The sequence below is a fragment of the Acomys minous genome (assembly GCF_964271855.1).
Source record: "Acomys minous genome assembly, chromosome: 19".
NCBI lineage: Eukaryota > Metazoa > Chordata > Mammalia > Rodentia > Muridae > Acomys > Acomys minous.
In genome coordinates, this window is record NC_140499.1 from 9648919 (window position 1) to 9714697 (window position 65779).

The 65779-nt window shown below is 43.7% G+C and overlaps 1 protein-coding gene and 1 long non-coding RNA gene across 4 annotated transcripts; one reads left to right on the plus strand and one right to left on the minus strand.

Annotated features, from left to right (window-relative positions):
* Positions 1-1280: 1280 nt before the first annotated feature.
* Positions 1281-26477, minus strand: SEC62 (SEC62 homolog, preprotein translocation factor). Of its 2 annotated transcripts, XM_084769384.1 has the most exons (9): positions 25677-26477; positions 18240-18348; positions 17117-17222; positions 11637-11841; positions 11138-11230; positions 8977-9037; positions 6796-6915; positions 2396-2832; positions 1281-1796 (listed from the first exon to the last, which is right to left on the minus strand). In XM_084769384.1, exons 1-9 carry the CDS (start codon positions 25710-25712, stop codon positions 1716-1718), a joined length of 1248 nt encoding a protein of 415 aa, XP_084625510.1. In that variant the 5' UTR covers positions 25713-26477; the 3' UTR covers positions 1281-1715. The 2 variants fall into 2 exon arrangements, with proteins under 2 accessions (XP_084625510.1, XP_084625509.1); XM_084769383.1 differs by having other exon boundaries at positions 1281-2832; positions 25677-25833.
* Positions 24765-60102, plus strand: LOC311590429. 2 transcript variants are annotated; one of them, XR_014776876.1, is made up of 4 exons: positions 24765-25023; positions 53698-53948; positions 54675-54788; positions 60020-60102. It is a non-coding gene; the product is annotated as an uncharacterized lncRNA (long non-coding RNA). The 2 variants fall into 2 exon arrangements; XR_014776877.1 differs by lacking the exon at positions 60020-60102 and having other exon boundaries at positions 54675-54873.
* Positions 60103-65779: the final 5677 nt, after the last annotated feature.

The following is a 65779-nucleotide window of genomic DNA, read 5'->3' on the forward strand; positions in this document are numbered from 1 at the left end:
CATTTTTTTTTCTAGGCAGAATCTAATTTATATTCATGATTAAAAAAAAAAAAACAAGAGGGAGAAAACACCAAAATCCACCACTACTGCATATTTCAATGTAATATATTAAAATTTATTACTTTCTGAATATTATTCATTGAAGTTATCAATTAACATTCTCTAGAAGGCCTTATAATTTAAAAATTAGAGAATCCAGTAGGAGGGAAAAGAAAAAGCACCCTATTTAATACGTTAATTTTGAGAACATCCACATATGCACTGTTTTTCCACCTGGACTCAGCCCTGGTTAGCTCAACCTTGCTTAGGCCAATGTACACACACTCCATAATAAATCCTACATTACTCAAAAGCTTTGTGCTTCTACTTACAGCAGCATTAAGAACTCACGTTTTAAGGATCGCCACTCCATTGGCTATTGTAAACAATTCTCCATGCTTGTACACAAGGATATTTAGTCAGCCAACAAAGACTTCTGAAGACTATCACAGAGGAAGAAGCATTTTGATTTTTGTATTTGTTTAAAGTGTTCAACCTTGAAAGCATACAATAGAAACTAAGCTGACATTTCTAGCTCATATTTAACTACGAGAATATACCCCCCAAAGGTCATTAATATTTATAAAAAAAATTTACTAGCATTCTGTAGAAATCCGCACATATCAGTAAGTGGACTTTGTAGCTAGTGCGCTTCAGTTTTTAGACTAGACACAGGATACGTGTTATAAAGAAACTTGCAGACCAATACTGGATACCTGGATACCACAGTAGTAAGATTTACCCAACAGTTTTATTGTTATAAAACATTCTGGCTCCTTTTCCACACACCACATAGGTAGTAATCACTGGTGACTAACAGGTTCATAAGCTGCAATCATCCTTTTCCTCACTGGAAATGAAGCAATGGAGCTCTACCAACTGGGTAGGAAGGGACACACCCAGGCCCTGCCGTCAGGGCAGCCCCTTGAGGAAAACCTTAAAAGACTATCAAGCCATATTTCATAAAAGGTCAATATACAGAGAATGTGCTTCCTCACAATTAAAGGTCATCTTGAGTCAAATACTAAGAAGGGAAACAGCCTAGAGAGATAAATACCTACACATCCAACCATCTCCTAACTACAAAGCAAAACCATTCCAACTGTGACTGAAAAAAAAATCAATGCTCACAATCAGTTTGTAAGAATGTGGCTCCAAGGAATGAGTGTACGTACACAAAATTTTTAAAAAAGGGTTTGTGATTAAAGCAAAACTAATTTGAAGCAATTAGAGTCCGATGGTTTTCTATGTTTTCTTTTATATCCTTTATTTTTAATTGGTATTTTAGAACAGCAAATTATCTTTCACAGCAGTGCCTTCTGGTCTGATAACATAGTCGCCATTTCTAAATGTAAAGATTTAAAATAAATCAAAATGAACATTAAGGCGTACAAACAGCTACTTTAAGTCTGTTCTTACTTAATAAGGATAATTTCACTCATTAAAATACATGGAATGTTGGCACACAACTGAAGCTGCTGTAAAAGATCCGATGTTCTGTGGGTTACTGAAATTGTCTAGAAACATACCTTACATGGTTTTTGTTTTACAAATTTAAGTATTGAGAAATGTCTAAATCATAAGGATTAAAATAAAATGCTTTATTTGAAAATTATGTACAGAATACATTTTATATTATGACAAGGAGACGGGGAAGAAGGAAGAGCCCTCGCCCTCTAATCAGAGCTCTTCACTTTCTGCTGGAGATGGCCACCTTTCTCTGGATTGAGTGTACAATTCAGTTTGGATTTCCTAAGCTGAAAAAGGAGAATTTGTAGCTGAATTAAAAGTGTTGCTGCATTGTTACTAGCTGGTTTGTTTCCACAAAATGTTCTTGATCCCTGCTAACTCAAAAACCTTAAAAAAGGAATTTTCTGGTATAATTTCATGACAAAAAAAGGCATAACTACCAAGAATGACGAGTTTAAGCATTTCATCCTAAAGAAACTGCAAAATGGCTATATACTTATGCATAATTGGAAATGCTGCAGTTTCTTTAGTGATTTCCATTAGTCTAACAGTAAAAAGCCATACAACTATCAAAAATGCCCTTAATCTAAATGTCACTGTGGACAATGTATCTCTGATGACTATCCAAATGAGGCCTACTTACTGTAAAATTATCAGATGGATAAAATTCATTAATGGCTTTTGACTGTACCAGTAATAGTACCAATGTTCTACAAAACAAAAGGCTGATGTAACTGAATGTCAAATACATGTCAGAAAATGAATTTAAAGGCTGCTACAAATGCCATGTGTACACTATGATGATCAGCACACAGAAAACCCAACCTGTTGCACTAGTCAGTCCCCAATAGTCAGATTATGATTTCTCATGTGCAGATTTAGGCATTTCTCCATCTTTGTCTTCATCTTCCTCGTCACAATCCCCATCTGTCTGCTGTTCCAGTTCCTCTTTTGTGATCATTTCAAAATCATTCCCGTTTCCACTACTGTGCTGTGACGGGTCGTCCTCCCTCCTGTCGCTGTCTGTGTCTGAGTGCCGCTCTCCCCCTGAGCCTTCTGTTCCATGACTGCCTGGTGCTGCTTTCCCGTCTTCGTCCTCCTTTTTCTCACTGTCTGACTTTTCTTCACTGTCAGACTTCTGTTGCTTTTTGGTTTCAGACTTGTCGTCTTTCTTTAAGTCTGCTTTTGGTCCTTTGTATTCATGTGTGTACAGGGGCCTGAAGGAGTCAATGAAGCCCACATCGGCAGTCAGATTTGGCAAGAACCAGAAGTGGTGCCTTCCTCCAGTCATCAGCCAAATGATGAGGAACAGAATACAACGAGCTGTGGGAACAAAAGTTTCTCCTGAATAAATGAATCAACTACAGGGAAACTTTGTCAACAAGAAACGGAGATAATATTTAGCCTTATTTGCATATTTTGTGCACCATAAAGAAGGATGTCTAAAGTCAGACTAGCTTAGGAGATGCGAGTATCTTAAAAGTACTCTGCCCTGAACTCAGGAACAAATGTTACTGCCACTCTCAAAACATTACTTCTATTTTTAAAAATCTGGGTGCTGTTTTGTGGTCACGCACTTAGGATCCATGCATTTTGAGACGTTGTACTTCATAAAGCAGCAGCCAGGTGGAAGTTGAAGCCTTCATAAGCTCATGGTGTAAGGAAAGAACTTGTGAGCAAGGGTTACACCAACTGTAAGAAAGCAGCTGGTGAAAAGGAAAATCAATCTAGTCTTACTTCCTAGTCCTTATGTACTTGTCTGGATTTAAAAAATTACTAAAACTACATTCAACATACAATACAGGATAAATGCAATTATAATGCTGAAAGAGTGTACACACAGAAACATATATATTATTATTTCTGATTTTAAAATAAATACAAACAATTCAGTGGGCCCTTATACGTATTGCGGATCTAAAGCATGTGCTAACTTGTCTAAAAGATAGCTCAGCCTTGAAAAAAGAATCCAGGCATTAGGAAATTTCTATCGTAGAACTGTTTTATTAATTAGGTAAATTATGCTTATTTAAGTACCAATTGCCTCAACATTAAGAAAAAGTTTGTGGACCTTAAATATAAATTAGGTATAGTGGTGCATGCCTGTAATCCTAGCACTTGGAGGCAAGGTCTGAGATACACATCAGAATCCTATTTCAAAATACTAAAAGGGGCTGGGTGTGGTGGTGCAGCTCTTTAATCCAGCACTCGGAGGCCGAGACAGGTGGCTCTCAAGGTCAGAGGCCAGCCTGGTCTACAGACTGAGTGCAGGACAGCCAGGACTGTTACATAGAGAAACCTTTTCTTGAAAACAAGAGAAAACACACAAAACAAAGCAAAACAACAGCAACAAAACTAAAAGAAATAAAAACCAATGAAATCCCACAATGCTAACACAGAAAGATTGCTCAAACACATGGCTTATGAGGTAACTCTTGGTTTTGTTTTTGTTGGTGGTTGGGCTGGAATCCATGGTGGCCTGTCCATTAGGCAACATAAACCTGTATTCCTAGCCTTTTACATCGTGGGATGGGCTAAATGTGAGATGGGCAAGCCTTAAGCTCTCCACCCTCTCGCCTTAGCCTTCCAAGTAGCTGGGATCACATATGTTTATGATCACACCTGGCTGAGATTACTCTTTGTACAGTATCACAAACTTTGGTTATTTCAGATGGTTTTCCATTAATTTACCAATATGTACAGATTAGTGATCTTTCTTTCCTGTTTCTGACACAGGGTTTCTGAGACAGGTAGCCCCATCTGGCTGTTCTGGAACCTGTTCTGTATGCCAGGCTGGCCTCAGTCAAGAGCTCTGCCCCCCTCTGCGTTGAGTGCTGGGACTACCCGCATGGGCAACCACACTGGTTTTATTTATTATGTTAAAAGTTCACAATGACTATTTATTCTGTTTTCCTTAAAATTATGTATAACTATTTTAAAAACAGCTTACAAAATAGAGGATCCATGCTTTTCTCCTTCGGATATACCAAAGGATATGGCTTTTATATATGCCGTAGTTTATAAAGCAGGATTTACAAATAATCTTACTTATAAAAAGGTCATAAATAAACAGAATTTCTTACCACATGTAAACTGGGCATAACAGAATTATAATTCCAGTTTTTCTCTATATGGCAAAAGATAAAAGGATGAACCACAGAAAAACTATGACATGTACCATCCTACCATTCTTACAGTAAAAGCTGCAATTTTAGAAAAGTGTCACAGCTTATTTTAAGTGGTGATATTAATCATGCATATTGAAAAACACCAAAAAAATTTGAATAATTCTATACCACAGTATTTATAAGTGGGATATAGATCAAAACTACTTGAAAAACAAAGTGGAGGGTGGGATGCAGCTCAGTTGGTGGATTGCTTGCCTAGCAGGCAGGAGGCGGCGTGGGTCTAATTCTTAGCACCACACAAGCCAGGCAAGGTGATGCATGCCTGTAATGCCAGCACTCGGGACATACAACAGGGCCATGAATTCAAGGTCATCCTCTGTTACACTGCAATTCTGATGCTAGCTGGGTTACACATGACCTTAAAATATTTATATATACAACACACACATGGTATATACTTGTGTTTACATGTTGGGTTTGCTTCTTTCTTTAATTTGTAGGACTATCCCTAATACTTATATGTATAAACCTGGAAAATTATTTTCAAAATTCAAAACAATATTTTTAAGGTCAAAATCTAGCATAAATTATAGTTAACACTGGCGTAATTAAAATATAGCAACTAGAATAATTCTATTCAGTAGAATTAACCCTTTGCTGAAAAGCTTCAAGAAACTTTTGTGAGTTTCACTAGTTTGTGAGGGTCAATCTTATTCTCTCTACTGGGAGTTCAAATGTATGGCTTTCCTCCCTGAGACAGGTACTGGACTGACACTGGTCACCTGTTTATATGGCTTTCCTCCCTGAGACAGGCACTGGACTGACACTGGTCACCTGTTTATATGGCTTTCCTCCTTGAGACAGGCATTGGACTGACACTAGGTACCTGTTAACAGGACTGGCTACTATTTCTTGGCCTACAAATGTGCTGTGCTGTCTGCAGAAGCAGTAAGAGGTTTTTCTCAAGGTGACTAAGCTAGAGGAAGAAAACAAATCAGAGTTAGGTGAAAAGGGCTCATTTAATGAGAGCACAGATGAAGCGGGAGGCCTGTTACCATGGTAGACTTAAAAATAGTGGGTAAACTCTTGGGTTCATGTGAATGGTGGCCAACTCAGGACTTATGGTGACCAGGAGGAAGGTGCTAGTAAACAAACTGTTTAGAGCTATACAAATAAAAATTAATTACCTACCAGAGAATAATATGCATCCAGTTTAGTTACTGTGGGCCAAAGTTCTGTCTTCTAATAGCAGAAGCTAGATCAATACTGGAGGCGATTTATTTTTCTATAAAGCAGTACCTGCTCTAGGCTGGGAATGGTGGCATGTGCTTTTAGTTCTAAGACTTAGAAAGGTAAAGATAAGTGGATTTCTTTGAGTTTGAGGCCAGCCAGAGTTATGTAGTAGGAGGATCCTGTCTTTAAAAAAATGTATAAAAGATCTCAATAATTCTGAATGTTAAAAACCATCCACTTTGTCTTCCTATTTGGTTTTTAGTTATTTAACTCCTGAGTTCAACTAGAATTTAGGTACCAAAGTGAACAGATGTAACTGTCCCCAAGCGGCAGACGAATTGTTTAGAATCATTTTAACTAAATATGTAAATAGAAAAATATTTAATACAAGTTATATTTACTTTACCTCAAATATCTCTAATGATTCACCACTGCAAAAATAAATCTCCACTATAGCTAATTTTAAAACACACCTACATGCAGATTAAAATATAGGAATGTATTAATATTAATTAAGATATAATAATATTTTATATATTTCAAAATAACAAAGAATAAACTTCAAGTGTATCACCATAAAAAATGATAGCTAACAAGGCAATGGATATTTTAACTTGATTTAATCATTCCACAATGCAAAAAAAAAAAAAAAAAAAAAAAAAAAAAAAAAAAAAACCCAAAACCATATATATATGCTTTATACTGTACAGAAAACATAGTATAAATAAAACATGAAAGTTTGAAAAGATATAGAAAATGCCAGATGAGAGCCAACGTAATGCGCTCTGTGCTCTGACTTACAACGCAGGCTCACACCCTTGCTGTCTATACTGATTTCGCTACTCAGCTTCTCTGGAGCTCCAGGGTGAAGTCTGAGTGCTCATACCCACCTTACACCAAGAGCCGCAGTATTAGAGACACTTACCAATAGCGAGGAGAAGAATGCTGGCTACAAAGCAGCCTGCGCCCACACTGAGGTAATACACACCTACTCTCATTTCTGCTGGCCAGAGAGGGAAGAGGGTGGCTGCAATTACTGCAATCACTGGAACAAGAAATAACAAAGTTACACAGTAACTTTTAGAAGAAATATTTTAATGGATCGATTACAATTAACAGTGATCATATTTGGTGGGCGGGGTGGGGCAGGACTGATAAATAGCTGAAGCAAAAAAAGCACCATCTATATAGGAATGATTATCAGCAACTTCATGTTATTTAACATAACATTTTATGCTGTTCTTAAATAGGTTAGCATTTTTCAAAAGTCTAGATTACATTAATAAGAATACCATCTAGAAATTAAAACTATTCTTTAAGTCAGCAACTATTGTCATTTTGAAGCTACTACTTTTTTTAAAAAAATAGGAATAGAGAAGATTAAACAAAACAAAACAACCAAACAACACCCACTCCCAAAACTTAAAAGACCCCACCTCCCAGCCTAGGGGAATCAGATTCACAGAGCGGAGGCTGTTGTCTTTTAATGGGCAGAGTGGTTAGATAAACTATATAAAAGCATCTCTAGGGTATTTTTTCTGCATTTATAGTAGGGCCTCTTGGAAAACTGTTAAGAAATGAGAAGCCTGGTTATTAAGTCTTTATCATTTTTTGTATTGTTTTGTTTTTAGAGACAGGGTTTTTCTGTGTTACAGCCCTGGGTGTCCTGGAACTCTCTTTGTGGGTCAGCCTGGCCTCAAACTCACAGAGATCTGCCTGCCTCTGCCTCCCGACTGCTGAGATTAAAAGCATGTATACCACCATGCCCGGCCTTTAAGTCTTTAACATTAAGAACAGAATTTGAGCACTATGCATAAGCTAGGTAGCCCTTCCAAAGCTAATTTACCTTATATTTGATAGACATGTTCTTATTGGAATGAGACATCAGAAGGCATTTATGACAAAGTGACTACTACACTATATGCAATCTATAGCTTTAGTCTTTTGGGCTTAAATATGTTTCAACTCTCACTATATGGTTCTCCAAACGGGATCCTATAATGTCTTACTGACCAATAATATTTTAGCTAGTATGGTTTTACTATTTGTTAAACTATTATTCCCTACCCATTTTGCCCCCAAACTTAAGAAAACTACATAAATAAGTTTCAAAGGCTATAGTGAAGATGAAATCTTCATCCAGTTTTTGTTCCACTGTTCAGTGGTAAACACTATTAAGCTTATCCTAGTCACAAAGATTGCTTATGTAAAATAAAACGTAGCTACAAATAACTTTTTCTAAATAAATGAACTTATGCAACTTTTCACTCTTTGGCAGTTTTCTTTTCATTGTTTAAAAGCTGCATGACATTCTATTACACAGGCATTATTTCACTCTTCTACTGAGGAACTTGCATGGTAAGAGACAATATGCATGATTGGGATTACATAACAAAGTGAATTCTAGGCTGGGGGTGTAGCTCAGTAAGTAGTGCTCGCCTAGCATGTGTAATACCCTGGGTTTGATCTTAGATACTGTAACAATAAACAAAAACTAACAACACTGAAAAATCATGGCAATGAATTTCTTTCAATGAACTGGTAGGCCAAAAGACACACACATTTAAAATGTGTAGGTTATTTGATAGATTGTTGTCTTCAAATGAAGTCTGAGGTATGTGGATTAACATAGCAAATGAGTAAGTGCATATACTTTGTTCAACTGTGTACACAAAAAGGAATGTAAGACAAATTCCTGCAAGAGTTACAGGGTCAATGCATTTGCATCTACAATTTGAAAGGTATTGCCAACCTGCCTGCAGTAAAGTAAAAAGAAATGTACCATCGATAGTTAGCGTGTTCCCTCCACCCCGGGACTTCCACTGTTAACTTTTGTAATCTTAGTATTTGTTACTTCACTCTGTATTAAGATTAAATCTTTATCATATTTTAGCCAGGTTGTTCTACCATGTTAATACCATAAATATCTTTGTTTTAGTTGTTGCAAATAATTTTAGCTTATTACTTAATCTTCTAACTTTATTTAAAGTATCCTCTTAAGCAGTTCTTACTTTATATTAAATTTAGAAATAATTTTTGGGAGTGCTGCACTCCACCCCCTAAGCTTTAGATTACACTAAAAAGCTACTTATATCCTCCTACTTACCAAGAATTAATCCCATGACAAATGTTTTAATGTGAACTGGGTCATAGATCCACACATAAACCTAGAAGAATCAAGAAACCTCAGTGCTTAAAAGTTCTAAGGTCACATGAGTAAGTAGTTTACTTCTGTACCGTAGCTCCTCAAATGCAGTCCCCACCCTCTGAACACACTAACAACTCTCCGACACAACTATACCCAATCATTACAACCCTAGTTTTAGCTGAGTTTCTGTAAATGACAGTGTTCTTCCACTTCCTAGTTCTATTTTGAACAAGACCCTTTATTGGTTTTTTTTTGCTTTGTTTTGTTTTCTGATTTATTTATATTTCTAACACTTGAGTTTCTGATTCAACCTCTACTTTATTATTTACATTTTCCTTAGGAATTGGGTTAAAAAACATTAGTTTCCCCCCAGCCCCCCCCCCCCCCCCCCCCCGCCCCCGAGACTGAGTTCCTCTGTATAACATAAATAGCCTCGGCTGTCCTGGAACTCGCTCTGTAACCAGGCTGGCCTGGAATTCACAGAGATCCACTTGCCTCTGCCCACTGGGCATTAAAGAGCTGGGATTGCAGGCGCGCACCACCACACCCATCTATTTTGTTTGTTTGTTTGTTTGTTTGTTTTTTTTGGTTTTTTGAGACAGGGATTCTCTGTGTAGCCTTGGCTGTCCTGGACTCACTTTGTAGACCAGGCTGGCCTCGAACTCACAGCGATCCGCCTGCCTCTGCCTCCCGAGTGCTGGGATTAAAGGCGTGCGCCACGATGCCCGGCTTATTTTTAAAAAAAGACATTTTCCAATGTGAAAAGCCTGGGCGCATGGTGATTCTCAGGTCTATGTGGACGACCTACCCTTTCCAAGGCGGCAGGCGTCCAGCTTTTGTCTACCTGCTTCCTTTCCTTGTACAACGGGCAATATGCCAGTCAGTTCTGAAGGCTCAAGTAAAACGCACATGGTCTCCAGACTCTGCTTATCCCTCCTAATTAAATTAAGCATACCTACATGGTGTGCTCACAGCATTAACACAGAGAGATGCGTAGGTGCCCATGGCTTTAACTGACTATAGAAGCTTCCTTGTAGAGAACTGCATTGTATTTTACAGTGTCATTTCCAGCACCCATGAAGTATCTGGTACACCCTGACATGCTTAACACTGAAGATGTTTGCACTCTTCCAATCGCAGAGTTTCAAACATTCAGCCCTAGGATCCACTGTTTTTTACATATCAGATAATTGGTATAAATGTATCAAGAAAGAATAAGAATATGTCTTGAAATTCCAACAAATCAGCAGCTAGTGGCTACTATTTTTGTGGCACTTAAGTGACTACTGCTATAACAGTCTTCATGCAAGGCCACATGCAAAGTATTAGTAATGTTGAAAACTTCACACTCTTCAAGAGATGTGTCAGCCAGGCATGGTGGTGCACACCTGTAATCCCAACACCTGGGAGGCAGAGGCAGGTGGATCCCTGTGAGTTCGAGGCCAGCTTGGTCTAAAGTGACTCCAAGACAGCCAAGGCTACACAGAGAAACCCTGTCTTGAAAAACTAGAAAACAAACAAATAAGAGATGTGTCTGATGAAAAGCCATAGATAATAGGGGATCCCCATGAACCACCCTGTTCTTTTTTCTCTTGATAATAATAGAAATTCTGTACTTTAACTGGGCAAATTAAATCCTCAATATAAAAAGTGCATTTTCAAGATGTTATCTCAGGTAAGCTTGACAACATAGTGAACCCAAGGGTAAGTGTCCATAAGATGATGGTTTGCTAAAATAGTTTTAAAGCCATCATAGACCATGAGGCACCTCAGCAAGAAGACTAAGAGAGGAAAAAAGGAGAAGCTTGTGCCTGCCTCAGAGCTTCACGCCTGTGCGCTCACCCCGAGCACACGCACGAGAAGGAAGAGTATCTGATTTGTACTAAGCTGCCGCAGTTTCAGGTCTCGTCTCATTCATACACAGTCAGATCCGATTCTAACTTTTCATAAAGCTAGGTTAGACAAGTGGGCTTTTTGAAAGTTATCTTTATGTACTTAAATGTATGATTAGATTTTTCTAAATTGTTTCTTTTTGTAGTGATGGCATCAAATATATTTTTCAGATTTTCTATGAAAACCTGGAGTTCTGTGATACTGAAAACCAATACTATAATCTCACCTCATTTCCATCCAGAAAAGCTTGATCATCATGGGGCTCAAGTTTGAATTTTTTCTTAGTTTCCTTCTTTTTTGGAGTTCCCGGAGTTTCCTCCTATAAAAGGACAGGTGAATAGAATAAAACACTCAAGACAAGAAAAAGTTGTGACCTCCATGAAGTGAAAAATTCTCTTTCTCACATTAGCAAAAATCCCTCAGATCAGTATTTACAAGCAATTGGACAACGTCTCATGTGACTGTTAAAGTGTTGTAATCAGAAGACAATGAAGATAAGATCCCATGAACATGATGGTTCAGTTTGTCATCATGTATGTAAGGCTTCTCCTGCACGCAGCGCTCTTAAGAAGGCCCGAGCTGTCCACGCCCTGCAGTTAGCGGGTATGAGCCTGCACGTGGGTGCTGAAAGCTGAACATGGGTCCCCAGTACAACAGCCTCCGAGCGGCCTCTCCAATCCCCACAGAGATTTCTGCATTTTAAATTTAACTTGAGGGAAACTTACCTTTTTGGAATCTTCTTTTTCACCATCTTTCTTTTTCTCTTTTTCCTTTTTTGTTTTTTCTTCTTTTATGCTTTCTTTCTTGCCCTTTTTATCTTCTTCTTTCCCACTTTCAGATTTTCCTTTATCTTTTTCTTTTTTTACATCTTTATCATATTTCATTTTCATTACTTTTAGGGCCCGATGATAAAACTGTTTCTTTAAAAGCCTTGGGGAAAGCGATAGTTCTAGTATTACAATCCCCATCAACTACAACGACACAGACTTCTCAAAAAAACAAAAATATTAAAGCCCAAATAAAATGAGCACAGAAAGATGTGAACTATCGACTTATAAGTTATAATCAGTAAACCTATGAAAAAAATTACAGTGAAATATAATAAGGATACCAAATAAAGAATTCCACAAAGGAAAAATAAAAAACAAAAACCCAATAGCCAATTTGACTATGTAAAAGCTGTCAAAACTGACTTTTGAGTAAAACGAGACTTATCCACATAGTTTCTCTCTAGATACACTGACAGTAACTAACACTATTTTACGGAACTTATTTCTCTACATGTGCTTTATCATTCAATCTACTGCTGTGATAAAGTATCAAGTAAGGATGAACAGTTACATATAGTACGTTGATGATGATTCTCACAAGAACAATCTAAAACGCATGCAATGTTTTAGGCCTAATACTGTACTCCTAGGTCAGTAGTCTCTCCCTAGACAAAGTAAAGCTGCCCCCTTACAGGGAATATTCTGCCTCAAAAACGGCCTGAGTTTTCATTTTCCTTTCTTCAAGTTTTCTCTGAGTTACACCCATACCTGCTTAAAATATGTCAGCCCACCTCACCCTCTTTCGGTTTCTGCTATTTTGTCAACAGCACTTACCTATTAACTTACATTACTATTTACTGTGCTAAAAGACAAAGACAGACCTCAATTATCTCATGAGTTCAGAAGCTTAGCTGATCCCTTATTAAGTCAGTCTCACTGGGTTGGCTTTTTGTTTAGTTTTTTCCTCTCTAGTCCTCCCACTGCTAGCTATGAGCCATCTCTTCACATCTCACGTTCTAGTTTCAAAGTTCCTGATATTCTTCTTCATTCTTACCTTGGTAACATATTACACACCGGCTACAGCACAGTGTAGAAGCTATATGTCACTAACACCCTCTGTCCCTAATGGTGACTATTCACTCTTCTGCCTACACCTCCCTGGTAGCCAACCGAGCATGCTCACTCTCACTTGTTTGCTAAGTCCTTTCCATATCTATTCAATATAGTACTTGAACTTCTGGCTAGAGCAATAAAACCACGGAAGGAGACCAAGCAGATAGAAACAGGAAGGGGAAAAGTCAAAGTATCCTTATTTGCAGGTGATGTAACAGCATACATAAATGGCCCTAAAAATCCCACCACCGGACTCCTACAGCTGATAAACACTTGTAACAAGTAGCTGGTTACAAAATTGACTTACAAAACCAGTAGCCCTCCTATAAACAAATGACAAGCAGACCGAGAAGAATCATGGAAACAACACCTTTCACAACAGCCTCAAATAATATAAAATATCTTGGGGATAATTTTGGCCAAGCAAAGGAAAAGATTTGTATGAGAAAAACTTTAAGACATTGAAAAAAGAAATTGAAGAAGATATCAGAATTTGGGAAAGTCTCCCATGCTCAGGAATAAGTAGGACTAATACAGTGAAGATAGCCATCCTACCAAAATCATCTACAGATTCAACTCAGTCCCCATGAAAATTCCAACACAATTCTTGAAAGGACAATTTTCAGCTTCATATGGAAACACACGCGCGCACACACACACACACACACACACGATAGAATAATCTTGAATAATAAAAGAACTGCTGGAGGTATCATCACTCCCAACCTCCAACTGTACTACATAATTATAGTAATGGAAATACCATGGTATTGGCACAAAAACAGACACGTCAGTCAATGGAGGACCAGGTAAATCTATACACTTACGGACAGCTGTGAAAACAACAAACAAACAATAAAAACCTACATGTAGAAGAATCCAAATAGGATCCATATTTATTACCCTGCCCAAAACTCAATTCCAAATGGGTCATGGACCTCAACACTGACTGCACTTAAAGAGGACCTGGGTTCAATTCCCATCACCCACATGGCAGCTTACAAGTGTAAGCTTACAGTTTAATAAATAAATTATTTTTTAAAAAGGACATCATGAAACTGAAAAGCTTTTCAGTTCATAAGGCAAAGGACACTGTCAATCAGACAAAGAGGCAGCCTACAGAATTGGAAAAGACTTCTACCAAATAAATAAATAAATAAATATATACATATAGCTAATAACCAAAATACATAAAGAACTTAAAAACCAGACATCAAGAAAACAAATAACATAAAAACAACAACAAAAACAAAACAAACAAAAAAGGGGTACTGATCTAATAGAATTTTCAAAACAAGAAACTTAAGTGACTGAGAAGCACTTAAAGAAATGTTCAACATACTTAGTCATCAAGGGAATGCAAATCAAAACTACTCTGAGATTTCATCTTACACCAAACATAATGGTCAAGATCAATAAAACAAAAGACAGCTCACACTGGAGATGTGGAATAAGGGGAACACTCCTCCACTGCTTGTGGAAGTGCAAACTTGTTCAGCCACTACAGAAATCAGTGTGGCTCAACTATGTTGATTGCTGCTCTAGTTACAATAGCCAGAAATTATAAACAATCTAGATATGCAGTAATAAAAGAATAGATAAAGAAAGGGGTATGTTTATACAAGGGAATATTACTCAGCTGTTAAAAAAAAAATGAAACCATGGGCTGGAGAGATGGCTCAGAGTTAAGAGCACTGGCTGCTCTTCCAAAGGTCCTGAGTTCAATTTCCAGCAACCATCTATAACAATCACAACCATATATAATAAATAACATCTGGTGCCCTCTACTGGCATGTAGGCAAACATGCAGGCAAAATACTGTATAAACAATAATCTTAAAAAAAAAAAAAAAAAAAGGAAAAAAGTAATTGTGAAATTCACAAATGGAAAGAACAAGAAAAACAAAACCATCCTGAGTGAGATATATTCCGGACCCAAAAAGACAAATATGGTATGTATTTCCTTATATGTGGATATTAGCTTTTAAGTCAATGATAACCAAGTTACAATCCATAGAACCACAGAGGTTAGGTGTGGAGTAAGGGACTTGGGGTGGGGACAGATAAATCTTGTTAGGAAAAGGAAATGAAATAGTTATGGAACGATGGGGTGGTCGGAACTGGGGGATCAAGTTGGGAGTGGGAGTGAGTTTCTTGTGTTTTTTCCATTGGTTTATTTTCTTGTTTGGTTGTTGGTCCTATTCCAGTTTGTTTATTTTTATTTATTGTATTTTATTATTACTCATTCAATGCCTGTTTTCTAGCAAGAGACAGAAAGAGTGTAGATCTGGATAGGAAGGAAAGTAGGGGACAAGTGGGTGGAGGAGGGGAAATCATAATCAGAATATACTGTGTGAGAAAAAAAAGTATGTAGTTAACACCCAGTCAAATTAGTGTTTTAAACTATTTTAGTTACAAACATTCAAATACTGCCTTTGCCACTTAACTAGGTAAGTTGATTTTTTAAAAAGATTTATCTATTTTTTATTATGTATTATATATATAGCATTCTGCCTGCATGTACACCCGCAAGCCAGAAGAGGGCATCCAATCACATTATAGATGGTTGTGAGCCACCATGAGGTTGCTGGGAATTGAACTCAGGACCTCTGGAAGAGCAGCCAGTGCTTTTAACTGCTGAGCCATCTCTCCAGCCCCAGTAAGTTGATTTTATGTAGTACTTATCATATACAATTTTTAGGATTAAATGAGAGGCATATAAATTGTTAGTGCTTAGCATACACACACTTTGTAAGTGACAGCTATTTTTGCTATGAGAAAATCTTCCATTTATAGTTCTGCAAACACAAGGTTCATAAATGATTATTCTATCTTATAGCAAGTAGAATCACTCACCTTCTCCTTGGTGAGTATTTAGAGAATGTCTATGCAGCTAATTCTGTGCCTACAAAGGTGATGTTGATTAACTGGCTTTGTCGATGTGCTACAGGATAAGTCATAAGTATACAGCGCTCAGTCATTTGCACAGAACTACTAATATGGCCCCATTTGAGTATGTTCTATGCTTCTTCCTGGGAATAAATGCCTTTCTCTTGTTTTTTTGGATAACCAATTATTTAAGTTCCAAATTTTGATTAAAACATTTCCTCAGCCGGGCGTGGTGACGCACGCCTTTAATCCCAGCACTTGGGAGGCAGAGGCAGGTGGATCGCTGTGAGTTCGAGGCCAGCCTGGTCTACAAGGCGAGTCCAGGATGGCCAAGACTACACAGAGAAACCCTGTCTCCAAAAACCAAAAACCAAAAAAAAAAAGAATAGCCTTGAATTCTTGATACATCCTGCCTCCAACTCTCCAATGGGGCATTATAAGCATGTACCATTAAACCTGATAGATGAAGTACACTTAAAAGTGTTACTAAGCACAGTCATTAAATGCTATATGTACTTCCCAAACAAACATGGAATTTAAAATCTTAAATATGTTTTTAAACTTTGGTACATCAAAGCAAAATTTAACTAATACAGATTAGTAAGTATGCTACTTAAGAATTAAACAGAAAGAAGAAAGTAATTTGTTTTTGTTTGTTTGTTTGTTTTTGTTTTTAGGTATAAATTAATGAACAAAAGCTTCTCTACAAAGAAAAAGTACCTAAATGAAAAACATGTGTATGTTACCAAGGTGCATGTACTTTATCTTGCAATCTTCAAGAAGAGACTATAAAGGCAATGTAGCTGTTTTGATTTTAAGAGAAACACTATATTAGCAATCACTGAAAACAGTAAGTTGGAGTTACAGACCAGGGCAAAGCCACTAAAAAGCAAAGGAAACAGAAGTAACCACCATCATCCCTGTAAAAAACTTGGGGAAAAAAAAAATCTCACTATTTCTACACAGAACTTGCCCACTGCAGACATGGTTATGCTTTTTTTCTCTTGATTCTTTCATTCAGTAGCTTGGGTGAATACACAAGAGTAAAAGACCAAAGCTATAAAACGCACACAATTGAAAATATAGTAAGATGGCTAGAGAGATGACTCTGCAGTTGAGAGCACTAGCTGCTCTTCCAGAGGTCCTGAGTTCAATTCCCAGTGACCACATGGTGGCTCGCAACCATCTGTAATGGGATTTGATGCTCTCTTCTAGTATTCATAAAGAGCACTCATGTGCATAAAATACATAAATAAATAAATAAATAAATGTCTTTTTAAAATACAGTAAGTCTAAGAACAAGCATCTTCATACCGATAAAATCCAGGTTACAATAAAAGCTCATTACATTTAGTAACAAGAACAGTTAAAAGGCTTCAGCACTATGGGAAAAGTTGGCATTATTGATTGTTATCCTTGACCAAGAAATACTACCTGTTGCAGTAGTCCACCACAGACTCCCTGTTGGTAAATAAAGCTTCCTCTCCTTTCTTGGCCTTTGCCCACTTTGAGTCCAAGAGGCAATCCACTGCTTTTGAAGCTACAGAAGAAATTTGTTATGTAAAATTTAGTACACACGACCTTATGTCCAATGAAATCATGTTATCAATGTCAACATTCTGACAATAGAAATAAGACAGGATAGAGTCTCAAATCTAATGACTATCATTAACGTTCTTTATAATGCCAACCTGTGAGATACATTGATAAACATCTGGACAGCAATGTTGGCAAGTAAATATTACTCAAAGCAAAATAAACTAATGGGGAAATATTTATAACAAAAAACCCTCTCAAAATTATTTGTATGTAACCATCAATCACTGAATAATCAAAATAAAAAATAACCCCAAACACTTCCTACTTCCCTCAATGGTAGTGAAAATTCAGAACAATCATGGAACAATCTACTGCTGTATTAGCAAATAAATACATTAGATTTAGAGATTAGCATGCCTATTTTTCTAAACTTTTAGTGCGTAGCAAAATCATTAATATCATAAAAAGAAGAAGTTTCTTCTATATATAGACATTCAAGTTTAGTTGGGTTTTTTGTTTTTTCTGAGACAGGGTTTCTCTGTGTAGTCTTGGCTGTCCTGGACTCGCTTTGTAGATCAGGCTGGCCTCAAACTCAGAGATTCACCTGCCTCTGCCTCCCGAATGCTGGGATTAAAGGTGTGTGCCACCATGCCCAGCATTCAAATTTAGTTATTGAGACAAAAAATACAACCATCACTTATAAGCGGTCGGGGACTATAATGGATAATATACGAAAATGTTCCTAATTAGCTCCATGTAATCATACTACCTGAACAAAAGGTAGTATTTTATAGCAAACACTGAAAATAAGTCTTATTTTTGAAATTTCCAATAAAACCAATTATAAAGCATTTATCCTTTTTTTTTTTCAACCATAAAAGGAAGACTAGGATAATCAACTGCCATATACCCATCACCCAGATTCAGTAACCACACACGGAAGCCCTTTAAAACTTGTACGTATCCAAGTGTAGGTAACCTCATAGGTACAGTAATAAGGCTGCAGTCGTGATCATACCAATAAAATAATCAACTCGATGACCCATCATATTGGTGGATTTTGTTGGACAGTTGAATCGAAGATACTTGGCTACAGCCTTCTCTTCTTTAGATGGTTCACCAACTTCCTGCAACAAAGGAACGCTAACTTAGTGTGGTTATGTATGAGAAATTCAAGCACTGAAGAGTAATTTGTAGATCTATTCTCTAAATCTTTTCAAGTGTTATACTGGGCTTGCTTCTTTCAGAGCTTCCTTGGAGCAAACTTGATAATGCATATGAAAGACAAAATGGACACACGTAATACTTTATAAATACAAATCCACAGGGCCACAGGCTGTCCTACATCTTGGCCCAAACTACAGAGCATTATTAAACTGTTTTTCCAGCATATTAACTATTTTGTATAGCTTTCCTTCAATTTTATGGCTTCTTTTAATATTCACCAAGCAATAACTTAAAAGATAAGATGTTGCCAATAATGACTGCCTAAATGTCAAAGCCAGTAGAAACAGGTGTCATAAAGAAATGTAATAACCATAGTCAAACATATGGATAACAGTTTATAAAGAGTTTGTTAAAAAATTAACCAAGGGTAGCAGCTCCAAGGTAGTAACCATAAGAACTGCGATGCTGGTGGCTCGCACTTAGCCCTTTGCTTTTTCCAAAGGATCACAGACGCTGTCTGGGACTCTCCCCAGTGGGGCTGTGGAAAGAGGTGTTCCTACTAATGGTAGTGCAGTAGCAAAGAGCTGTTCTGGAAAAACTGCTCTATCCTTTCATGTGTGTTTCCTTCTCTACTTATTGCTTCCCCACCTCCTTTTTTCTTTCTTTCTTTCTTTTCTTTTCTTTCTTTCTTTTTTTTTTTTTTTGAGACATGGTTTCTTGGTGTAGCCTTGGCTGTCCTGGACTCGCTTTGCAGACCAGGCTGGCCTCGAACTCAAAGCAATCCGCCTGCCTCTGCTTCCCGAGTGCTAGGATTAAAGGTGTGCACCACCAAGCCCAGTTCCCTTTTTTAAAATGACAAACTTGGCTACCACCAGCCATAATTATTTGAGGCAATAAAAATTAAAAGTCCAGCAGGGCATGACGGTGCACGCCTTTAATCCCAGATTCAGGATGCAGAGGCAGGCAAATCTCTGGGAGTTTGAGACCAATTTTATTTTATAATAACAACATATACTAACTGCTTTTTCCTCCTTCAATGTATCTGTTGTCAACTTTAAAGTTCATCTAACTGGTAACTTATCATTGCGATGAACTTGATTTCAAAGTGAAGGAAGCCTGATTAAAGAAGAAGTCTCAATAAATGTAAGTCATTCAATCACATACATACTTCCTGAGTATTTATCCTATCATCTTTGGATGCTACTATGTGTATTAGTAAGATAGGACACCTGCACTTTGTCACATAAATATGCTAAACAGCAATTGCTATTTTCTAAACAGGAAAAATAAATAAAAATATTTTAGAAGTACACAAAGTAGAAGTGAACAAGGGTAAGGAAAAGATGTCTGATTTTGAAAGGCAAGCTCTGAGTACACTCGAACGACCAGCATAAACAAGGAGGCTGAGAATGAACACTCAACTCTCATAGAGATCTGTTTTAATGTACTGGGATGTTAAATTTGTACAAAGAGAATAAAAATAAATTTTAACTTTATTCCATCAGGAGCGAAAAAAATGACTGGTTTTAATAGAACAGAAAAAGGAAAGTAACTTAAATATTATTTTTATGATTGTAGGGAAGATGAATGGGGAAAACATGCAAAGCAGGAAAGTAGTTAGAAGACTACTGCACAGTCAAGTAAATGTGGGAAGGATAGGAAGGAAATGTATATATCTGAAACATTTCAAATGTAGAGTCCAAAGGATTAACGTAAAGAATAAATGCAATGTGGAGATACAAGCTATGTTAACCAATAAGAAGGATGCACAAAGTTGGGTGGGCAGAGATGTAGGAATGGCTCTGGGATGACCTGGAGTGAATATGCTCAAAATATTATTTTTAAAAAGGATAGTTTTCAATAACAAGAAATGTGTAAGGAAGGAATGGGTAAGGATTATAGAGACCATCATTTGGGCATGGTGTGTCAATACTTATACAAATCTTCAATTAAACCATTTAAAGATCGCAGAGAAATGTGCTAAGTTCCTAAATGCTGATCAAGGTATCACATATAAAATTTGGTAAATATTAAGATATAAAAACTCAAAAAAGTCAATTATGTAACAGTTAAGTCAGACACTATTAAGCATCTTTTTTTATTTCACTTTAATAATTAAGTTAATCACCTTTTCCCTCAACTCTTTATTTTCCTTGGTAAGGACACTACTAAACAACAACAGACAAAAAAAAAAAACTCCACAAAAGAGACATCTGAGTAATTTTTCCAAGAGGACACAGCATTCAGTTGTCTACTAGTCCTCTCCTAAGTGACTGCTACTAGTTAATGACAATGTAATGTTTGTAGTACCTGTGGGGTTTAGTACCAGGAAGACTACTGTGAAAGAGTAGCACCAGCAAGGACAGCACAAGCTGCTTACACAGGAGATGCTGGGTGACTTCCGCCCTGCTACAGCCTAAACAGGGCATAAAGTGTGGTCTTAACCTTGCTTACAAATTAGACTATAGTACACACTCTCCTATTTGTTCCCTTTTACTGTGAACAGAATACTTGGCTAACTTTTGTGCTAGACTTCTAACAAGAAGCGAAAGCCAGCCGGGCGTGGTGGTGCACGCCTTTAATCCCAGCACTCGGGAGGCAGAGGCAGGCGGATCCCTGTGAGTTCGAGGCCAGCCTGGTCTACAAAGCGAGTCCAGGACAGCCAAGGCTACACAGAGAGACCCTGTCTTGAAAAACAAAAAAACAAAAACAAAAAAAAGAAGCGAAAGCCTTTTGAGAGTATTTATGAATGCTTACAAAACATACAAAACCTAGCTCATCAACTCAAACGAAAAGAACCTTTTAACTCCTTGACTTCTAACAACTGTCTTTGAATGAAGATACCAACAAGTTCAAGCTAGATTGCCTTTTCTTTGCATCAATACCAACCTGCTGGCTACTATTAATCACAACCTAAAATTACTTAACCAGGAAGTCTGGTAATATTTGTAGTCTTCTGAAGGAAGAAAGAAAGAAAGAAGCAAAATATCAAGAGCAAGCCATGGGCTTTACTCTTACAGAATTCCAAACAATTTACAACTGAATAGAAATAAACTTATTAGTCTGTCAATAATAAGATGAATGGAAGAAAACGGTCTTAGCTTTTGCATGCAAGTACAAAAAAGTAGTATAAATGTTTATGAAAATGCACATGGTAGGTTAATAGAAAATACTCTGAAAGCTAGAGGGGTTCTTAGATTGTTTGCTGAAAGTCACACAGCTCTGTAACCTAACAGTAGCACCTACAATTGCTTCTGTGGCATCTCCTGCGGCAAAAGGTTTGCTATGTAACTGCAAAATTCTGTTCAGCCCGGTATTCTGGGATGAGGTAGTGGGTAGGAGGAGGAACTTTCAGACTTAGGGATTTTTTGATTCTTTTTCTTTCCTTCAGACGGTCCCAAGAAGTGAGACCTGTAGTCTGGTTGAACAGTCCCAAAGATTTTTCTTCTCTTTCCTGAAATGAGGCATACAAGCCCATGTCTATGTCAGGAGTTTACTTCCAGGGAGACAGATGGGTCCAACAAACATAACTGATGGAGGCTATACCAGTCTTAAGATACAGAAGCCACCTCAAGATTTCAAACTGAACTAGACTCACACACAAGCTAACACTTTATGGAATGATTCTCTGAGCAGGAATAAGTCACACTAAATCTTTTTTAAATGAAATTTTATACTCAGAATTTGGGGAGCTAGAACAATAGCTCAGTGGTTAAGAGTACACACTGCCCTTGGAGAGGACCCAGCACTTACGTCGGATGGCCAACCACTGTCTGTAACTGTAACTACCTATATGTGATATACACATGTAATATATATAAATTTGGGGTTAAAGTAATTCAAAACTTATTTTTCCAGTCAATGATGATGAGGTGGAAAGAGTACTGCACTGTGAATCAGATGACTAGTCTAAATCTAACTTTATTAACTTAAAAGACAAGCCTAGTTCAAGTCAGGTGACCTCACTGGACATCAGTCTATCAGTAAAATGAGGGCAAGATCTATAAGCTCCAAGCCTACCACTGTTTCTATATGGCTGAACATTTTGTTGGTGGTGGTGTTTTTTGTTTTTTGTTTAACCGCACGCATGCGTGTGAATGTGTGCATGTAGAGGTCAGGACAATTCTAGAGGTCAGTTTTCTCCTGCCACCTTGTGAAATGAAACACAACCCACCAGGCAAGTGTTTTTGCCTTCTGAGCCATCTCACCTCCTGAGACTGAACATAGATAGAGGACTCTAAATACGTTCTATCAGGTTCTTTTCCATTTGTAAACTCTAAGATATAAGAACTCTAAGTCAATGCTTCTAGTGCCTAGTTAATCTACAAAGTCACCATATTTCCTGAAAATACTTAATTGCTGCTCTTAAATCAGACTTAAGCATTTCACTAGTTTTGACTACGTCATTCTGGCCTAAGAGTCTTAGTTATTAAGATGTGACAACATGAAGCCAATGAACCTGTGGGCTCACTGTGAGGTTCCAGTGACCTAATCTGAGTCCAAGAAAGAACGTGATCGAGGTCCCAGATTCTAAAACTATTCTGTTCTTGAAAAAAAACAAATGAGTTGGCTCCAAGACCAAAATAGAACTCTCAACTTAATTGTTTGTATCAAACATCCCTCCCCTTCCAAAACAGCCACTGTAATTCAAAGTCAACCAAATCTGACTTAAAAATCTTTTCTAAACAAAAACATCAAGTCACAACAGGAAACTCAACAGATAGCTTTAAAAGTCTTTGAATAGATTTTTTTTCTGTTACAATCTCTGAACTTTGTCATTACATTTGCTCTTTTTTATCTCAAGTGATGCCAGTATCAGAGTTTTTGATTCTTGACAGGAATAAAAGAAGTGAGAAAATCCCTAGGATAGCTGGAAGAGGTTGAATAAATGTCTCCGTGGTTAAGTACTGCTTTCCAAAAGTCCTCAGTTGGATGCTAGCACCCACTGTCAAGGAGCCTTAACTCCAGCTCCAGGGAGCTGCCACTCTTTCCCACCTCCACAGGTACCCGCACCCAAGCACACATAACTACACGTAGAAGACACACAACCAAAAAATAAACAGTAAAAACTTGTTGGGCTATATAAAAGTAGTACTGTAAGATGTTCCACGAACATTCTATACCGCCATATAAAAACTTATTTAGAGGATGGGGAAAATTAATTTTATGATACCAAGCTGACTTTTAATCACTAGACTCTGAAAAAAACAAAAAGTAAATAGCAACATTACATATAACTTACATCCTAATGGTTAATTTACTAGATAGATGGGTATTAATTATTTTTAAACTTATTAAGGAGTACTTATCAAAAACCAATAAAACCTAACCTATTTTCTTTATTTTGTGGAGGAGGGAAAGAAGGAAGTTATGCATCAAACATTTTTGTTGGTTGGTTGGTTGGTTAGTTTGGAGACAGGGTTTCTCTGTGTTGCCTTGGCTGTCCTGGAGGCATCAAGCATTTTAAATAACCTTTAGTAAGCCTTTAGTAAGTAAAACTTACTGGTCTCATACCAACTCTATAACCCTAAAAAGTTTTCTTTTCTTTTCTTTTTTTTTTTTTTTTAAGGTAAGCAGTCCTTACAAATGAAAAAGCTGAAGTTTAAAAAAGCAAACAGCCGGGCATGGTGGCGCAGGCCTTTAATCCCAGCGCTTGGGAGGCAGAGGCAGGCGGATCGCTGTGAGTTTGAGGCCAGCCTGGTCTACAAAGTGAGTCCAGGACAGCCAAGGCCACACAGAGAAACCTTGTCTCGAAAAACCAAAACAAACAAAACCCACCAAAACTCAAAGTCCTTGCTAATTCGCGGAGCTAAAGTACAAGCAGGCAAAAGATAACTAAGCTGTAGCTCTTGGCCAATACCCTTGCTGTAGCATGGAACCCTCTTTACCTACAGTTGCTTAACATAAACTCATAACTAAAATATGAACAGCCATTTAAAATGTACATTATATCATCTTCATGAAAATATTGAAGATCAGATAAAACTGGAAAATAACGTGCACTGAAGAACAAAAACGCACAAATTTGTATTGCCGAGGGTGAGCACATGGAGTACAGGAGGTAGAAATTTAACAACCTCAACACAAATTGTAATAAACTAACTACAATTTAACACAATTTAACAACTCAACACAAATTGTAATAAACTAACTATCCATGTTCAGCAGTAACACGAAATCTCAAAAGCGTAGGCATAGCATAATTAGAAAATTGTATTGTCTCGACACCCTAGTTTAAATAAAAGGCTTTGTGAACTTGGACCCTGCCTCTAATTCCCTTCTGTACCTTCTTCAAAATTACTTTGTAAAACCTGCCAAATTCCAAACGTACTGAACACTGGTGTCTCTCCCTAAGTATTTAAAAAGTTTTCACCTATAACTTAAAAACACGGTCCAAAGGGGCCTGGAGGCCGATAAACAGGTAAGCCTTTCAAAATGGATATAAAGCGAACACCGGAAGTCATCCCGAGTGAGGACCACACCGACAAGAACGAGCGTAACAACTTATGATTGACACAGGAACAACTTAGGCCGTTGGGTTTCTTCTGCGTCAGCTGCTTCTGGCGCTCGCCTCCAACCTTGAACAACACAAAGAGCGCGCAGCTGGGAGCAAACTGCGGGGACGGGATGCACAGGTGACATTCGTGTGGGGCGAGGGCGGCATGCTATGTAGGGCATGAGGCTGGCGAGGCTGGCACACGGGGAAGGTTTCTGGGTGCCACCGGCTCATAGCAGCACCGACCGGGCAGGGTTTGTTTACATCGCGTCGCCTGGAGGAAAGCCTGCCAAGCTTCAAGTACTCCGCTCGATTAAAAGAACTACGCGGGGGGGAGGGGGGGGCGGGGAGACAGCCGCCCCTGCACATCTGGAAGAGGAGCCCGCAGGCCGGACCGTCTGGAAGCACAAAGAACCGGCTGCGGCGCCCCAGGTCTCCCCCACCGCTTCCCCCCCCCCACCCCCAGTTACCGTGGCCTTAATTTCGGGAGCGCCATCGTCCGCGCTCCCGAGGGGAGGACGAGCCCCCCCCTGGCCGGCCGCCGCGGGATTCCGAGTGCCGCGCCTCCTTCCTCCTTGCCCACCCCCCCCCCGCCGCCCCGCAGACCCCGCGAGCGAGCGAGCGAGCGGCCGCCAGCACCGCCCCGCCTCAGGCCCATCAGGGCGCCGCGACCCCCACGGAGACACCCTCCCGCCCGGGGCCTTCCCCTTCCCCCCCCCAATCCCCCGCGCCACCTCTGCCTCCTCTTCCCAGCGCGCCCAGGGCCCCGGCCCCACGGCTCCGCCGAGCTACCTGGATCCGCTTCTTGTGTCGCCTGCGTTCCGCCATGTTGGCCGCTCCGCCCGGTTCCTTCTGACGTGGAGCGAGAAGGGGGTGGGGGTGTGGGGGAGAGGTAGAGGGGAGGGCGGCGGGATAAATCTCGCGAGAGCGCGGCGGCTCGCGGCCCGTTATGTAACCCGCCGCGGGCTGGGGGCTGGAGGCGGCGGCCGCGCTGTTGGGGCAATGGGTCTCCTGCGCGCGGCTGGGACGAGGCGGCGGCTCCCAGGCTGACTGAACGTCGGAGTCATTGGAATGGCTTCTAAAGTACAGACTCCCGGGCCGCGCCCCTCAGAGTCACCGTCGCCGCCGGGGCGAGGCCTTGCCTCAGGAGGACGACACCTGGGCCGCGGGGGCCGCAGGCTCACCTGTGGCGGCGCTTCCTGCCGCAGCCACCCCGTCGCGCCTCCGTGAAATTCCGCTTAAAAAGACACGAGAAACAACCTCAGAGGCAGAGATGGAGAGACTCCTCCAAAGAGTGTGAGGGGTTGCTAGGCTTCATGGCCCAAAGCTTGGAATGGCTGCTCCGCGCCTCACGAGACGCCTCATAACTCATCTTTAGAATCCACAAGTCAGGAAGAGCCCAGGGAAGTTAAGGTGGAAAGGAGCCAGACTAGTTGGGATGAAGTAGACCGTAGGCCACGCATACTATGGCGGCTACTTACTGTATGACTATGGTTATTTTAGAGCCTTCTAGACCAATGAGATTGGGAGGTGAGGGCTTAGATGCAAGTTCCAGTGACATTGTGGGAATATCAAACCATTGTAGCTGTAGGTAGTTGGGAAAATACAGATGAGATAGAGACAATAAAGTTGAATTCTACCAATCAGATCTGTTAATTATTTTAATTTTGCCATTTATTCCCACTTTGTGTATACTCGGGATGCGTGTATGTTTAATTTATCCATTTTTTTCTATCCCCAAATATTCATTGAAACATAATTTCAAAATCCTTCATGTTTTCTATTTCATACATCTGACATAATATGTAATTCAGACAAATTGCAGCAACTCGATGCCTGATCTTTTTATAAAGTAAAATAGCTGAAGGTCTTTAAAAAAACAAACAAACAGCTGGGCGTGGTAGCGCACACCTTTAATCCCAGCACTCGGGAGGCAGAGGCAGGTGGATCATTGTGAGTTCCAGGCCAGCCTGGTCTACAAAGCGAGTCCAGGACGGCCAAGATAACATAGAGAAACCCTGTCTCAAAAAACAAACCAAACAACTAAGCAGTTCCACTCTCAAGGGAGAACTAATTGTTAACAATTAACCCAAACCTTGGGACAAACTATCTTCTGTTTCTCTAGTCCTTCCTACCCAAATGATGGTTCTGTTGCGTACTGTTTTATTTGGAAAACTCTGAACTGCTCTGGTTTTTGGGACAGTGTTTTTCTGTGTTATAGCCCTGACTGCCCTGGAGCTCAGGTCTGTTGACCAGGCTGATCTTGAACTCACAGATACCCTCCCTTTGCCTCCTGGTGCTAAGGTATGTACCATCACTGCTAACACTGGACTGGTTTTTTGTTGTTGTTGTTGTTGTTTTTATAGGACAGTTAATCTGTAAATGAAAACACTATTTTATTTAGTAGAGATTGGGGGCTTACTAAATTCAAAAGGTTAGGTTAGTACAGTATGTGTTGAGGAAAGGAACTTACTTTGTGGCTCTACATTGGTCAGGGTTCTCTGGAGCACCAGATCAGTTGAATATATATTAAGAGAGGATTTTATTATATTAGGTAACAATACTGTCTGGGTTGTCGAACAATGGCTGTCTCACACTGGAGAGGATGAGAACCTTGGTAGTTGCTCTGTCAGCGAGGCTGAGTAGCTAAGCATATAGCATTCTGGGGCTGAAGGCCTGGAGGATTCCTCGAGGTGTATTGGTAAGTCTTGGAACCTGGAGGAATCTGCACCCTGATATCAGTGAAGGAATGCTAAGGCAGCCGGAGCGTCAATCAGGCAGATGAGCCTCCCAATGGTAGTGAAAGAAAGCACGCAAAAGTAAAAGCTTCCTTCTACCTTGTTTGTAAAGGTTGCTGTCCCGGCCTGAGGGACAAATCGAGCCAGGGTTCACCTGAAAGAGGGGGTGCAGATTGAAAGTGGGGACAGAGATGGGAGAAAATTGAGTCAAGTCTGGAAATTTCTGATCAAGGCTCCCTTTAATGCAGACAAAGACTTTATACAGCAAGGTCAACAGGATCTGTTCTAATCCCTCTTTCCCTAGCCCCCAGGCAAGAATGCAATCGCCTGAATAGAACTTCCTTAATCCTCTGGGTAGTTCCCTGTAAGAACTTCCTTATTTCTCTGGGTAGACAATCCAAAGATAGCCTAGAACACAAGACCTCCTTCAGCAAGGGTCAACAACTCAAAGGTCAAAGGTCACAGCGTGCAGCCTAAGCACAGGATTTCTTTCTTTCTTTTTTTTTTTTTTTTTTTTTTTTCCCCCCGAGATAGGGTTTCTCTGTGTAGCCTTGGCCATCCTGGACTCACTTTGTAGACTAGGCTGGCCTCGAACTCACAGAGATCTGCCTGCCTCTGCCTCCTGAGTGCTGGGATTAAAGGCGTGGGCCACCACGCCCTGCAAGCACAGGATTTCTAACATGGCTAGATTTAGCATGGCTCCCCACAAGTTGCCACAAAAAAAAGTACCACCAACATTTAGAGTGGGTCTTCCCATCTCAACCTGACGAAGAGAATCCCTCACAGATGTGTTCAGTGGCTCTTTTTAGTCACCTCCAGGTTCAGCCTAGTAGAATACCAAGACTAACCACTATAAGCGCCCCTCAAACTAAAGCTTTTTTTTAATCTTCAGAAGAGAATTAATGATTTAATTGGCTGTCCTCATGTTCTTCTTGCTATTCATGCTAGACCACAATTTGGTTCCCTCCTCCCCCCTCTCTCCCTCTCCCCTCTCCCTCTCTCTCCCTCTCCTCCCACCCTCTCTCCAGTCCATAATATTTCATTTCTCAAGTTCAGTATCTTCCTTCTGCTAGCATCATATTTGGCATTTGACGTTATTGATCATTCACATCGTCTCCCTCCTGGAGTTTATGATACAATATATGTCTTTAATCCATTCTTCCCCCCCTTTTTGTTATTTATTTTACAAAGATTTATCTCTATATACAAGTGTTCTGTCTTCTTGTATATCTGCATGACAGAAGAGGGCATCAGATCCCATTATAGCCGGTCATGAGCCACCATGAGGTTACTAGGAATTGAACTTAGGCCCTCTAGAAGAATAACCAGTCCTCTTAACCACTTAGCCATCTCTCCAGCATCATCCCCTCCTTTTTTTCTAACCAAATCTTGGTTCAAAGACTTCTTCAGGCAACAGTACTGTCTTTGAAAAGTGATACTTATATTTCAGTTGTAGTAGTAATAAAAAAAAACATTTAAAGGGTTAATTTAGATGAAACAAAGAATACAAGGACTATGTGTATAGAGAAAATTTGTGAAGGCAAAGTATAGATGATAGAAGTGTGAACCCTTCATTTTACTAGGGGTCTGAAGAAAGGGCTCCTCACCCACCCATCTAGACCTATCTCCCTTATGAAACATCCTATGTTGTTTGCCTTTAACATTTCTTGAAGTTAGGCAGATACCTCCTAAGATGAGAGAGCCAAGGGAAATTTCACAGAGGTCCCAGATCTTTTGCCTAGTCTACTTTCCAGTCCTGTGTTCTGTGAGATAGACACACTGGGTTTGTGTACCAAGATGGTGTTGGAATTTCAAGCTTGCCATCCTTAATCCCAAAATCCAAAATGCTTTGAAATCTCAAATAATTTGAAAAAGAACATATCTGACTTTAAGAATGAGTTGGAGGAAAAATGCAAGCACACTAAAAATATTGTATAGAATTAATTTCTAGTTATGAGTACCAGATGTAATTGAAACTAACATAGCTCATGTATATACAAAGATTCAATTTTCCCATTAAAATCCAGAATTTGAGACAATTATTTTCATAAGAATTTTGGATAAGGAGCTTTCAACCTATAGAGATTTCTTCCTTATTCTTTTTGGCTTCTCTTTCCTCTTTGCATATTCTGGAGACTCTCAGGCACCCTTTCAGCTTAATGCTAACATACTACATGAATATGCATTTACAGCTTTCTTCTGGGCGTCTGCACTGGGTATTGAACTAGAAATCTCCATTTCCCCAGCAGCACCTTTACCCTTCACTACGTATCTTTAATGGTATTTGCTGCTCTGTTTGCTCAGTCATGCTGGAAACCTCAAAAGGCGCCCAGCCATGCCTTTCTGTCCACCACTCAGCAACCTGCTCATCTGAGGACACCTGAGATGTTTGGAATTCTTCCCCTCCGTATCATTGTCTCCATCAGGCTTTGGTTACTGGATGAACAATTACTGTGACAGCCTCCTAATTGTCCTCAATTACCCTTTCTGCACACTGTGCCACCCTTTATACTCTTGATAACTAGCCCCCCAATGGCTCCCTATGTGTAAAGCAAACATGAATACTGGCCAATATTTCCACAAATAACCTAAGAGTTTAAGTTCTAGATCTCCTCTTTCATTTGTTACTCACACAAAATAGCTCGGCACCTGTTCATGCCATTGATGGTGGTCACGAAGAATTCCTCTGAGCCATTTCTTGTCCTGACCTTGCAATCCCATTCGTGTTTGGCTGTCATTCCTCTCTCAAATGAATAGCATTTCTTTCCTTTTAATTTTTTCCCCTAAAACAAAACTATAAGAGACTTTACTGCAAGTTTTTTTTAGAAGAGATTTATTCAGTGTTCGTTAAGGGATTGCTGCTAGTGTTTCCCTAGGCGCCGAGGAATATAATAGTGACTCAGGGATGACTATTCCTGGCCTCATAGAACTTATATTTTAGGAAGAAGGACAGATAAATACAGGAAGCAAGTTTTTGTTTGTTTTTGTTTTTTCCAGACAAGGTTTCTCTGTGTAGCCTTGGCTGTCCTGGACTCACTTTGTAGACCAGGCTGGCCTTGAACTCACAGCAATCCGCCTGCCTCTCCCTCCCGAGTGCTGGGATTAAAGGCATGCGCCACCACACCTGGCGAGGTTGTGAAGTTTCTTAAAAGCCTTACAGAAAAAATTCGGAAACATGAAAGAACTGTTTGCAGGTGGAAGGGGGGTACAGTGCTGTTGCAGGATATTTGGTCCCGTTGTGAGCCCTGGGATTGTGAACTGTAAAAGCCTGATCCTAATGGTGGTATGCCTCAGGCTTTGATCCCAGAGCTTTCTATTTACTGTGAACAAGTACATGTGGTGTAGCTCAGCCCCAGCACATACCTTTAATCCAAGAGCTCTCTGTAAACAGCATTAAATAAAGCTAGTCCTAGGTCAAGAGGCATAGCAACCAGGTTGACAAGAAGTGAAGGTAGGAAAAAAAAAACATAGAGAGCAAAAGGAAGTCTGGAGGACAGATAAAAAGACACACAGGAAATAGAAAGGAGGGACACTGAGTTGAAGGAGCCGACTGGGACATGAGCTGAGTAGGAAAGGCTTTTTCCTTCTGGGATGTTGGTGGAGTAGGAAAGTCAGCCGGGGGCTTTCTCTGACTCTTGGAGCTAGCGGGTTTTTATCCCAGCATCTGGCTCCTGAGTCTTCATTGGTAAAATCAAGTGATTGGGGTTTCCTTTCTTTCTAAGAGCACAGTGTAACTGAAAGGGCAGTCCTACTGTGTCCTTGAGCAGATCAACACATGAAAGAGTAAAGCCAGTGAGTGTCTGAGGAAGCTACAACCAGAGGCAGAATGAACAATACTTATAAAAACCTACAAGTACTCAGTGGAAGAATGGATAAAGAAACTGTGGTACATTTACACTATGGAATACTACTCAGCTGTTAAAAACAAGGAATTCCTGAAATTTGTGGACAAATGGATTGAACTAGAAATGATCATAATGAGTGAGTTAACCCAGAAGCAGAAAGACTCAAATGGTATATACTCACTTATATCTGTACACTAACTAGCCCAAGGGGCATGTCTCATGAAAGTCTTCGCTTACAGGAAAGTGGGTCAGAGGGGAGGACATCCTATTGGGACTTTAGGTGAGAGAAGCATGGGAGAATGGGGAAATAGAGGGATCCAGAGGGTCCTAGAAAGAACATTATGATGGGCAGATCTGGGCCCAGGGGTCCTGCTCAAACTATGGCACCAGCCAAGGACAATACGTGCAGTAAATTTCAAACCCCTACCCAGATCTAGCAGGACATTCTCCACAGTTGAGTGGGGAGTGGGGTCTGACTTTCACACGAACCCTCATATTTGACCACGTCCCTTGGATGGGGAGGCCTGGTGGCACTCAGAGGAAGGATAACAGGTCACCAAGAAGGGATTTGATACCCTATGAACATATACAGGGGGAGGAGGTCCCCTCAGTCACAGTCATAGGGGAGGAGAGTAGGTAGAAAGTGGGAGGGAGGGAGGAATGGGAGGATACAAGGATGGGCTAACAATTGAGATGTAATATGAATAAATTAATAAAATATTTTAAAAAACAAAACAAACAAACAAACAAATCCTACAAGTAGCAGAGTCGGGCTGTATTTGAACGATGATAAGGAAATAGGGGGCTGGAGTAGATCCAAAAGAAGAGTGGATCAGGGGTCAAGGTTGAAAGAGATGGAGTTGGATTGCACAGGATTTTGAAGACAACTTTAGTGATCTTGGGTTTTACTCTAATGGGATATTAGTGGGTTCGTCACTGTGAATTAGGGTGGAGGGGTGATACGGTGTGCATAGGAAGGAGAGCGTGGGAGCAGATGCAGGATTGAAGGAAGGAACCTCTACCATGGAAGAGGTGAGGGCTTACGTTGTGTGGTTGCTGTCGATGTGGTAGAAAATGCTGTGTTCTAGGCTCTGATCCTGAGGGGGCAGGGGGGGAAGACGAAGAAGAAGAAGAAGAAGAATCAAAATGATTGTAAAGTGTCACAACTTTTAGAGTGTAGCCAGCAGCTTTTCTGACCTATGCTAGAATAACCTTCCTCTGTGTAAAACACACAGCTCAGGTGTCTGGCTTGGTTTTGAAGAATGAGCTTTCGACTCACTAGGGTGAGAGAGATAAGCCTGGAAGAGGGTTTCCTGCGGGAAGGCTGGGAATGGGGCGTTTGGTGTTGAGAGTGTGGTGCTGCTGTCGGGAAGTCTAGTGGAGACCTGAGTGGGTATGTGGGTGGCCGGCTAGCTATATGAGAAATGGGGAGTGGATCAATGGTACCATATTGGTATATTGAGTGTTTTGACCTGAAAGAGTTGTAAAAAAAAAAAAAAAAGCGCAGACACTGGAAAGCTTCTCTGCCCTTCTATTATCCACATGTAAGATCAGGGCATGCATGTTCTTTGGTGGCCCCTCCTTCCCTTGCCCTGTACAGGGAAGGGAAGCATCCCTCAGCTGACTGGCGATGAGTCTACATAAGCAATTCTTAGTGAGGACTATCTAAACCCACAAGTATTTACCTCCCACCGTTGTCTTGACCCTTTTCGGCCAATCCCCATAATTTTGTCATTCATTATTAAAAGGATAAATAAAATCTCCAAGTGTAATTACTTCTTGATTTTCCATCTTTTGGGTGAGGGGAGTGCTGGGAACTGAATGGCGATGCTTTCACTTCTTTTCATGATTGATCGGGATTTTCTTCTGCTAATCTAGTTTTTTTGTTTTTGTTTTTTGTTTTTTGTTTTTTTTTTTAATCAAAGGCCCTCATCATAGAATCTAAGAGGGCAAGAAGAATTTGCTTCTGTGGTTCTACAGGATAACAAGAGTGTACATGCTACTGAAACTCAAGAACAAGAACACAAGGGAGCTTCCTTTCCTCAGGACTCTTCACGGCCTTCTGCTTTTCTTTCTACCGCTCTAATCATTTCTTTTCAATTTTTCCTTCCTGGGTTTCCTCTCCTGCTCCCCCTTCCAGTGTTGGAGAGCCCACAGTAGGTCTAATTAGCCAGGTCTGCCCACAGTAGGTCTAATTAGCCAGGTCTGCCCACAGTAGATCTTCTTAGCCAGGTCTGGCCACAGTAGGTCTTCTTAGCCAGGTCTGGCCACAGTAGGTCTTCTTAGCCAGGACTCTCCTGGCCATCCCTGTTGACCCTCCTCCTCATCACCCTTGCCCCCTTGCTCTTTACTCACTTTCTCCAGGACGTTTCTCATCTGGAGCGATTTCCTCTTTGTGTCTCTGGAGCCTGTTACTTCATATAGGATTTCCTGTCACTTCGTTATGAGACTTCCTCTAAAACTGAGAGCTTCCCCAGCCTTCACAGAACAGAGACGTTTCATTTTTTTCAGACTTGATTTTGGTTAAAAATGCTTTTGAATGTTAAACATCTCTTTACCATGCTCTGATAAACAGAGTTCTAGTAGAATCTAGAACTCTCCAGTCTAAATCTCTTTTCTGGATGACTGAAGAATAGAGGGGAAGCTGGAAAGCTCTGGTTCCGAGGGTATACCATTTCAGTACGCCGAAGCGAGTAATACAGGGTCGTGCTCCCATTGATGGGTTTATACCATCTGCAAAGTGATAATACTCAGTTTTAAATACTTTCGCTGGGACTATTTTAGGTGGTTAGCAAATATGGATGAGACCTAATGTAAACAATGGCCAGTCCCTTTTTGCCTTTGAAAGACAAAACATGCTGGTTCTTTTTTTTTTTTTTTTTTTTTTTTTGTCAACTTGACACAACCTGGGAAGAGGTACCCTCAAGTGAGGGACTGCCTCCATCAGATTGGCCAGTGGGCCTGTCTGAGGGTCATTTTCTTGATTAGTGGTTGATGGGGGGAGAGCCCAGCCAATTGAGGGCAGTGCCATTCCTGGGCAGGTGGTCCTGGGATATAAAAGCAAGCAAGCTGATAGGGTGTGGTGGCGTCAGGACTCCGCTTGAGAAGCTGTGATCCACTTAGCAGGGAGCCAAGTCTGGAAATTTGCTTCCAGCACCTTCGAGGTTGCTCTTTCTCCCACAAAGATAAGAAAGTGGACCCCTCCTCATTTGTGAGTAATCTTCTGATTTTTATCAGATCTATAAGTATAAAGGCAGCCTGGGAAGTAGAGGGAGGCTTTCCACATTCTGCCAAGTGCCACGTCACTGTACCCAATGCCACAATTTCTTTCTTAAAGCGGCCCCACCCCCACCTACCTTTCTTCTCTCCTAGGGATACATTTAAAGTCTTGGATCCTTTTGCAATGTGCACTTTCATGACCATGCAATTCTGATATTTTCCTTTTCCCTTCCTACTTGTCATCTGGCTCAGCTAAATGAGTATTGGTGGGAGAATTAAAAAAAAAATGATAAAAATATCCTCTGGCACTTCAGTCAATTTTTTTTCCCCTTAGAAAACAGAAATCATTCTTTTGGGATACCTTCAATATTATCCAAGGCTCTGTGGTCTGTGGGACCCTTCGTGGAATTTAGAAAGAACCATCTTAAGAGGCTAAAGAAATATTTCACTGTGCAAAAATCCTGGAGCCTGGGAACCAGTCATTTTTGCTTGACTTCCTGCAGTCTAAACTTACCTGAGAGTGGAGACCTGTGGGGAGATCCAACTACCAGCCTGCTTCCTACCCAGGAACTTGAGAGGAGAGGCAAGGTCTGAAGATCTTAAATCACGAGTATCTTTGAAAAAAAAAAGCCAGCTGACCCTCATAGGTTAGTAGAATCTAGAACTTGTCTTCTGTGCAAACTAAACATCTACAATAATATGGCGAGACAGATGGGAGATGGTCAACTGGCACAGAGTTCTTAGAAGTTGTGGGGACCAAGAAAACCAGTAGGTCTAGACCTGGACATCAAGTGAAGATTGGCATTGTCACCTTTCATCGTTCTTACATGAGTCCCTGACTTCTGCCCAAGTGCTGATGTTCACTTGGCATACAGTATACAGTAATGTCATATCTCAGGAGTGGAGGGCAGTAGGACAGGAAACCACACAGGTGGGACATTTTCCCTAGTTACCTAAATAATTAGTAATTATTAAACAACCCTCAAATTAAGTTATTAGTTATTCATGTGGTTCCATTGAGGGTCTATTTAGGAAAATCTTAAACTAGAACGCCTTATATTCTTTTATTTAGGATTTATTTTTATGTGCATGGGTGTTTAGCCTGCATGCATGTCTCTGCACCACGAGTGTGCCTGGGACCTGTGAAGGCCGGAAGGGAGGATGAGATCCCTTGAAACTGGAGTCACAGACAGTTGTGATAGGAAATGCCAGTCATGTCTCAGTCAGTCTCAGCGCTGGTCCCATGTAGCAGGATTGATGCATACTCTACCTGTCTTGTTCTTTCTCTTGGTTTCCTTTTTCCTGTCTGTAGCCAAGACCTCCAGGAGTCTCCCCCAGTCAAATCTGAATTCCAACTATTTGGATGGGATGCATAGTTTATGGTTTTCTCTTATGGCAAGAAATGCAAAATCTCCTTCCCAACGCTCAACACATTTCTGTTCTGAGGGTATCACGTGTATGTGCCGACCTAAGTCATCAGTTCTACGTTCCAGCGTAATTCAGCAGCTGTGCTACTTGTCGCATTGATACTTAAAACATTTAAAGTCAATAAAGCATCATTTACTCAGTCCCTGGGAGATCCCGTATCCTCTTTCTGTTCTTTAACAGCATTTTTTCCTTAAAGCCTGTTAGAGTTCTCCATAATTGCTTGTCCTGGAAAAATCATAAGATATATTTGTAACATTATTTTTAATGCCAAATGTTGGTTGTATTCTAATGGATACCTACGTTGAAGCATCACCAGCTTTGATCTGTAAAGGCATCTCCAAGATAGCCATCATCTCCAGAGTCAGCCTCCTCAGAATCCAAGGCAAACTCCCAGTGGAACTCTGAATATGCATCAACAGCGTGACGCATCGACATATGTGCATATCTTAATTCTCCGAGCTCTACGAAATGAAACGCATAATCTGTGGCGTGCCACTGCTCTAAGGTAGCATTGATGAGCGGATCCTAGACTCTCAGCTCAGAATATCGCATCTCTGTGGCTTGCCTCTCCAACTCCTCAAGGCTTTGTGGTTTCTCCCCTCCAGACCTACCCCCTTGGTGCTATTGTTAAGTCTCAGGCTGGATTCCTCTGAAGGGTCCCTGTTTTGATTCACAGAATCCGCCAACATCTGTCCTATGGCTTCCAATTCAGCACCCAATGTCTCTTCTTTCTCCAAGTCAGCCTTATTCTAATCTCTCCTAAAAAGGATATGCAAACTTGTAATCGTTACTGAAAAAACTATTTGTATGCTAAGAAACAAGATCATAGAATCCAGATACATTGTGCCATTGTTTTCCCCCATTTTTGACATAGGGAAATATATATATCTCAAAATCTCTCCCTAAAGACTTTATTATATTTAAGCCAAACACTTCTTCCTATAATTTTTTCCCCTCCGAGACAGGGTTTCTCCCTGTTATCCTTGGCTGTCCTGGACTCATTTTGTATACCAGGCTGGCCTCGAGCCGCCTGCTCTGCTTCCCGAGTGCTGGGATTAAAGGTGTGCGCCACCACACCATGCTGATTTTTTTTTTTAAACACCTAGTTTCCTTTTTCTTTTATTGCTTTCCAAACTCATTGCTTTACCAGTTCAGATGCTTGGGGTTTCCCAGTTTGTATCTTGCGAAGCTGTTAGCCCCGCCCCAGCCATTTGGCTAGTTTTCAGGTGGGCTGCTGGCCCCGCCCCAATTCTTCCGCTCTCTAGGAAGAGAGGGCAGGGGCTGGCTGTTCCTGCAGCTCCAGGCCCAGGAACGTCGCTGGATGCCCCACCCCTGCTGAGTGGCAGGCACAGCTTCTGTTTTGGCAAAAACCTGAGAGAAAAGGCCAAGCACCTTTGGAACCTGCCCGCTGAGTTAGCTCTCCAAGCAAGGTGGCTAAAGCCAGCTGCTGCCTCCCCTCTGCAAATCCTCAGTCTCTCTGACTCTGATGTGGGCCACAGTGAGCTTCTGTGTTCCTCTGGCCAGCTGTGGAGCCTTTGCTCAGAGCTGTAGTTCTGGAAAAGTTCTCGCCCCCGGGGCGTGCCTGAGGTTCCAGTCTGCTTTTGCTCTCTTTTAATGAGATCAGGCCTCCTGTCTGGCTGGCAAATTGCATCAGCCTCCAGTCTCTCTTTCTACAGGATGCTTACCTGCCTCCGCCTCCCCCAGCAGTACTTCTTGTTTGTGTTTTGTGTTTCGAGACAGGGTTTCTTTGTGTAGCCGTGTGCTGTCCTGGACTCCTTTGTAGACCAGGCTGGCCTCAAATTCATAGCAGTCCACCTGCCTCTGCCTCCCTGAGTGCTGGGGTTACGGGTGTGAGCCACCATACCCGGTTTAGCAGGGGCCATGCCTGGCTTTCTGGTCTGGCTTCTGTGTCCAGAATTCTTGGCTTAATGCCTGAATCTAGTGTCCTAATCTTGGATTATGTACCCAGTGGTGGAAACCATACGTTGAAGGCGGTTTTCTGTTACTGGTGTTTCTTGCTCACGGCCTTGTTCCCAGAAACAATGACTCCTATACTTTATGAATAAATGCCTAGGCCATATAGCTAGGCATGTTCCCTGACTAGCCCATAACTAATATCCTATTTATTCTAAAGTCTGCCACATGGTTGGTTACCTCCACTCAGGTTTCATGCATCTGTCCTCCTCAGTGTCCTGGGGTAAGTTCACTAAGCACTTGACTCTCTTCCAGCATTCACTCTCCATTGGAACTCCTCCCTCTTATTTCTTGCCTCGGCTATAGGCCAATCAGCTGTGTATTGACAGGTAAATAATCCATATAGTACCCAAGAGATTATACCTACAGTGTCTTATAGTCTTCCAAGCAGGTCAGGGTTCTGCTTCCTGTTGCTCCGTTTGTGTTTGCAGCTGTCCCACACATTGCCTCTTGGTTGCACTTGTTTTCCCTGTCCTCTGGTAAGTGAAAACGCAATGCGTTGGAAACGTTACACCTCAGGGGAAACAGAAGTGTAAGTAACAGCTACTTTTTAAGGCCATTACTTCTAATTATGTGTGTATGAGGGTGAGTACATGTGCCCCTGGAGGCCAGAAAAGGACATCAGATGCCCTGGCTCTGCAGTTACAGGCAGTTGTGAGCCACCCAGAGGTGCTGGGAACCAAAGCTTAGGTCCTCTGCAGAAGCAATACATGCTCTTAACGGATGAGCCATTTCTCCAGCCCCTTGCTTTTCTGTAACTCTTTAAAAAAGGGACTTGAGATCTTGAGGTTTGTATCAGCTAAATGACAGAGTCTCTCCCCTGTATACCTTCTTCCCGGGAATTGACAATTTGAAAGATGCTATGCTTAGTACACAGCAGTCACGCGAGGGATCCACTCACATGGCCACAAGACACCAGGGTTGCTAAAGTACTTTCACATATAGTTGCTGTCTTGGCCTCTCAATATTTTTGTAATAAAAGCTGAAAGTCCAGAATATGCTTTTTAAAATGTCCATATAACTTAACGTGTGATTAATCAAAGCAAATGATTACCTGTCTATTCTAAGTACAGACTTCCCAAGGAGGGAAGCAACCAGCAGTCCTACCCAGCTGTGATGCTTGTGAACCACAGTGACCAGGAGGACACAGTAACGCTAACGGTGCAGTACTGGTTGTCACCAAGCGGGAAATGGTGGCTGGCACTGGAAACCCAGACAGCTATCTAGGGCTGGGGTAGCGATGGCCCTTGGAGGAGAACCTACAACTATCGCTTTACTACACCAGAAAAATCCCTGACAAGTGCAGCCCTCACCCTTTGTTGAGGAAACCACCACCCATCAAAGTAAGGATTTGTGGATCCTGTTTCCCGGGTTGGATCTGCAGTACACCTCCCATACCTAAGGTTTAGGGATCATCAGGAAAGAGGGAAAGGTTGCAAGGGTTGGAGGAGTTTGGGATGAGGCTGTATCCCCGAGGAATGCCAGAAGCTTACACCCATAAAACCTCACCAACATGGCTGCCTGGGCCGAGCAAGGGCGACAGCAGCGGGCATGGAAAAGTGAGTAGGGGAAAGCCCTCCATGCCTCAGCCCAACCCAAAGACCCAGAGACAACTAAGGAGCGCTGGTTGAGCTGGAGAAATAGTCTTCCCCAGGGGAAAGCACACCAGCTGGTTGTCCAACACAAAACGTTTAACTCTGAAAACATGTGTATAAATAATATTATACAGACTGAGGTATATATATGTATGTATACACACACACACACACACACACACACACACACACACACAGCAACAATGAAAAGAGAGGCCATGAACTTGGAGGGGTTTGTGGGAATATTTGGGGAGAGGACAAGGAAAGGGGAAAAGGCATAATTATATTAGAATCTCAAAAATAAATAACTAAAATGTTTTTAAAGAGTAAAGATATTTATTTTAATTAATATGTATTTAAACTCTATATAAAGTAATATGGTAGCAAGTGAATTTTGTTCAGCTGTACTTTTTCACTCCCTCCTTCCCCTTCCTCCTTCCTCCCTTGTTTTCTTCCTTCCTTCTTTCTTTCCTTCCTTCCTTCCTTTCTGTCCTTCCTCCCTTTTTTGAGGGTCTCACTTTGTAGAGCTGTCTGACCTGCAACTCTCTATGTTGACGAAGCTGGCTTCCAGCTCACAGAGATCCCCAATAGTAGGATTAAAGGTGTTCGCCACCACATCTGGTTCAGCTGCAATGTTTTAAATTAAAATTTAATCATTTCCAATTTTCCCACTTTAAATACTTTTAGACTTATTTAGAATGTGAGAAAGTTGCAAAAATTTTTTAAAAGTGTGATGAATTCCCATATGCGCCTTAGGGTTTGAAAACCTGGATTCTACAGATAGATTCCAATAGCTTATACCATTTCTTTTTTTTTTTTTTTTTTTTTTTTTTTTTTGGTTTTTTGAGACAGGGTTTCTCTGTGGAGCCTTGGCCATCCTGGACTCACTTTGTAGACCAGCAGGCTGGCCTCGAACTCACAGCGATCCGCCTGCCTCTGCCTCCCGAGTGCTGGGATTAAAGGCGTGCGCCACCACGCCCGGCCGCTTATACCATTTCAAAATGAGAAATTATCCTCGCCACAGTTTATTAACTAATCCATGCACCTCAGTCAGGCTTGGCCAGTTGTTCTAGTGAGGCCCTTGCAGAATTCGGAGCTCCGAAGCTGCGTGTAGACGTGTTGGACCTTTGATCTCCATTTCCTGGGATGGTTCTTCAGTTTGCCTTTCTCTCTCATGACTTTGACTCTTAGAGAGGGTCCAGCTGTTATTTTCTAGAATGCTGCTCAGTTTGGATTTCCTGGCGTTTCCTTATGATTAAATTCAGGTTATATGATTCAGGAAGGACGTTGTGCTTCCCACGTTAGGGGGATACAGCCGGTCACCTAGTGCAGTTGGCATTGTCCTGGACTTATCACTGTTCAGTTCTTTTTGGATTGACTAAGCATCTTATGAGGGGATATTCTGGATTGATGGAAATATTCAGCTTTTCATCATTTGTCTTTTACTAAATCTAGCATCTTTAATCATTGTCGGGAATCATCCTTCCTGTGGGTTTTGCCAAATGCTGATCTTCTATGTTAATGTTAATTTTACAAAACAGTGTTTGTTTCCTAGTTTCTCTCTTAGCCTGGCTATCACACAAATAATTGAGACTCTCTTATATTATTTTAATAAGCTCCCCAACACAATAACTGAGTAGTTACTTCTCTAATTTTGTTTTGTTTTTTGTTTTTTGAGACAGGGTTTCTCTGTGTAACCTTGACTGTCCTGGACTCACTTTGTAGACCAGGCTGACCTTGAACTCACAGAGATCCACCTGCCTCTGTGTCCCGAGTGCTGGGATTAAAGTCATGTGCCACCATCGCCCGGCTACTTCTCTGTTTTTTAACTCTCCAAACTAATCTGGTTTTCTCCCAGCATACATCCCAGAGACACTTTCACTTTGTAGCTTTCCTTGCTCCCTTCTTGGACTTCTCCCATGGCGGAATCCCCTACTTCCTCCTCTAACTCCTCCTCTCCTGGCTGGCAGGAAGTCCAGACATATTCTCTCCCCTGCTCAGTGATTGGCTGTAAGCTGTTTTATTGACATATCAGGGAACAAATGGGGAGCAGTATTTACATAACATAGACAGGAGATTCTCAGAACAAGGATTGCAAACAAATATGGGGTACAGAAATCAGCATTTGAATTGTGTAATAACCGCATGCCTACAATTTTATTTCTATCACCTTTTTATATTTAGTAATTTGAGACACTACAGTAGGGAAAAGTATATTCATTTATTTTATTATCAGACTTCATTTTGTCTTAATCTAGAGATGGTCACTTGGGAGCAGTTCATGAGTGAGAATCCACACGGCCACCTTTGTACTGAACTTCTCACCTCACCCAGCTGGCACTGTCCCCTTTGGTGACGTCTCTGCAGGGGTGTCTTTTGTCCCTGTTTTGGGTGGGCCCTGGAAAAGAGCTTGCACGTTTTTGTGGAGAGAACGTAGAAAGCCTCACCATGCATCAATCTAATGTATTTTTTTTTACAATGTATTGACACTGTAGGTGTCTATCCATGCCCAAACTGCACCACGTGTGACATGGACATGGAAGCGAGAATCATTTTACCTCAGCATAGATCTCTGGCAGTTTATATGTCCCTCAGTTGAAAGAATGAATGCTTTAGTAGTTTAGGTCCAAGCATCCCTGAGGTGGGGCTCTGCGCTACTGCAGGTAGGTGCACACCACAAGTGTTCTCTTCTCGCTTTGACTGGCCTCCAGGTCAGCACTCTGGGCCACTTCCACTAGCACAGCAGCAAAGGTTAGTCCCTGTTGATTCGGTACCCAGAGGGGACCATGGACACTGGGCAGCTTCAGTTCTGACGTATTTCTCTGTGAGACTGACTGGCTTTGAGGTTGGAGAGGTCCGGGCAGCTCCCAGACAAGCAGACAATGACCATGACTGTAAGCATCTGTAAGTACATGTCCAGAAATAGGGACCATGATAAAAACCAAAACCAAAACCAACCAGCCAAACAGGAAGAAAACATAGCTGACCTTTTATATATAGTTGAGTAAGGGGAATGGAATACTATGGAGATTTGAACATCAACACCAAGCAAAATTTTTTTAAAAGCAGGGAGGCCCTAAAAAACAAAGGCCTGGGTGGTAGGGAGCACAGGAGGCAGAGTCAGATGGATCTCTGAGTTTGAGGCTGGCCTGGGAGAGAGAGAGAGACAGAGAGAGACAGAGAGACAGAGACAGACAGACAGACAGACAGACACACACACACACTGTAAGACCCCCTCCCCTGTGCACCCGGCATAGCAAGCATAGCAGCAGTAACGTTATCTTGCAAGGCAAGACTAGAATAATGGGTTCCCGAGATAAGATGAGGCCTGGAGCTCAGAGGAGAAAGATAAAAGCGTGCTTGTCCTTGTCAAACAAAATATTTATGGTCGGCCATCTGGCCCAGGGAGTGGGCAAACTCCCCTGTTCCCATCCGATGGCCGGGCCATAACCTCGCTCCATGTCAAACAAGATATTTATGGATGGCCACCTGGCCCAGAGAACGGGTAAACTCCCCTGCTCCCAGAGCCCACCTAATGACCGGACTATAACCTCGCCTCATTTAAATTTACCAATCAGAGCCCTGTAACTATGCTTTTCGCTTCTGTAATCGAGCTTCCCGCCAAACTCCCTATAAAGGACCCCCTAAAGACTCGCCCGGCGCGCCAGCCTCTTGGGAGACTGAAACGCCCGGGTACCCGTCCCCTTAATAATAAAGCCTCTTGCTTGTTGCAGCCGAAGCCTTGGTCTCGTTGGTTCTTGGTGGGGGTCTCCGCGTTAAGACCGCCGTGTCGGGGGTCTTACATTTGGAGGCCCCAGCGAGATCGAGACCCCCGCCTGGGGACCATCGACCCAAATTCGGGAGGTAAGCCTTTGTCTTTGCGCCGGCCGGCTTTGTCGTTGTTGATCGTTGTTAATCGTTACGTGTCTCGGTGTTTGCGCAAACTCTCTGAATCTGGCAAGGGCGGGGGAAGCTGACGGGCTTGTACTCCCCCCTTGTGGCCCGGGGAGACGTCCCTGTGGAATTCTGTACTAGAACCCTGTCTCCTCCAGGGTTATTTGGGGCTCCGGCCCATCTGAGAGGCTATTCGCCTCATCTGGAAGGCGGGGGGTACGGATCCCCTGCGGCGGCCGAGCCGCCGCCTGCAACCGCCGCTTTATTTTTGCTTTGGCGCAAGCGTCCCGCGCAGGCTGTGTCTGGTCTTCTGTGTGTAGTGTTTCTCTGTTGTGTTTCGTTCTATATTTTCGGCACCATGGGTCAGACTCTTGTCACCCCACTAACCCTTACTTTGCAGCACTTCAAAGAGGTCCGTGCCACAGCGCACAATTTGTCAGTAGAAGTTCGCAAGGGCAGATGGAAAACTCTTTGTTCCGCTGAATGGCCTACGCTTTATACCGGGTGGCCACAAGATGGCACTTTTAACCTTTCTCTCATTCTACAGATCAAGTCCAAAATTATAGACCCTGGACCACACGGTCATCCGGACCAGGTCCCCTACATAATGACTTGGGAATCTCTCGTTCGTGACCCCCCTCCATGGGTCAGACCTTTCCTCATTCAGCCCCACTCCGCGACTCCCGCCGGGGCCGGGCCCCACTCCGCGACTCCCGCCGGGGCCGGGCCCCACTCCGCGACTCCCGCCGGGGCCGGGCCCCACTCCGCGACTCCCGCCGCAACACCCCAGCCGGCGCCTTCTGCTCTGGCGGGTTCCGCTGGGACCGGGCTCCCTCCCGCAATGCCCCTGCCTGTAGTTTCTGCTCTGGCGGGTTCCGCTGGGACCGGGCTCCCTCCCGCAATGCCCCTGCCTGTAGTTTCTGCTCTGGCGGGTTCCGCTGGGACCGGGCTCCCTCCCGCAATGCCCCTGCCTGTAGTTTCTGCTCTGGCGGGTTCAGCTGGGACCGGGCTTCCCCTCGCTCCGCCCCAGCCAGTGTCCCCTGCCATGGCAGATTCAGCTGGGACCGGGCTTCACTCCGCTCCGCCCCCCGCTGGGACAGGTCTCTATCCCGCCATTGTCCGTCCAGCCCAGAAGGTCTTGCCGCCAGATGAGGGTCCCCTCCTGGATCTCCTGACTGAAGAACCACCCCCCTACCGGGCCCTAGTGGTTCCAGGTCCAGCCTCATCGGCCGGACCTCCGACTCCCTCGGCTCCTCCCCCGCCGGGGACACCTGGGGATATCATGCCCCGCCCTGAAGATATTGCTCCTACCGCAGCACCCGAGGCCTCACCGATGGCCGGCCGACTCCGTAGCCGGCGCGAAGTTCCACCTCAGACCTCTCAGGCCTTCCCTCTTCGGGCTGGCACGGGTGGCCAGATGCAATATTGGCCGTTTTCCGCCTCAGATCTTTATAATTGGAAAAATAATAACCCTTCTTTTTCTAAGGACCCCTCCCGGCTAACCTCCCTTATTGAGTCCATTCTAGTCACCCATCAACCCACTTGGGATGATTGTCAACAGCTTCTACAGACGCTCCTTACCTCTGAGGAAAAGCAGCGCGTCCTTCTGGAGGCACGCAAGAGCGTCCCAGGAGCTAATGGGCGGCCTACCCAGCTGCCAAATGAGATAGCCAGTGCCTTCCCCTTGGAACGACCCGACTGGGACTTCAATACTGAGGAAGGTAGGGCCCACCTACGCCTTTATCGTCAGCTGCTTATAGCGGGTCTCCAAAAAGCCGCCAGGCGGCCCACCAATTTGGCCCAGGTTAAGATGGTTACTCAAAAAGCAGATGAGACGCCGTCAGCTTTCCTTGAGCGTCTAAAAGAGGCTTATAGGGTCTATACTCCATATGATCCGGAGGACCCCCTCCTGGCCACCACCCTGGCCATGGCTTTTATCTGGCAGTCTGCCCCAGATATCAGACGCAAATTGGAGAAATTGGAGGAACTTAAAGAGAGTACAGTTCAGGATCTTTTAAAGGAGGCAGAGAAAGTTTATAATAAGAGAGAGACGCCGGAAGAGAGAGAAGAAAGGCTTAGGAAAGAGTCTGAAGAAAGGGAAGAGAGATTGAGAAAAGAAGCGGAAGAAAGGGAAAATGCTAGAGATAAGAAGAGACATAGGGAAATGAGTAGACTTTTGGCCACCGTAGTTTCAGGGCGCCAGGATAGTCAGGGCCAGGGAGAACGGAGAAAAACCCCTGTGGATAAGGACCAATGTGCCTATTGTAAGGAGAGAGGTCACTGGGTACGGGACTGTCCCAGGCGTCCCAAAGGGCCCCGTAGAACCCCCCCCTCCGCGGCTCTCCTCAACCTGGAAGACTGAAGAAGTCAGGGTCAGGAGCCTCCCCCTGAACCCCGGCTAACTCTAAATGTGGGGGGGCAACCCGTCACCTTCTTGGTGGATACGGGAGCTCAGCACTCCGTCCTTACCACCGCACCGGGGCCCCTGACAACAAAGACTGTCTGGGTGCAAGGAGCGACTGGCGGGAAGCCTTACCGCTGGACCACCGAGAGAAAAGTACATCTTGCCACCGGTAAGGTCTCACATTCCTTTCTTCATGTCCCGGACTGCCCATATCCCCTCCTGGGAAGAGACTTATTAACCAAACTCAAGGCCCAAATTCACTTCGAAGAAGGGCACACTCGTGTGACAGGACCACAAGGGCGGCCTATTCAGACTTTGGTATTAAATTTAGAGGATGAATACAGATTGTATGAGACTGACCCCCCTGGGAGCGATACCCCTAGCCCAGACTGGCAAGCCCTGTATCCATCATCATGGGCCGAAACTGGGGGAATGGGCCTAGCTCACCAACAGCCCCCCATATTAGTACACCTTAAGGCTTCTGCCACCCCAGTCTCTATCCGGCAGTACCCTATGTCACAGGCAGCCTACCTGGGAATACGGCCTCATATTCGGAGACTCCTGGACCAAGGCATACTGACTCCTTGTCAGTCTCCCTGGAACACCCCCTTGCTTCCTGTTAAAAAGCCCGGAACGGGGGATTATCGGCCGGTCCAAGACTTAAGAGAAGTCAACAAACGGGTTGAAGACATACATCCTACTGTCCCCAACCCTTACAACCTATTGACGGGGCTATCCCCAGACCATGTCTGGTACACTGTGCTGGACTTAAAGGATGCTTTCTTCTGCCTAAGACTGCATCCCTCCAGCCAGCCTCTCTTTGCATTCGAATGGAAGGACCCCGACTTGGGGATTTCGGGGCAACTAACATGGACACGGCTGCCACAGGGATTTAAAAATAGTCCCACTCTGTTCGATGAGGCCTTACACCGTGATTTGGCCGACTTCAGGGTACGATACCCAGACCTCATATTGCTCCAATATGTGGACGATCTCCTCCTGGCAGCCCCCTCTAAGGAGAGCTGCCGACGGGGAACCCACGCCCTCCTACAAGTCCTAGGACGGCTGGGGTATCGAGCCTCTTTCAAGAAGGCACAAATTTGCCAGACTGAAGTAACCTACCTAGGTTACTCCATCAAGGATGGACAGAGGTGGCTCACTCCGGCTAGGAAACAAACTGTCCTCCAAATCCCGCCACCGCGGTCCCCCCGTCAGCTCAGAGAATTTTTAGGAACAGCGGGCTTTTGCCGCCTCTGGATCCCTGGGTTCGCGGAACTGGCAGCTCCCCTGTACCCCCTCACCAAGCCAGGAACGATGTTTGTCTGGGGGCCCACCCATCAACAGGCCTTCGAGGCTATTAAGACTGCCTTAATTTCAGCCCCCGCACTGGGGCTGCCCGATTTAACCAAGCCCTTTGAGTTGTTCATTGACGAGAAGCAAGGCTACGCCAAGGGAATTCTAATTCAGAGACTGGGGCCCTGGAAAAGGCCTATAGCCTACCTCTCTAAGAAACTGGACTCCGTGGCAGCAGGCTGGCCCCCTTGCCTACGGATGGTTGCTACAGCCGCCTTACTCCTTAAAGACTCTAATAAACTCACCATGGGACAGCCAATTACTATCTTAGCGCCCCATGCCATGGAATCCCTGGTCCGGCAGCCCCCAGACAGATGGCTCTCCAACGCCCGGGTTACACATTACCAGGCCATGCTTTTAGACTCGGACAGAGTCACCTTTGGGCCAATAACCAATCTCAACCCTGCCACGCTGCTCCCTCTCCCAGACGGGCCCGAGGATCATGACTGTCAGCAAGTCCTGGCGGAAATCCACGGAACCCGCCCTGACCTCACTGACCAGCCCCTCCCTCACCCAGACTTCGTTTGGTATACGGATGGGAGCAGCTTCCTGGATAACGGGACACGACGGGCCGGAGCGGCTATCACCACCACCGACCAGGTAATATGGGCCAGCCCTCTGCCCCCAGGGACCTCCGCCCAGCGTGCTGAACTGATCGCCCTGACCAAGGCCCTGGAACTGGCAAAAGGAAAAAGGCTAACAGTCTATACAGACAGCCGGTATGCCTTCGCCACAGCCCACGTACATGGAGAAATTTATCGGCGCCGAGGACTCCTCACCTCAGAAGGTAAAGAAATTAAAAATAAGACTGAAATCCTGGCCCTCCTGAAGGCCCTCTTTTTACCCCAGCAGCTCAGCATCATCCATTGCCCGGGCCACCAGAAAGGGGACTCTCCTGAGGCTCGAGGTAATCGGCTGGCTGACGAGACAGCCCGCCAAGCCGCTACAAGACCCCTCGACACTCTCGAGGCGCTCTCCTTACAAGGAGACACCGGAGCGCCAAGACAGCAGGACCGGAATTGGAAATTCACCGACGACGACATACAAAGACTTCAAAAGATGGGCGCGCTTCCTGAAGGCCCTGACCATTGGCGATACCAGGACAAGGTAGTCGTCCCCTCAAAAGAAACTGACTATTTGATTGACTACTTCCACAAGCTCACTCATTTAAGCGCCCAGAAGATGAAGACCCTCCTTGAAAAAGAAGAAACGGACTTTTACCTATTGGGAAAAAAGGAGGCCCTCCAGAGAGCCATTGACAATTGCCGGCCCTGCACGCTGGTCAATACCAACAAGTCCTTAAATTTGTCAGGAACTAGGGTCCGAGGACACCGGCCAGGGACCCATTGGGAAATTGACTTCACGGAGATCAAACCAGGTATATACGGATACCGGTACCTGCTGGTCTTCGTAGATACTTTTTCAGGATGGACTGAAGCCTTCCCCACCAAACATGAGACGGCCAAGGTGGTTTCCAAGAAGCTTTTAGATGATATTTTCCCTCGCTACGGGATGCCACAGGTAATTGGGTCCGACAACGGACCAGCCTTCGTCTCCCAGGTAAGCCAGCAGGTGGCCAAACTACTGGGGATTAATTGGAAATTACATTGTTCTTATAGACCCCAGAGTTCAGGACAGGTAGAGCGCATGAATAGATCTATTAAGGAGACTTTGACTAAATTAACGCTTGCAGCTGACACTAAGGACTGGGTGGCCCTGCTACCCCTGGCCCTATACAGGGTTAGGAACACCCCTGGCCCACATGGACTTACTCCCTTTGAGATTGTCTATGGTTCACATGTTCCTATTGTTCACTTCCTTGACCCAGATATCGGCTCCTTCGCTACCAGGCCTTCCCTCCAGGCACACCTAAGAGCCCTCCAAGAGGTGCAAAATGAGGTATGGAAGCCCCTAGCCCGTGCTTATAAAGACCAGCTTGACAAACCCCTGGCCCCTCACCCATTCCAGGTCGGAGACTACGTCTGGGTCCGACGCCACCGGACCAAGAACCTTGAATCCCGCTGGAAAGGACCTTACGCTGTTCTCCTGACTACCCCGACGGCTCTCAAGGTAGACGGAATTGCCACCTGGATCCACGCAGCCCACGTCAAGGCAGCCAGGGAGACAGACCCAGACAAGACAACATGGAAGGCCCATCGAACCGACAATCCCCTAAAGATAAGACTTTCCCGAACCTGATCCGCCCCATGACCCTTACTTTTCTCCTACTATCCCTCCCCTGGGCCCCGTCTGCCAGCCCTCACACTCCAGTACAACAAACCTGGGAGGTAACCAATGAAGAGGGAGACACCGTCTGGTCGGTCACCGCACTACACCCTCCATGGACTTGGTGGCCGGACCTGACGCCAGACCTCTGTAAGTTGGCAGCCGGGTCACTAACATGGGACCTTCCCGACCACACTGACCTCTCTAATCCCCCGGCTGAAAGACTATGCGTGCCAAATGGGATAGGAAGCACTCTCGGGTGCTCCGGACAGTTCTACCGGGCTAATCTTCGGTCCATTCAGTTCTATGTTTGCCCAGGACAAGGCCAATCTCGGCAGTTCAAGCGCCAATGTGGGGGGGCCCCTGATTTCTTTTGTGCCGCATGGGGCTGTGAAACCACGGGCGAGGCTTCCTGGAACCCCTCTTCCAGTTGGGACCTGATCACGGTAAAGAGAAACAGTAGCTATGACAGGCCAGGAGAAGGAGAAAGAAATGAGTATAAATACCTCCAGACTAAATGCGCCCCCTTCAATAGCCCAGAGGGGCCCTGCAAGAAAAAGTACTGCAACCCCATAGTCATCAAGTTTACAGAAAAAGGAAAGCAGGATCGCCGATGGCTTAAGGGGAACACTTGGGGGTTGCGATTGTATAAATCAAACAAAGACCATGGGCTAATTTTCAAGGTCAAGTTAACCCTGACTACCGCTCCCACCATGGCAATAGGCCCTAACCCTGTCCTGGCCGAGCCACCTCAAGCCCAGCCTAGACCCCAGGTGCTACCCCCACCCGCTCCACCGACGACGTCATTTTCGGTAAATCCTAGCACCCCCTCTGCCCTAGATTCACATCCTAACACGAGAAATCAGCTCCTGGACTTGGTAACGGGGGCATACCAGGCCCTAAACTATACTTCCCCGGAAAAGACTAAGGAATGTTGGATGTGTCTCACCTCCCAACCCCCTTACTATGAGGGAGTTGCCCTTACGACCAGCATTACCAACTCCTCCACCCCAGACAATAGGTGTCTCTCCAATACCCCTCACCGCCTTACGCTGTCTGAAATATCCGGTAAGGGAACTTGCTTAGGGACCGTCCCCTCGTCCCATAAATCCCTGTGCAACACCACTTTGACCAGCACCCTGAAAATTTCGGAAACCAGGTACCTCACTGGCCCAAATGGAACCTACTGGGCCTGTAACACTGGGTTAACCCCATGTGTCACAACATCCGTCCTTAAAATGTCTTCGGACTTCTGTGTATTAGTCCAGCTCTTCCCCAAGATCACATACCATGACCCCTCCGACCTATACCGCTATTTTGAGGGGATTAATCGTTACCCCCGAGAGCCAGTATCCATCACTCTGGCACTGCTACTGGGAGGATTAACAGTCGGGGGAGTTGCGGCAGGGATCGGAACCGGGACTACTGCTCTCACTCAGGTTGCTCATTTTCAGCAGCTACAACAGGCCATGAACGCAGATCTTCAAGCATTAGAAGAATCTATTAGTGCATTAGAACAGTCCCTAACCTCCCTTTCTGAGGTAGTACTCCAAAATCGTAGAGGGTTAGACATTTTATTCCTGAAAGAAGGTGGACTCTGTGCAGCCCTCAAGGAAGAATGTTGTTTTTACGCTGACCATACAGGGGTAGTTAGAGATAGTATGTCCAAGCTGCGAGAAAGACTAAAACAGCGACAGTTACAATTCGAATCAGGACGAACGTGGTATGAAAACTGGTTTAATAAGGCTCCTTGGTTCACCACTTTAATATCTACCATAACAGGCCCTTTGTTAATTATTGTTCTGCTCTTACTTTTTGGGCCCTGCGTTCTTAACAGACTGATGCAATTCATCCGAAACCAAGGCCACCTATCGGTTGTACAGGCCTTGGTTCTAACCCGACAATACCAACAGCTCCAACAGACACAACCAGAGGTCATTGAATGAAAGATTTCATTCAATTTACAACAAGAGGGGGGAATGTAAGACCCCCTCCCCTGTGCACCCGGCATAGCAAGCATAGCAGCAGTAACGTTATCTTGCAAGGCAAGACTAGAATAATGGGTTCCCGAGATAAGATGAGGCCTGGAGCTCAGAGGAGAAAGATAAAAGCGTGCTTGTCCTTGTCAAACAAAATATTTATGGTCGGCCATAACCTGGGCAAACTCCCCTGTTCCCATCCGATGGCCGGGCCATAACCTCGCTCCATGTCAAACAAGATATTTATGGATGGCCACCTGGCCCAGAGAACGGGTAAACTCCCCTGCTCCCAGAGCCCACCTAATGACCGGACTATAACCTCGCCTCATTTAAATTTACCAATCAGAGCCCTGTAACTATGCTTTTCGCTTCTGTAATCGAGCTTCCCGCCAAACTCCCTATAAAGGACCCCCTAAAGACTCGCCCGGCGCGCCAGCCTCTTGGGAGACTGAAACGCCCGGGTACCCGTCCCCTTAATAATAAAGCCTCTTGCTTGTTGCAGCCGAAGCCTTGGTCTCGTTGGTTCTTGGTGGGGGTCTCCGCGTTAAGACCGCCGTGTCGGGGGTCTTACAACACACACACACACACACACAGAGAGAGAGAGAGAGAAAGAGAGAGAGAGAGAGAGAGAGAGAGAGAGAGAGAGAGAGAGAGAGAGAGTGAGTTCCAGGAAAGTTAGAGCTGCACAGAGAAACACAGTCTCAAAAAACTTAAAAAAAAAAAAAAGTAGGAGGCCCTGTAAACTAGAGTGGCTCCAGAATATTAAGTTTTCAAAAAATCAAACTGACACCCATTATAACCATAACAAGAAATAAGAGGCTACGATTCAGAAACTTCCAATTAACCTATCTTTCCATCTACCCAGTTAAATGTCTTCTTTGTCGTGTTTCTACCGTCAGCTTGCAGCGCTTGCTGCCTGCCTGGATGCAGCAGAGGTGACCCTTTTCTGGCGCTGGATGCTGCCCCATCTATGAATTGTTCTTCGCTCAGATAAACTCCTTAACATTTTAACAGCTCTATGTGTAATTTAAACATGAGCGTGAATGGCACGGGCAAATGCATACACACACATGCACATACACGTACACAGACAAGTAAATATGTAGTAAATAAAGTAAAATGTAGGGGAAAAAATCATACTGCAAATGAGTATTAATGTCTCCTTCTTTAGGTCTTTCTTTTCCCCATGGTTCTATCTGTGCTAATAAACTATAACCAAAAATTTGATTATGAACTTTAATATATTTATAAGTAATCCCCAAGCAACAGTAGCTTCTATGCTGAGGAACAGCCACATACCAGGAAACAAATCTAGGAGGAAGCTTGTGCAATCATGACTCTTAGGGCCAAGAATCAAAGCAAAGAATCCGGAGATCAGATTTCAAAGAAATGTGTCACCCCACGTTGGAGGGCAGTCCTTGAAGACCTCTCTTGACCTTCTCCGTCTGCTTCCTAATGCAGTGGTTGACAGGTAGGGAGCTGAACGCATCAGTGTCCCCCTGGCCTTCTGGCTGAGCCAGAAGAAAGCCTTGGGAGAGGCTGTGGGCGGGGCCTTGGGAGAGGCTGTGGGCGGGGTAAGGTCACAGTGTTCCAGTCTGAGTGTTCTCTGCCAGGAGGCAATGGCAGGGCTGTGTCCTTGGTTGAGGATCGCAGCTCCTGCTATGTGTCTTTCCAGTCAACTCCTTAGCTTGTCCCTTGGGCATAGACATGGGGTAGGTTCCAGATGCTTCTACCTGGGGAGGAGACACAGGCAGGGTTCTCTAGGAGGTAGAGGACCCAGCACTCTGTGACAGAGTCCAGTCCATTAGCATCGCAGTCTCAGCCAGGATAAGGAAGAACAATAATTCTGGGAAATTGTTGGTGGAGGAGGTGGACACTCACCTTGCTGGCAAGATTGAACACTAGTGAAATCTATGTGGAATGCATGCTTGTAATGTAAGGGCAACATTAATGCCGTATTCTATATTCGGCAATTAATGTTCTGTATGAGAACTCGTCCTCTGCATTCTGGGAATGACACCTGCCAGCAGTCCCCAGAAACTCCACTGGAGCGAATACATACAATTAGATTCCAGTGTTCCTTTGAGACAAAAAGACTTCCCCTCCAGACTCAGCCTCCACCAACCTGACTAAAGATCAACATTCCTGTGTCCTACAGCTTTCCTGAAGATCCAGCCTCCACCCAACCTACCTAAAGGTCAACATTCCTGTGACCCACAACTTCCCTGAAGATCCAAACTCCACCCAACCTGCCTAAGGGTCGACATTCCTGGGACCCACCACACCCTCTTTCCTTTATAAGCCCATTACCCTTGAAACTCCGGGTCACTCTCCCATCCTGCTGTGTCAGGAGGGATGGTGATCTAAAGCTCTGAGCCTGTAATACAGAACCCTGTGTTTGTTGCATCGGTATCGAGTACTGGTGGTCTTTTTTTGGGGGGGGGGTCTCGCGATCTGGGTGATCTCAGTATTACACTGAGCGATCTCGGTATTACATTAATGCCAATGAAAACTAATTGCAAAAGTCTATTTGGCTCAGTATATGACTTTCAGGAACATGTCCTATAGACACACTTTTACCTTTCTGAGCTTGTATGCACATCTAACAACAACAACAACAAAAATAAAAGGAGGAAAAGAAGCAGAGAACTGGTTAAATAGCTTTTTTTGTTTTGTTTTGTTTTTTGTTGGTGTTGGTGGTGGTGTTTTTTTTTTTTTTCTCGAGACAGGGTTTCTCTGTGTAGCCTTGGCTGTCTTGGACTCACTTTGTAGACCAGGCTGGCCTCAACTCACATCAATCCTCCTTCGTCTGCCTTCCAAGTGCTGGGATTAAAGGTGTGTGCCACCATGCCTGGCAAGGCAGCTTTTTAAAGAAATAAGAAAACAAGCAATTTGAAATAATTTTCAGAAAATTTATTCTGTAAGATTCCCGATTGAAGTATTGATTAGCACAGGTTGAGTCGTGGGGAAGAAAAAGGTCTGAAGAAGAAAGAGACGTTAATAATAATTTGTAGTAAGAACATATTTCTTTTCAAATTTTATTTTATTTATATATTTGTGTATGTGCAATATGTATTTCCAATGTGTGTGTGTGTGTGTGTGTGTGTGTGTGTGTTCCTTTGTGTCTGAATGCAGGAGCATATATGACATTGCAAATTTGCAGAGGTCAGAAGACAACCATCTTGGGTGCCAGTTTGTGTCCCTGCTTCCTGTCTTCCTGTAGGAATGCTGGGTTCACAGAAGCTCATGGTGTGTATTTAGTTTTATGTGGCTTTTTGGGATTTGAACTCAGGTCCTCACACTTGTACCACAGGCACTACCATCCACCGAATTCTTTCTCATTTATTAAAGTGTGCTGCCAGCCAGGTGTGGTGGCTCACACCTTAAGCCCAGGATTCAGGAGGCAGAGGCAGGGAGATATCTCATTTTCAAGCCAGCCTGGTCTACATAGTAAGTTCCAACTGGAGCTAATTAGTGAGACTGTTGTTGTTGTTGTTGTTGTTCTTCTCCTCCTCCTCCTCTTCCTCCTCCTCCTCCTCCTCCTCCTCCTCCTCCTCCTCCTCCTCCTCCTCCTCCTCCTCCTCCTCCTCCTCCTCCTCTTCTTCTTCTTCTTCTTCTTCTTCTTCTTCTTCACCAGGATGTTTGGATGTTGAATTTTCCTCCACAGGCCAGGCATTGTGGGGCACACCTTTAATCCCAGTACTTGGGAGGCAGAGACAGGCAGTCAAAGCTGTTACACAGAGAAACCCTGTTTTGTTTTTGTGTTTTGTTTTGTTGGTTTTTTCAAGACAGGGTTTCTCTGTGTAGACTTGACTGTCCTGGACTCACTCTGTAGACCAGGCTGGCCTCAAACTCACAGCGATCCACCTGCCTCTGCCTCTAGAGTGCTGGGATTAAAGGCGTGCACCACCACCGCCCCACGAGAAACCCCGTTTTGAAAAACAAAACAAAACAAAACAAATCATTTTTTTCCTCCACAGGTCCACGTATTAAAGGCTCGTTTCCCACTTGGTAGCACTAGGAGATGCTGTGGGCCTTAAGGGGCAGAGCTAGCACAAGGTCCTTGGGTCACAGGGTCATTCTCTTCAAGAGGGTCGTGAGATACATCTCTCTCTGGCTCTTTCTCCCTCCCCTCCAGTTTGAGGCTTAATTGTTCACTCTGACGCATGCTGCTCCCCCCACGATACACTCATTTACTCCCGTCAGAGGGCAAGGCAGCGGCCCTAAGCTCTATCTTGGACTTTGGATGTCCCAAAACAAGAGCTGAAAACCCCCTGCATGTACCCTGTACCATCATTTCAGCTTAGAGGCAGAAAGCTGAGACACAATGCAATGCCCACTTTGGCCCAAAAGGCGTGGCATGGCTGCAGGGCAGGGTTGGGGTATGGGCCTTTTTCTGTGTGTGTATTTTCTGGGCCCTGTGACCACACATCCTGATGTTTTGGGGGCTAACAATTTATGTGCAGTGCAGCAGCCAGTGCCACTGAGGGCCAGAGGACACCTCTACCTGCTGAGGTGTCCCACTGAGATGCTCAAGTGTTGAGCACACATCTCTATGGTAGTTACAGAAGTCACACCTGAACCAACAGCCTGGTCTCCCCCTCAGGAATGAAGGACAACACTTAATTCAACAGTGCTAGGCACTGTTCCTAGCTAGAGAAATGAGTAAGAAGGGGGCACGCCACCCTTAGCGGGAACAAATAAGCCTGTGTGTATTGGCCACGGGGGGGGGGGGGGGGAAGCAGGTGTGCTCCAGGGTGAGTGTGTAGGTAAGTGGGTGAGCATCCTGGGAGTAGGAGTTGCCAGCCTTGACTCCTTTGGCTCTCTTTGGAATGTTGTCTTCCCTCTGTGGGGACGGCATGGGCTAAGGGAGCACATCAGCTTGGCCCGTATGCTGGAGACATTAGTTTATTTTTGTTAAAATTTTTAATTGAAAAAAATTTTTTTCTATACAATGTATTTTATCATATTTCTCAACTCCCAAGCCCTTCCAGATTCTCCGTGCCTCACTATGAATCCAGTGTATGTTTTTTTCTTTCTCTGATCCTCTCTTAAAAAGAAAAAAGACAAAGACAAAACCAAAACCACACAAAACAAACCCAAGAAACACAAAAATGAAAATCGTCATCATCAAACAGAACAAAGCAAAATGAGACAAGAAGTCTACAAATACTGTTGAGTTCATTTGGTGTTGGCCAGCTGCTCCTGGGCATGGGGCGAGCCCTGGGTTGCGCTTAATACACCCAGGGAGGCTCCCTTGAAGAGCATGGATTCACCTTTGGCAGCGGGTATCAATTGGAGACAGCTTCTTGGTTGGGGGTGGGAGCTGGGGTCCTCCCGCCCCCCACCTCTCAGTGCTGGGGCCCCATGAGGCTTGCACTTGAGCAGATGTTGTGCATGTTGCATAGTCTCTGCGCGCTGACATGTGGGTCATTGTTGGTGTTTCTGGAAGACTGTTTCCTTGGAGTCAACCGTCCCCTCTGGCTCCTTCATTCTCTCTGCGTCCTGTTCCACGTAGCTCCCTGGAGCCCTGAGGGACAGGGTTTGATGAAGACATCCCGTTTAGGACTGAGTGTTCCATGGTCTCTCACTCTCTGTCTGGTGTCCAGGTGTGGGTCTCCATGGAAAACATCCATGTCTAAATATTCCCAAGGCATCTGTGTAGGGTTTCAGATGTCGCTGAGCTTGGTAGGCAGCCGTGAGAGAGTGGGCACGGGTGAGAGTTTTCACGCCTCTCCACCCAGACGCTCCAGCTGTCAGTATTTTCTCACTCAGATCCGCTCTGGTGTTAGGATTTCTTTTCCTTCGATTACTAGGGTCTGTTACCGAAGCCATCGCTCACAAGCCAACCAAGATCTGTTCTCTGCTTGTAAGCCAGAACATGGGAGCGCTGCAGAAATGGCATGCCACAGTGTAAAGGCATGATACAGCAATGTAAAACCACACGACAAGCACGAGAGCTCGAGGCAGAATTACAGCCGCCATCTGAGAATCGAGTTAGAAGCCATAGACCAAGGGGAGTGTTTTATTATTATTATTTTCTGTTGTTCTTTGTTGAGTTTTCTACCTTTTGTTTGTTTGGTTGGTTGGTTGGTTTTTCGAGACAGGGTCTCTCTGTGTAGCATTAGCTGTCCTGGATTCGCTTTGTAGACCAGGCTGGCCTCCAACTCACAGCGATCTGCCTGCCTCTACCTCCCTTCTGCTTTTAATTTTCTAAACTCAGCAGAAAGTGTTTGGAGGGATGGAAAAACACAGGCTGGGTTCCCTGTAAGATGTTCTTGGTTTAGCACGTTTGAGCTAGACCAGACTTTGTCACAGTAGCACAAGGCTCATGTCCCTGCCTCTATTCTTTATAAATAAATGTATACAAGTTTGTAGGTAGATAAATATAGCATAAAAATTTGATGGCTAGATGTGCTATAGGCTTTCATTTCACAAATATGGAAAAAGAACGGAGGCATAGTTAATATTGGTTGTCAACTTGACGGAACTTGGCCATGAGGGCTCTGCTGTCTCTGATGGACTTTATGCCCGAAGGTTTTCTGTCTGTCCTAGTGAGGACACAGCAAGAAGGAAGCTAAGAAAGAGCCCTACAAGACCCAAAGTCATGGGAGCCTCTGTCTCAGGCTTCCAAACTTTCCAAATGTGAGAAATAAAAATAAATCATTAACTATCAGCCACCCACACTCAGGTATTTTGCTATAGTGCCGCTGATGGACCCAAACACCTGTGCGTCAGTGCTCAGGGGTCCCTGTGACTGAGGCTGATATGTCTTTTGGGCCTCTGGTCTACAGCTGTGACTTCATGAAGTCCTAGTTGGTTAATGACTAGGACGCAAGAAGGAGGTTGTCACCACCTTCGGTTACCCTGTATTGCCAGATCTGCGACCTCTTGGACGAGAAACAGGCACTTAGCACCCATTCTCAGGGCTGTCAGCCTCTTGCTGTCACCCCCAACTATGCTGAAATAAGGGGCGCACTGACTTACTGATATTATCATTAAAGTGACCGGCTAAAGATTGATAACGTCTCCTTCCGTTCTAATAGCCTTGAGCACGTCGCTTGAGCTACTCTACTAGTTTGAAGACAGATGCCTGCATCTTTCTGTTACACGGTTCAATAAGCTACTTGTTATCTAAGCCTTACTAACTGCAGGCTGAGGCAGGGTTCCGGCTGTTTATAAGCAGCACACATGTTCACAGGTGTTGGGATGTAGCTGTGGTTGGGAGCTTTCCCAGCTCTGGAAGGCTATGGAGAGGGACTGATTTACCAGAATCTGGGACTTGAGGGCAAGTGTAGCCGTCAGCACCGGAGACAGCCCTTGGCTGGAGCCGTGAGCTCTAGAAGAGTGAAGAGCGGGCCTGGGGAATTAATACTTCCCTTCTCTTTCTTCCTTCATCCTTCGTCTTTTGTTGCTTCCCACAGCTGGAATGTCTCCCAGTGGAATCTGAGGAAAGGGAGGCTGCATGACATGGTCTCATAAGCTTTAAAGATGATGGACAGAGAACCTGGAAGGGTTGTGGACAGCCCACCTCACGGCGCTAGATCCTACTCCATGGCTTTACAAAGAGCTGTGGGATGTTACATGAGGTTTTTAAAGAAATGACTCTTACGGCCATTATAACACATCATGATCACCTTACCTTGTTCAGGCTGTTAGTCCCACATATTGGATATTTAGTTTTTGGGTTTTTAAAAAAATAGATATTTTGAAAAAGTACAAAGAATTTAGAAGTTAGTCACTGCTCTCAATGGGTAACATCCAAAAGAGTTGATACCTCAAGTTAAAAACAATCTTCTTAAAGATACTGTATTTTGTAGCATCTATAGAGACTCAGTTCTCTTTCATATGCTAATGCTTGTCAGTTTTAAAAAAAGAAAATCCATATTGTCTTAATCCTAATTAAAAAATAGAAGCACAGTTTATGATCTAAAGTGCCAGTAACTAATGTCTCATACAAGTAGCACAATCAAACTATTCACTTGGTAAAGTTTTTAGGATGGGGACAGAGTAGCTCAGGGGTAGAACATTTGCCTAGCGTATGTGAGGTCCTGAGTTTGATCTCCCCATTCTTGGAAAAAAAAAAAGGAACCTGCAGGAGAAAGCAAACCACACAAAGGGATGTTCTCTGGGAAGCAGGCGATGTTCTGAATACTAAGTACTGTTTTGAATACTTCTGTGGATGTCATTTGTCTGTACATTTGGTAGAAATAAGATCTACTAATCTTATGCCGGGTGTGCTGGCGCACGCCTTTAATCCTAGCACTTGGGAGGCAGAGGCAGGCAGATCGCTGTGAGTTCGAGACCAGCCTGGTCTACAAAGGGAGTCCAGGACAGCAAAGGCTACACAGAGAGACCCTGTCTCAAAAAAGAAACAAACAAAAAAAGATCTACTAATCTTTGCACCTTATGCTTTTAGCACAAGAACAATCTTTAGGCCTGGATAATGACTTTTTTTTTTTTTTTAAATACTCTTCCAGGCCTGAAGATGTGTGTTTGTTCCGTTTAGAACTACACTTCAGTTCCTGGTGACATCAGTGTGAACTAGTAAATAAATGTTGACTAACTCATTCTGTTTCCTGTGGTTTGGATATCTATTTACCTATTTACGTGCTCAGTTAAATGAGTGGGCTTGTGACAAGCCCAGACAGCCGACTTGACCACAGAGGGAAGAGTAAGCTTTAGGGGACCCTGAAGCCACTGTGAGACTGCAGCGGCAGCTTCAGTGCCACAACGCTGAAGTATGGTCATCATTTTTCCGATAAGGACAGAAGTGACTGTGTGTTAAGGTTCTTTCTCTGCTTTGAAGGAGACTCGCCCCGCCCCTTCTTCATCACCATCTTCATCATCTATGGGGTGACCTACACGCATACATGTCAGAAAAGAAAGTGCCAGTACTGCTAGAGGACCCCAGTTGAACTAGCAGAGAACTGTGCTCAACTGCTTTTACCTCACACTGGTGCCTTTTGTAAAGCCCATAATCTTGACTCCACAGGTGAAAGCCACAGCACAGCCCCATTATCAAAGCATACAGCCCAACAGCAAACACCGTGTGACCTGTGCAGAACCGGTCAGCTCACTCACACAGATGTCAAAGAACAGGCGGAAGGAACCTTGAGCCAAGGGGCAGCCTGGCCCGTGGACGTGCACAGAGGCTTCTGCACTTTCTGTGTTTTCCAAGGTTCAGAAAGAAGGTAGGTGTTCTAGTCAGTGTTCCCAAGTGCTAGAGGCACAGGCCGTCTTGGGATAGAAACAGATTTCAAGTTCATAACATAAGAATTCATTACTTGGCTGGGCATGGTAGTACACACCTTTAATCCCAGCACTCTGTAGGCAAAGGCAGTTGAATCTCTGTGAGTTTGAGACCAGCCTGATCTTCAAAGCAAGTCCAGGGTAGGTAATGCTACATACAGAGAGCCCTGTCTTGAAAAACAAAACAAAACAAAAGATTAAGTCTGTCTTGTAGATACTGTGTAAAGGATTTTTTCCTTCTTTCCTTTTTTTTTTGTCTTTTCAAGACAGGGTTTCTCTGTGTAGCCCTGGCTGGCCTGGAACTAGCTCCATAAACCAGGCTGCCCTTGAACTCACAGCGATTCACCTGCCTCTGCCTCCTGAGTGCTGGGATTAAAGGCGTGCACCGTCACCATTTTAATTAAGGATTTTTAAAAAATGAAATAGAAGTATAAATGAAAGAAAAACTTAGAAAGATAAGACAGAGAATTAAAAAACCGAGGTTAAGTCAACAGAAGCAGAAAGCTGGTTTTACAGTGACAAAAGACAGGCCACTTCATTCCCGATGATAAATACAGGCTCCCAGCTTGTCTATCTTAGAGTGTCTGAAGATGTCTATGCCCAAGCAAGGGATCCTGTGCCCTTCAGTCTATCCGCAAACGTTTCTCCAGACACTGTGACTGTGAGCAAGGGACTTATTGAGATGGCCACTACAGGAAAGCTGAATTATCTAGAAGAAAAAAATAGGTACCCTACTGTTACATAAACACCACAAACTGGCGTACTCTGAACCCAGCCTGTGGCAGTGCAATGGAGCTGTGCTTACTACTGAGTGGAAGGTATAGGGACAGCCATCCCTCCACAGGGTGAGCCTGGCGAGTCTTCCAAGAAAGACTCACACTGGGCAAAGCTCTCTGGACAGTGTTTGCTTGCTTGTGAAATACAGACAGAACTCAGAACTCTTAAGTTAGGAGACCTGCAAGGATTCCTCAGGAGGTGTGGCTGGCACCACCAATGGATGACCAGCTGCCGGGCATCCTGAGGTACGTTTAGAAAAAGTGAAGTCGAAGCAACTTTTCTTCTCCACTGGCTTCCCATCAGAAGCCCACCCACTGTACCCCCAGCCCCCCAGCCCCCCTCAGCCCCCCAGTCCCCTAGCCCCCCAGCCATGAGCCAAGGCAGGGAGCAAGAACAGAACTAACCCTGTGGATGAGGGAGTTCGCTGTTCTTTTCCCCCTTTGGCGGTTGGAATCAACTTAGAGACTTATTATTTAGGTGATGGGTACCAAAGATGTCTGGCTCTGCTGTTGCTCCAGGTGGTGAACAGGTGAGCAAGGGGCCCATTTCTTTTGTTTGTTTTATTTGGTTCTGTCTTACTTTCACAGCTCTCTTTCTTGGATGCTTCTGGACATGGACGGGCTGGAGATGCTAAGCCCATAGGGAGCTTTTGCTACAAGCAGAAGCTGGTGCACAGATTGCTTTCCTTGGAGGCTTTTTTCTCTGACCCAGACCCATGAGTACCCAGTGGGCAACCCTTGGGGGTCACACATGTAATCCCCAGTGATGGGCAAACCCTGTGAGAACAGAGCAGGATCCCTGGTGGCTACGGGGGCAGACCTCCAGGTCAGAGCACCCTCAGTGAGTGACTAATTCCAGGGCAGGAGTGTGAGGCCTGCTCTCTTGTGCTCCCCAGGCAAGCTTTTAGTCTGGAGATGGAAGGATGTTAAGTCAAGAGGTAGGGTTTTTTAGATTCTTATAACAACTGCTTGTCACCTTTTCTGTAACTTTCTCACCATTTCTGAAGTGAAACAGGCTATTTCTCTATATAGGAGTGCAACTGTGAACAGGAAAAAAAAATGTGTAGAAGCCTAGCAATTTCAGAAGGAGCACAGAAAGGTGCCTGAGATTGCTAAATCCAGTTTATTAGTTATTAAACAATAGAGAATGGACTGAGAGGAATAGACGATACTCTTTCCCTTAAATTTGGTTTGGCTAAACACTCACACATGTGAACACACACACAGACACAGACAGACAGACAGACACACACACACGCATGCCCACATAGTATTACTACTTTTTTTTTTTTTTTTTGGTTTTTTGAGACAGGGTTTCTCTGTGTAGCCTTGGCTGTCCTGGACTCCCTTTGTAGACCAGGCTGGCCTCGAACTCACAGCGATCCGCCTGCCTCTAATATTACTACTTATAACAAATGCGCGGATACACAGGTCTCCAGGAGCTCCGAGAAGGTAGGATCCACTTGCTCCTCTCTCATCCTTGTCCTGAAGCACTGACCCCGACACACAGACTCCTTCCGAGTCTCTACGGCATGGATGGGCTGTAGGCCAGCAACACTAACGGTTTCCCAGTTATTTTTGAGAGCGTTGAAAATAGACTTGACACTGTGTATGTATTAAAAAGGGCACATTCAAGAAGTTATTACAGAATGTTTAGTTTAGGTTTAGTACAACATTTTTAAGTACTAATAATTGAGGGTCTTGAGGATGCTAAGTAAGAGTTCTACCACTAAGCTACACCCCATCCCCACACCAATAATTTAAGCTGTTTAGGGAAAATGTGTCAATAATATTTCCCTTAAATAATTTGAAAACAAATAGAAATGTATACGCTGTAGTTTGTTTTCCTGCTTTCCTACCAAGAACAAAGAGCTAATTTGAGACTATTAATTGTAAGATTTTTTTTTAATTTGGTTTTTCGAGACAGAGTTTCTTTGAATAAGATTTTTTTTTAAAAAGCAGTGAAAAGATGTTTGAAGTTCTTGTTTGTTATGTTTTATGAGAATGCCTTCTTAACACTAGGAGTAAAACAACCACTTAACTTAACAGTCAGTTAGTACACTTAAAAAATTGAAATTAGCCGGGCAGTGGTGGTGCACGCCTTTAATCCCAGCACTCGGGAGGCAGAGGCAGGCGGATCGATGTGCGTTCGAGGCCAGCCTGGTCTACAAAGTGAGTCCAGGACAGCCAAGGGTACACAGAGAAACCCTGTCTCGAAAAAAAAAAAAACTAAAAAAAAAAAAATTTGAAACTAAAGCCGGGCATGGTGGCGCACGTCTTTAATCTCAGCACTCGGAAGGCAGAGGCAGGTGGATCGCTGTGAGTTTGAGGACAGGCTGTTCTACAAAGCAAGTCCAGGACAGCCAAGGCTAACACAGAGAAACCCTGTCTCAGAAAAACAAAACAAAACCAAAACAAAAAATTGAAACTATAGCTGGGTACAGTGGTGCATGCTTGGAGGCAGAGGCAGGTGGATCTCTGTGAATTCAAGGCCAGGCCTGAACTACAAAGTATGTCCAGGGCAGCCAGAGATACACAGATAAACCCTCTCTCAAAAAACAAACTAACTAACTAACAAAAGAAGAAAAAAAAGAAAAAGAAAAAGAAACTATCAAAATAAAAATCACTGGAGAATGAGCCAAAGATTGTAAATGTACAAGAAAGGAAAAAATTTAAAAGCGTGTGCACAGCCTACAAGCACATTAAAAAAATGATACCCAAGGTGTTCATGTGAAACATCTCCTTAGTGGAATCAGCTTCTCACAGCTGTGCTGTGACATCTCATGTCTCTTAGCAGACACATCAAAGACCTCTGACTTTGTGTTGACACGTGTAGAGAGGGATCCATCACCCTGAGAGAAGGCTGGACATATGCATCAAATGACCACAGCTCTCTTTACACAAAACTTTCTTACCTTTGTAATGAAACAACTGTGTGCAGACTGAGAAACCACTTCAGGAAGTGATGGGATGCGCCCGTAGTCCCGGAACTGAAGACTCTTAGCAGGAAGGATTGCAAGCTCGGAACCAGACTGGCCTACATAGCAAGACCCTCTCTTACTTATTTTCAGGCCTCTTGTGTTTACAAGGATTTACTCAACTCCTCTGAGCAAAATATTTCATAAGTAATAACATCCTGTTAATCAAATACTCATTGTGGTTGGCTTTCAAGCAGAGGAGGTTTTCTATAGCTATGGTTGTCTTTGATTTTACGGTTATGGAGTCTGATCAAGGCTAAAAGAGAGCACTGAAGGAATTAAAACCTTTCGGGGCTGGAGAGATGGCTCAGAGGTTAAGAGCACTGACTGTTCTTCCAGAGGTCCTGAGTTCAATTCCCAGCAACCACATGGTGGCTCAAAACTATCTATAATAGGATCTGATGCCCTCTTCTGGTGTGCAGGTGTATATGTGGGCGGAGCAATGTATACATTAAAACAAAACAAAACAAAACAAAAAAATCCTTTTACCAGGACCAGTGAGGTGGCTCAGCAGGTAAAGACACTGACCACCTGACCAGCGTGCGTGTGAGCTCCAACACTCACACGGTAGAAGGAAGACAATTGATCCTTGCTAGTTGCTCTCTGACCTTCAGTCCCATACCTTGATGAGCGCACAGACAGACAGATAGACACAAGTGTTATACAATATTAAAATTAAAAATTTTTCTGAGGCTGGCCATGGTGGTGCACCCCTTTAATCCTACACTTGGAAGTCAGAGGCAGGTGGATCTCTCTGAGTTTGAGGCCAGCCTGGTCTACCAAGGGAGTCCAGGACAGCCAGGGCTCTGTTACACAGAGAAACCCTGTCCCAACAAACCAAAAATTGCGTTTGATAATTGTGGTTGTTTAAATAAGAATGGCCCCAGAGGCTCATGTACTTGAATGCTCAGGGAGTGGCACATTTTAAAAGGATTAGATGGTGTGGCCTTATTGGAGGGAGTGTGTCACCGGAGGTGGACTTTGAGGTTTAAAAAACTCAAGCCAGACCCAGTGTCTCTTTCCCCGCTGCCTGTGAATTCCAGATGTAGAATCTGGGATCCTCCTCCAGCACCGTGTCTGCCTGCTGCCTTGCTCCCCGCCATGATGATGATGAACTAAACCTCCGAAACTGTAAGCTAGCTCCCAGTTAAATGCTTTCTTTTAGAAGAGTTGCCGAGGACATGGTGTCTCTTCATAGCAACAAAACAGTGACGAAGACAACGATGTACGTGAA

What these genes read in the sequence shown, in the direction of transcription:
- SEC62 (XM_084769384.1), bottom strand. Translation starts at nt 25,712, where the DNA reads ATGGCGGAACGCAGGCGACACAAGAAGCGGATCCAG. An exon ending in GTGGTGGACTACTGCAACAG is followed by an intron (nt 11,842 to 17,116) that starts GTAGTATTTCTT and finishes GCTTTCCCCAAG; the next exon opens with GCTTTTAAAGAAACAGTTTT. An exon ending in CTTTTCTGGATGGAAATGAG is followed by an intron (nt 9,038 to 11,137) that starts GTGAGATTATAG and finishes TGATTCTTCTAG; the next exon opens with GTTTATGTGTGGATCTATGA.